General features: G+C 47.0%; 1 long non-coding RNA gene across 1 annotated transcript; it reads right to left on the bottom strand.

The window, feature by feature from the left end:
* Positions 1–27,872: 27,872 nt before the first annotated feature.
* LOC125912792 (uncharacterized) lies at positions 27,873–56,265 on the bottom strand. The gene is made up of 3 exons (XR_007454834.1): positions 56,143–56,265; positions 33,148–33,350; positions 27,873–28,106 (listed from the first exon to the last, which is right to left on the bottom strand). It is a non-coding gene; the product is annotated as an uncharacterized LOC125912792 (long non-coding RNA).
* Positions 56,266–57,337: the final 1,072 nt, after the last annotated feature.

Below are 57,337 nucleotides of genomic sequence, written 5' to 3'. Positions count from 1 at the left end.
AAAAAAAAAAGAGGTTAGAGTGGGAGAGAGCCAAAGCATAAGAGACTGTTAAAAACTGAGAACAAACTGAGGGTTGATGGGGGGTGGGAGGGAGGGCAGGGTGGGTGATGGGTAGTGAGGAGGGCACCTTTTGGGATGAGCACTGGGTGTTGTATGGAAACCAATTTGACAGTAAATTTCATATATTAAAAAATAAATAAAAAAATATATATATAATAAAAAAAAAAAAAAGAAAAAAAAATGTAACAAGAACAAAATTCAGGTTCCTGGAGGAAAAGAGGAGGCAGCCTTAAAGGACTCTTGGGCAAGAAAGAAGAAAACATGGTGACAGATTATTTAGAAAGTAATGAGGAGGACAATAGGATGTGACAATTCTTATAGCACAGAGCCAAAACTATGCTTAGAAGTGAATGTGCTGCTGTAAACATGCTCTTCATTACACAGGGAAAAGAAGAAAGCTCTCAATTCAAGGGGTTAGCATAAGAAGCTCAATGTAATCTGAAGAAAAACAGGAGAGGCATTATGAAATAAATGCAGAAGTTAATTAATTAAAAAATAACAAAGGCCACAGAAGAACTGATAAGTATAAGCAAAAACAAAACAAAACAAAACAAAACAAAACCCCCCAAAACAAAAACGAAATGAAACAACACAAAACCTCTCATCCAGGTGGGAAAAAGAGGGGTCACTACTAATACAGTACTCAATCAGTAAAGGCAGGTGATATAACCTCTGACACCCAGGAGATTATATAGCATCATAGTATATATATAACCTGTGTTGCTGAATTTAAAATAATTATAAAATGGGTTTTTTACTAAAACATAAAATATCAGCATTGATCTTAGGGTCATATACCTGAATAAACCAATAGCCATGGAAAAAAATAAAAGAAAAAAAACACTGATAAGGAAGAAATAAAGTATTGAGGCAAATTTATTTGCAGAAGATATGGCTTCTTGCCTAAAGGGCCCAGGAGAGATCAGTCGGCAGTGTTAGCATTATTACAGAGGGTTCATTGACTTTACAAAATGACTATACCAAAAATACCAGTCATCTAATATACTATCAAAGACCAGTTAGAAAATACAATGGAAGGAGGGGGGACCAGTTCACAGCAGCAACAAAAACAATGACAAAAATTGCCACCCAATATCTAGGAGCAGAGTTAATAAAAAATCAATACTGCCAAAGTGAAAATTAAAGCCCCTTTCCCAAGGTTACAAAAGATACATAAATGGAGAGACATATCATGTTCCTGGATGGGAAGAAGGGTTACTGTTATAAAGATGTGAGTTCTCCCCCAATTAACCAATAACTTAATGGAAGTCCAATGAAAGTTCTGAAGCAAATTTTTTTATCTTGACAAAATATTTCTTGAAGTTATTTGCAAGCAAAAATAAACAAGAACAGGGGCACTTGGGTGGCTCAGTTGGTTACGTGTCTGGGGCGCCTGGGTGGCTCAGGTCATGATCTCATGGTTCATGGGTTTGAGCTCCAAGTTGGGCTCCGCACTGGCAGTGCTTGAGATTCTCTCTCTCTCTCTCTCTCTCCCCATCTCTCCGCCCCTCCCCAGCTCTTTCTTTCTCTCTCTCTCTCTCTCTCTCTCAAAGTAAATAAATAAACTTAAAAAAAAATAAAAAAGATAAAGAAGAGCAGTCAATAAAAAATTCAAAAGAAAGAAACAAGTTTGGGGGCTTACACTACCATATGTTTAAAATTATCCTAATATTAAACATTTTTATAACCTTACACTAAGTTTTTTGATTCAGATAGAAAAATACACAGACACTTAAAGACGTGGATATAAAGTCTGGAAACATCCTTAACTTCATAAAAACTTAATAGATGTAAATCTGGCATTTTGAAAATTCTGTTAGGACAACAGATTAACTAAATTTGAAAGAATATGGTTAGATTCCCTATAACAAATAACAAATCAAGATAAATTCCAAAGGTATTAAAGCAAAAGAATCACACTGAAAAGAAGCAAAAGAAAACACAGAAGAATATTTACTTCATCAGCAGAAAAGTAAAGGGGAAATCTATAAAAGAAAGCATTGATAGATTTGACGTCAGGAGAAATTTAAATTTTCTGACATTAAAATATACCCTGAAGAAAATTAAGTGGCAAATGACAAAGTGTAGGGGAAAGCATTTTATAGCATTTAATATAGACAAGAGGTTTTTATGGCATATGATACGTACAGCTTGGAATAATATGGAGGTCTACTAAGTCAATAGAAGATAAATGGTAATAGAAAAATCAACAGCAATTCACAAGTAAGTTCACAAATAAAAAATGCATGGGCCAATAATTACATTATAAAAAGTTTACCCCAACTTGTAATAAAAAAAGGCAAATTAAGAAATGAGATACAATTCTCACTTTTCAAACTGATGATGCTTTTGTTTCCTTAATTAGCTAGTTTTTGTGAGAATAAAACATGATCTCTTATTCACTTTTGGTGAACAGAGTGGCAAGGACTTTGTAGAGGGATGTTTGGCATTTTGGCATATTTCAAAATCAGGGATTTTGATAATTCTGTTAAAATAACTGATTAACTAAGTTTGAAAGAATATAGTTAGATTCCCACAAAAAGCCTTAAGTTAAGATCGCACATATCCTTTAACTTGGCAATTCTACTTCTAGATAGTCTAAGGTAATAGAGATGTGTATAGAGACGTATGCATAATACACTGGGTTACTATTCACGAGAGTGAAAAATTAGAAACAATCTCGATGTTCAATAATAGGGAATTCATTGCATAAATTTTTTAACATAAATGTTAAGTAACTATATGATGGACTGTTTTGCAGCATTTAAAAAATCCTATTATAGAAGAAAATAATGACAGAAATGCTCACCATGGACATTTCAATAAAAATATGTACATTGTTTTATTCAATAAAATATACAAAAGATTAAGTCTAAGTAGATACAAAGTCTGGGGGAAAATACACTCCATCTTTCAGTGGTTCTTTCTGGGTGGTTTTTATTTTAATTCTCCATACAGTTATTTTGTCTTGCCTCTAAGATTTCTACATTGAAAAAGCAGTATGTTTATAATCAGAAAAACATGTTGGGTCTAAGAATAAACCAACAGGGGAATACTACACCACTTGGGGCAGCAGTGTAGACACACCTTGGGGTGAGGGTAGTTTCCCAAGCCCCCTTCTACGTTTGGGCTACCAGGAGCTGACTGTCGTGTTGTAGAGAAAGCACCAGTGGACGACAGACACAAAGCTGTGTGGTGCCACCTGTGGCTGGGCTTGCAGGGCCTCTTTCCTTTCAGCGGGCCCGAAATGCCCTCAGCCCGCCACCATCCCCGACACCAGCCAAGCCCTGGGTACCTGTGTGGGAGCCCGAGAGGGAGCTGAGGAGCCGGGAGTGCTGGCTGTGGCCATCATGCACCTCCACCACGTCGTTGAGGGCCGTATGGAAGAAGGCGAACTGTCCAAACACCACTGTGAAGGAGACATGGTGTGGAGACCTCAGCATGGAAGACTGGCCGCCATGTTGGGGGCAAGGACTGGAGGTGTGGGGGCTGCAGGCCAGGAGCAGGGAAGCCTCCGCGGAAGTTGTTGGTTCCTGGGGCTGACTGCTTGCTGAGGCTTCTACTGGCTGATCAGCACACTGGCCAGACCCCAGGCACAGGGTTGTGGGGAGGTGGAAAGGGCCAGCTGGCATTCTCCCTCATGGGTCAAGATAACATTGAAGACTGAACATAACAGTCAGGCCTGGTGGAACTGGAGCTGGGCCAACCCCATTCCTTTCCCAGATAGCAGTGGCAGCAGCTACTTAAGGACATGGAAGGGCTTTTGGCAACACCTCCCATTTTCCATGTGCTCTCAGGACGCTGTATTTTCCTTTGTTTTTTCTTCAGAAATCCTGCTGACCAGGACAGCCTTTGATACAAGATGCCCCACGGTTAAGAGGAATAAGGGTGGTGAAAAGCAGCTGCTCCTGGGGAAAGAGTGACTGTCTAAGGAATGGGCAAACATCTTGAGCTCATTTCCCTCTGGCAAAGCCATGGGAAGAGGCAAAATGGTATTTACAAAGCACCTACTGTGTGCCAGGTACCAAGTTTGCCAGATGTATCATCTTCAACTGTGCCTCTTTTAGATGTTCATATTTTAAAGACAAAGAAACTGAGGCTCAGAAGTTAAGAATGTTCCCCAAAGGGTACTCAGCTCACTCCAGGAAGGGGTTGAAAAGCTGGTGGTCCATGGTCTTGATGAGCCCCTCTCGGATGAGGCCTGAGGGCCCTGCCATTTGATGGCTATTCATGCTACAAATCACAGGGGATTTCTTCAGCTGCCCCTCTCTTCCAGGCACTGCTGGAGGGGCTGGCATCACTGATCCCACAGTGCGAACAGCTCTAACTCAGCTATCTGCCTGAAGTTGGTGTGGTCTGCCTGTGCTGGCTTACCAGTTTGCCAGGCATATCTGGGGCAAGAAGCAGGGTAGGAGGGAGAGGAGCAGGGGCCAGAGGGGCTGGAGGGAGAGGCAGGAGGGAGAGCACATTGTGGAACCCTGAAAATGGGTACTGAGGTGGTGGCAGGGGTATCTCTGTCCTCCCTCCTGCAGAGGTGAACACGATGGGCAACATTCCTGCTTTCAGAGTGTGCATTCTAGTGGGAAGAGACAGTCAATAAAGGGGGTAAAAAGCCCACTTAAGCAAAGAGATAGGGAAGATAATTTCAGATAGTTAAAATTAAGTCCTAGAGATAATGGGAAAACATGATAGAGTGAGGCAGGTCACTTTAGGTAGGAGATCAAAGGAAGATTAGAAGAGGAAGTCAGAGCTGAGACCTGAGCTTGGAGCCAGTGTTGCAGAGGCAAAAGTCTGCCCCGAATTCCGGGGCTCAGCATCCTTGGCAAAGACAAGATACTTGGGACAGACCACTGCCCTTCCTTGAACTGGCTCTCTGTGTGCCTGTTTCAGCCCAGTGAAACTGACCAGCCTTGGGGTTGCTTCCTTTAAAGGCCGAGCTCTTTATTATGGGAGGAATCCAGGCAGAAACTGCACACCACTAATCAAGGATTCTGTTCTGAGTGGCAGATTGGACTGGACAACGTTTTAGGACTTTTCTAACTGTGAGCCCGCAGGTCCAAAGCTCCTGCCACATAAGTATGCTGGGGTGGCTGGCGTCACACACACACACACGTATGTGTGCAGGGGTTGGGGTGGGAGTGCTGCGTGATGGCTGGAGCGGTAGGTTAAGGTGAGATGGGGAGTTCACAGAGGTCAGGGAGCATGTCTCGCTCACGTCTGCAACAGAGTGCGTGGTCCCTGAGAGATGCTTCATAAATGCTTGGTGGCATCAGGCCTTGCCCTATGCTCCCTCCACCCTATCTTGGGCATAAGTAGCCAGCTGCTGCCCCATCCCTCTCCTAGATGGTCAGGATTTATCAGTGCCCTTTACCCCACCCAACACCAATCCTGTTTAGAAATAGTTGTTACTCCTCCTACAAAGAGGAGATCCAGGGAGAAAGTATCCAGGTGGGTCACCTGATTGCTCAGGTACAACCAGTCTGGCTGCCCCTTAGAACTTCCTAAATCCTTCAGGGATGGCAGGACTCTTAAATGTCCCCACTGCCAACCAGGCGACAAGCCTGGCTTCTTTTTGTCTGAGTCTCTTGGAATCTGGAAGTTTTTCTGCTTTCCCAGGACACTGGCCTGCCCCCCCCCCCCTTTTCTCTTGTTTGCCCTACCTATAGCTGCTGGGCTAGGCTCCCGGTCTCGGATGGGATGGTGGAACACTGGGGTTCCCAGCTCTGTCCCACCCCTTCCTTCTTCCTGCCCTTTGGTCACCCTCCCCTGGGTTCCCAGTCAGCCTGGATCTGCAGCACCTCCAGTCAGACGTGGGCTGTGCTGGCTAGTGTCCGGCATCCCTGCCTTCCCTCCGTCCTGGCTACCTCCTCCCCAGCTGCATCCCCTTGTGCTGCTGGCCTTGCTAGTGCTCCTCCCACACATACGTCAGGAGCGCACCCGACAGTGTATCTTATTTCCACTGCATGGCATCTGCACCCAGGAGTCCTGTACCGGAGATGGTCTACCCGTTCCCACAATGGGAGTGGATACAATTGAGAGTGGAGCCGGGGGCGCGAGTGGGAAGGGCCCGGGGGCCTGGAAGAGGTCGGGAAACATAAATAAACATACCGTAGTCCTTGGGCACGGTGACAAAATAGAGGCAGATCTGTCCACTGGTGTAGTTCTGGGGGTAGTTGGGGGATAAGACCACTCCGTCTGAACCCACATACTGTCCCCCACAGGGGGCTGGAAGAGAAATCAGAGGGAGGGCCAGGTGATCTTGAGGCCTCTCATCAGCTGTCATGTTCACCCCAGCCTGAGCCACTGGCCCTGTGAGGCTGCCCTGAGGTGTGCAGCAACTAGTGTGGAGGAGGGGAGTTCTGAGCACCTCCCTGGCCTGGCATGTGGCCTGAAACCTTCCTTGATGCTGTCATGGGCCCTCCTGGGCACATGTCAGACCCTGCTCCCTAACTAGTAACACTAGCACCAGTCCCTGGAGGCACAGGGGCCTAGGACTGACCTTCTGCCCCATGGCTGATGTCTGCCCCAGGCATGTCTCCACATGAGTTAGTGCCCCCAGGCTAGCCCCACTGGGAGCAGCTGTCCCATGCGGCCCAGCCACCTTCTGTTCCCATCCAAGGTGCCCAGTTCTATGAGGGGTGGCCCTGAGAGCCAGCCTCTCTCACCTGGGCAAAGGGGCCTCCTTGCTTTCCAACTTGGGGTGGCCACCACACTCTTGAAGTTCTGACACTCCATCCATCTCTCGTCAGGGCCCCAGAGCTAAGCCAGACCCTGCTGGAGTCAGCCCACCCTGCTGGCCTTAGTTTTACACATATGATCTCTCAGTGACTTTCCCTAAGCCCAGGTTATCTTTAACCTCCAGTCTCCCTCATACGACTTGCTGGCATGTCTGGGGGCCACTGATGATGGCCTCTATCTGAGTGGGCACACTAGGTGGTCTGAGAGAGGACATGTCGGTAGGGACTGTCTACCTGGTGAATTACCAGCCTCTCTCATTCACAGTGAACTCAAAGAGCCCGCTCTTAGGACCATGTCCCATGCCTCCCTTCCCCCAGCTGACAGCCCCTTCTGCCTCTGGCATGCCCTCACTCCCTCTGACTCCTTCCCGCCCCTGTCCCACCACCTGTGCACACTGGTTGGGGGTTGTTCCACGCGGGCTTCCCATCAGGCCCCAGAACACAGCTGAGGGTAGAGGCGCCCTCAACCTCGTAGCCCCCGTGGCAGTAATAGGTGATGGAGGAGCCCAGCTTCAGGTCGGACCCCACTCGCGTGCCGTTCTTGATGGAACCAGGGTCAAAACACGACTCCCGTGGGTTTTCTGGAAAAAAGAAACACACACACACACACACACACACACACACACACACACACACACACACAACTCATTAGTGGCCTAATTCCATGGTGCAACAGCCAAGAGGAGACCCGGACTCTAATTAGCCACAGGGCATATGGGGATTTGGGATTTCTGGTTCTTTTCCCTTCAGGTCCGAAAACGTCTCTAAATCTAGGGCTGGAGATCATCTTGGAGAATGAAATTTTCCCTCTCCTCCTCCACATTCTTGCCCTGATCCACAAAGGAGCGAGTTGCAGCTAAACCTTAGGGGCCCTCTGTCACTCCTTGACCCACTCTCTCCAGGGGAGGCTGACTGCTGTCATATCTATACCTTGCAGATACTTCTGATTGCAAGGGCACCAGTCCTTAGATTTAGGAAGGAAGTAGGAAACCCTACTTTATTTTATTTATTTATTTTTTTAAATTCCAAATAAAGAATTTTTATCATAAGGGAAACCCTACTTTAACCTCCGGACTTATCTAGGGTTAAACAGTTTTCCAGGGTTTTGCATCGGGGTATTGGGTGCCTGCTAGTTTATTAAAACAGTAGTATTTTTTTCTACCTGATTTTTGTGGCATATATGTCTCTCCAATTAGGCATCCATGATGCACCTAACAGGCATCTACTCTGTCCCTCTATGAGAGCGAACTTGGTGCTGCCTGAGCGATTGAGAGCACGACTCGGGAACCCCCATCTCTGGAAAAGGGCACTGTGCAGCCTCCCTCACCATCAGCTGGGAATCTTGAGCAGCTCTTGGGAGCCAATTGCTCACTTGCACTGGCACTGCTTTTCCTCATCCTCCTTGGTCAAAGACCGCTGGTGGTCAAGAGGCCCGTCATCATGGCTGGGCAGTGTCAGGGAAATGCCACTGAGTATCAGGATTCCATTAGACTCCTGGAGGCTATGCTACAGGGAGGTCTAGGGATGGGGCTCACAAAAAGGTGCTGACAGCCCTCGCAGGTGGACTCAGAAGTTCAGAAGTTCAAATAACAGATTTAAGGAGGAAAGAACCAGAACAGAAGGGCTCAGAGTTCAGGGATGAATAGCTGAGGAATTTTGCTGAGGCTGTCCTTGTCACCTGGGCATCTTTTAGGCTGCCAATATGAAGCAGCCACTGCTCGAGGGGATGCTCAGCTGCCAGTCAGACCACTGACTGATGGGATGGGGCTCTGAGCATCCACATCCTGCCAAGTCCAGCCACTCTTGCATTTGAGCCCTATGATGGCCCTGCTCTTTGTCTTTGCCTATGGCTAAGGGGGCAGCAGTCCTGGATATGCTACTACATTTAAACTCAAGTGGGACCCAGAAAATGGTCCCTTATCTAGCAGAGGACACCTCAGTGGTTTCCTCATGGGTCCTATGGCATGTCACCTTCACCCCTCAATCAAACCTGTCCTTTCCCTAAGCTCACTGGCTCTGGCCAGAATAGAACTGGCCATTAGGTAACCCATCTGAGAATCACAGAGTTACAGGGAACTGTCACCATGTCTTATATTTCATCTGTCCTTTTTACAAATTAAAGTCGGTCAAACCTAATTTGAAGCTCAGAGAAATTCATAAGCTCAGAGAAGCTCATAAGGGGCAGAACTAGCTGGGGCCCCCCAGTATCCACTTCTCCCCTTCATCCTTAAATAATAGAAACCAGATTTTATCCAGACTACCAAGGCACCAGCTAAAATCTACATCTTCTAGCTTTCCAAGCAGCTACATCTGGCCAAAGAGATGTAAACACAGTCAAGTCAGACAGTCTCCTGTCTCACTCAGAGTAAAAGCCCAAATCCTTATGGGTCTAAAAGTCCTGGGTCTTCTGTCCCCAATCCCCACCGCTCTATGATCTCAACTCCTATCATCCCTTTGCTAACTTTGTTCCAACTACATTGGCTGCTGTTCATGGAATGTTTCTTCAACTGCATGGCTCTCTCTCTGCTCCTTCAGGATTTAACAGTGTCACCTTCTTAGAGACACCTCCTTGACTAGCTATTTAAATTTTTGATATTCTTCTCCCCAGCACTCCTGGTCACCTTTCTCTGCTTTGTTTCCCTGCACTGGCACCAATACTATCTCATGCACTAAATATTCATCCATTTTTTCCTATCTCTCTCAACTAGAGTGCAGGTTCATGAGGAAGTTATCCAGTTTTATTTACTGCTCTAGTCCAGTGCCTGGCAAGTGGATAAATGTGGGACTTATAGAAAGCCTGCCTAAGAGCAAGTGACCCAGCTGAGAGAATGCTCATTAGTCCTTCTTTTTTTTCCTTCTTTCCTCTTCCCCGTAGTCTGAACTTAGAGATGATGACTAGAATTCCAGTCTCCATCTTGGATCCTGAGATAACCATGAGGATGGGAACCATGTCCTAGCATGGTAGAGCAGAAAGGCAAGAGGAGCCAGGGTTGGGGAAGGGGTCACCTCATCATCCCTGGATGACAATCTCTAGATTTCTTTTATAGGAAGGAGAATAAACTTCTACCTCACATCAGAAGCTGTGCTTTTGGGTAATAGCTGGGCATGTCTGTCCCAGAACTTTACACCGTCAGAGAGTCCTTTCTTCTCTTCTCCATATCGCAAAAACTCCTACACTTTTCTTTTTTCTTTTTTTAATGTTTATTTATTTTTGAGAGAGGGAGAGACAGAGTGTAAGTGGGGGAGGGGCAGAGAGCCAGGAAGACACAGAATCTGAAGCAGGCTCCAGGCTCTGAGCTGTCAGCATAGAGCCTGATGTGGGGCTCAAACTCACAAATGGTGAGATCAAGATCAGATGCTTAACTGACTGAGCCACCCAGGCACCCCAAACTCCTACACTTTCCAACGCCACCTTCTCTTGAGCAAGTTTCCTGTACTTTGCCTTCTCTCTGGCAGAATTCTGTTTTTATTTCCTGAATGATAGCATGTGTGGCGTTGATAGCATGTTGTAGTGATAGCATGTTGGTAGGTTGGATAAGTATATTTCCTTCCAGTGGATTCTGAATTCCTAAAGGACAGGAACCTTTACCTATTCTCTTCATAACCCTGGCAATTAGCACAGAACTTGGTATTGGAGCTGGCTCTGTTTGGCACACAATGGACGCTTAATAAATGGATGCTGAATTGACTGGCTGAACACCCCAGGGCTTGGAAAATCCACAGTCACATCAATGATCGCAACTACAGACTGTATTTTATAGTTACTCACATGTCAGAGCAAGAAGAGCTCATCATTCTGAGCATTATCACATTAATGAAAATGACAAGGGTAATGATAATGATGATAGCCCCTTACAGAGGAATATCACGTTATAATTTTCAACGTACTTTCCAATCTGTTATCTCATTTGTGCCTCACAATAGCCTCTGCAGCAGGCAGGGCCAGGTGTGCTCCTGTTCAGGTTACAGATGAGAAATGTGGTGATCAGAGAGGCTAAATGAGTTTCCCAAGCCATTCAGCTGGTAAGAAGTGGAATTAAGACCAAAATCAGGTCTTTAGTCAGCCAAACCAGAGCTCGGCTGTGAATGATAAAACTGTAATGACTGAAATATCAGTGCGATAATAATAAATAAACACCAAGCCCAAAATGGGAATAGCAAAAGAACCAGCTTCTTTTTGTCCTAATAGATAAGGAACATTTCTAAACACTGTAATAGCAAGACACTGAAAATAGCAATATGCACACGCAACCAGTAAGGAACTGGTTAAAAAGATTGGATTACAGCCATCCACTGAAATACAAGCAGGCTTTAAAAAGAATTGCAAAAGTCTTTGAATACTGATATGGAGAAATGATCATGATCTATCATTGGACAAAAACCAAAAACAAAGTAAAAACAAACCCATATGACAGATTAGTACATATGGTGTGATCTCTATTCATATAGAAAAGGGATCAGCAAACTATAGCCCACAGTCTCACTGCTTGTTTTTATATAAAGTTTTTAATAAAGTTTTACTGGAACACAACCTCCCCTATTTGTTTAAATACTGTCTATGGCTCTTTCGGCATTACAACAGCAGAGTTGAGCCGATGTAACAGAAACTATGTGGTTTGCTCAGCCTAACTATTTACTGTCTGGTCCTTTATAGAAAAAAAGTTTTCTAACCCTTGTTATAGAATTCACATTATTTTATTTTTATAAAAAATATCTGGAATAAGATAACAAACTGTTAACAATGGTGCTTCAGGGGATGGTAGTAACGGTAGGTGTTAAGTGTTTAGAGTACATCTTATGTGCTTCTGTATTGTCTGCATTTTTCCAGCAAACACATTTTACTTTTAAAATAGGCAAAAAGTGAAGGTATTTCCATTTTGAATTTAAAAAGAAAGACCCATTCTGACAGGTGTGATCATTGTAGCTTTGATTTGTATTTCCCTGATAAGTGATGTTGAGCATCTTCTCATGTGTCTGTTAGCCTCTGGATGTCTTCTTTGGAAAAGTGTCTGTTCATGTCTTTGATGAATGGATAAAGAAGATGTGGGTATACAGTTACTTATTTATTTATACAGTGGAATACTGCTCGGCAATGAAAAAGAAAGAAATTTTGCCATTTGCAACAACATGGATGGAAACAAGGACGGTATTATGCTAAGTGAAATAAGTCAGTTAGAGAAAGACAGATATCATATTATTTCACTCATATGTGGAATTTGAGCAACACAACAGATGAACATAGGGGAAGGGAAGGAAAAATAAGATAAAAACAGAGAGGGAGGAAAACCTTAAGAGACTCTTAAATGCAGAGAACTGACGGAGGGTTGCTAAAGGGGAGATGGGTGAGGGGATGGGTTAAATGGGTGATGGGCATTAAGGCAACCCACTTTTTGGGATGAGCACTGGTGTCATATATAACTGATGAACCACTGAGTTCTATTCCTGAAGCCAAGACTACACTGTATGTTAACTAACTTGAGTTTAAATAAAAAAATAAATAAAATAAATAAAAAGAAAGACCCATGGCAGTGGTGGTTCCTGGTAGTGGTGGTAGTGGGAGCAGTGTGGAAACCTGGTTGCAACTCCTTGGCTCGTAGTGTTCCAGCCAAGGGCTTAAAAGAGAAAACAGGTGCTTTTTAGTACCTTTTGGTAGAAGCTGACCTTGGTCTTTCCTGAGTTATTTCAGGTTCTCCAACACAGGCTTCAAACTCTTCTTCTGAACTTCTTCAAACTCCCTCTGTCTGAAACACTCCCCCAACCCTGTTCTTGCACAGTGGGCTTCTTCTCAACCTTGAGGTCTGTTTAAATGATGCCTGCTGGGCAAAGCCTTCACCTTCACCAACTGCCATTCTGAGGCAGACTCCCCATTTCTCTTTCTCAGCAGCTTGCTCTTTCCTAACTTCCGCTTCTTACTCCTCGTTGATCTATGTATTTGCTGTCTGTTTCCCTCACTCACCTTTATGTTACCTTAGGGACCATGACCACTGTGCCCACTGCCATAGCCTCCATATTTAGCACAAGGTGCGGCATGAGGTGAGAGCTCAGTAAGCATTTTTTTGAGTGAGTGAGTGGCTTCCACACTCATGCATGAACATGCTAGCCTGTCCCTGCCCAGAAGGAAGCCACCACACCTGCTGGAAAATGACAGTAAAGCTCCGCCTCCCCTCCCCCTGACCCACCACCACCATTTTCCAATGTTTTTGGCTTAGGGAAAGACAGTAAGTCTCTCTGGGACTCATTTTTAGTAATTGTATCAAAAAAACAAGATCCTACTTATTTTCCCCTGTTTCCTTCTAGCAAAGGGTAAAGCTACCCAGGTAGCTGAATTCAGATGAGAACGCCTCAGAGCAGTCTTATAAAAATCCACAAATGACATGATTGCATTCAGAATCATCTAGAAGACCTGCCTAGAATGACACAGACATCACAACCACCTTCCAGCAGCAACTGAAGAGAGACACCTACAAACTCTCCCATCACTGCGTTATAATTAGGTGAGTCTCCAAGATCTCATTGGTAGCATAAATGTCTACCTGTCTGGTTGTCACTGGCACGTGAAGTCCATGGAGGCAGGAACTTTGTTTTGTTCTCAGCCCCTATAACAGGGTCTGGCATATAGAAGGTACTGAATAAATATCTATTGTGTGAACAGAAGAGTAAAAATGCATGATCTGCCTTTGCCCCTTATGAAGAAGCCTAATTCCATGACATTGGTCAATGGATGCTTGCCTTAAGCCTGGTCAGTCTTCAAGTCCTTTGGGATTTGGAACTGGGACACAAACTGGGAAATAATTCAGAGTCAAGAGTGAGGTGGACATACTTGCCCTAGCGGAGGCAATGACCATTGATCTGCAAAAAGAGGATGAAGCAGGGAGGAGACCAAGTGGTCCTGGAGACAGGAGCCAATCTCAACCTTCGACTCTCCCTTCCCGATCTCAATCCCTTGGAAGTTTATGAAAAATATATTCCCTTTTTGTGTTATGTTAGAGGGGGTTTTTGTGATGTGTACTGTTAAAATACAGAACACTTTTTGGCTTAAATTATATTGGCCATTACTTTTCTTATAACAAAGTTTCCTTTCTGTCTCAAGTTGGTTTTGAATGAGTTTCAGGTCTTTGCATTTTTACCCTCCCCCTTTACCCTTTTTTTGCTGAATTTGGTCTGAGTGGGTTTCTCAATTTGAAACTCAAGGATCCCGGACTCAGATGCGACCACACTATTTCTGCTTCCCACTTGGGAAGTTGGCAGGATGTGGGGCAAGGCCCCTGGTCTGTGTGCCTCTGGTCAGAGGAGGGGTTGACCTCAAAGAGTGGTTGCCACTGGGCTAAGCTCAGCTAAGTCCAGCAACATCTCTCTATGTGGCTCCTCTCATCTTCTAATCCAGGACCCTGAAGCCACAGCCCCCAGGAGGACCCAGATACTTAGCATTAGAGGAGCCCTAAATCATCTCATCATCCTGGGTACAGTGTGGTACTGGGTAGAAATCCCCATACTCATGGCATCCTGGCTGTGGTCACCTTTCCCCCATCTGCTCCACTGAAGCCACAGGCTAGAGCCATACTTCCAGGTCTGGTTTCCCAATGAAGCCCCTTTCACTTCAGCTGGGGAGAGCGGGGAGGCGGTACTCTCTGAAAGACAGCATTCTGCCTCTGGAAACAAGATGGCATATAGATGGATGAGGCCAATTCTTCTCTTCCTAAGGATTCAGACCTGCCTCAGTGTGCAAGTCCTTCGTGGGCTACGTCTCAGTCTATGGTGTTCTATGGACTTGCAGAACACAGCGTCTAAATTCTTTGCCATGGACAGGAGACATATATAGGATACACATACATACACGTCACCAATATTCATGTTATAAATATTTCACGTTCATACGTATATGTATGCAGAACACCATCTCCCACTTTATAGCTTCAGTAAACAGAAAAGGTACTGACTGCATTCTACTGAAAAGAAAATGAAACAGGAAAGAAAATGTACTGACTGCATCATACTGGGCTAGCCCCATGAGGAAGGCTCCAAACCCTTCTCTTTTCCAAACAAGAGCAGAACAAATGAAATACCCATTACACAGAAAAGAAGGCAATCGGATAGAGAAGGTGGATCAAAGTATGTGCCTACTACCTACTGGCATTGGGCCCTGTGCTAGGTGCTGTTCCTGTCCACTACCCTCACACCACCTCTTCCATGTAGTGTGCTGTCCCTCCTTGATGGGTGAGGAAGGGATGCTCAGGGAAGGTAGGCGACTTGCTTAAGGCCATACTGTTAGTAAGTGATGGAGGCCACCCCATAAAGATATTGAACATGGGGGGATATCATCGAGGCCATGGGATCTGGCAGCAGAGTAGATCCATTCCAGGAATCCAGAGATCTTGGGATGTGGAGGAGACCAGGCGGCAAGGCAAGGGTCCCACGAAATGGGATGCCTGACCAGCGGCTGAGGCCATAGTAGAGAAGGGACTAATATTAGGGAGTGTGCCACCCGAGAAGGAGGGAAAGCTGCCTCAGGCCTCACCAGGTACCTCCTGCACCAAACATGCGCATTTATCTTGGTGTTTGAACCACAGATGCTAACAAGGCGGCAGAGGGTCCATGGGTGGGCATCACCTCTCCCTTCGTCCCAGTGATTGGCCTCTTAGCTGCTTGGCTGGCTCAGATGGCAGCCTGGAAGGCCTTACTCCTTGGGGCTGTGTTTCAGAGCTGGGGTCCCTGTAGATGTGGTCTTGGGCCAACAGCTGAAAGTGGAAGGGGCTTCATTGGGAAAGAGGCCCTGAAAGCGTGGCTCTAGGCCGTGGCTTCAGTGGAGGGGATGGGGGGAGAGATGCCTGCAGCCAGGAGACCGTGATTTCTACCCAGTAGCTTACTGTTTCCACAGATGATGATCATCTCATCATGGGGTGACATGTGGGGTGACATTTTGGAATCTCCACCAGGGAGAAGACCCCAGGTAGGACAGGTTGGAGGTGGCTCAGGTGGTTGCTAATGCTCGTCTAGGGTTAAAAGACATCATTTGCGGTGGCTCCAAGTGCCACATTTGTGTGACTTTTTCTGGTCATGCTCAGCCACTTGCATGTGGGTGCGATGAAGGATGCCATTTTGCAAGGCTGCAACAGAAGGGCCAGGGGGGCAGGGGACTTGAGGGTACTTCTGTTCTTTCTGTAAGTGTGATGCAAGAGGTGAACAATAAGAAAAGCGAAGATGACAATACAGCAGCGGGGCTGGCGGAGTGACAGGTCCCAGTCTGAGTCTAAGTTGTGCTGCTGTTAGAATTCCACACTATGTGACTGTGTTTGTTCTGATGTAGGAGGATTCGGGAATGGGAGGTTTATTGAATGGCAGGCGTCTTCAGGAAGAGAGGTCAGCAAAATATCCATCATCTCGGCCAGCCCCACGGGAAGGGAAGACCACAGCAACACCTTCTCTACTTTGTGCATGAAGTATCTTCTAGAACCGTACCTGACAAATAGCAGACAAGCGATAGTTTTGGGGATTTTGATGTGTTGATGGATGTGAAGTACTTAGGACCACACGGGCGGTTGGTAGTTGCTAAGTTAGCTATTGTTATGATTGGTGTTATTTGTGAGCGCATGTGAGCTATTCCCAGCAGTTGCCAGAAATCTGTAATTAAGGAACACTTTCAAAGGTTGCTGAGGTCCTACACTATGCAAGTGGGGGACATGAGCCAGAAACTTTTTAAATTTTAACTGGTAATATGACCCCATTTGTCCACACAGGCTGATGAGGCCTGGGTGAACTTGGCTGAGAGCAACAATAACAAAATCCATCATCTCTAGAGTATCTGTAGAGTGTTCAGTACCTACTGGGCATTGTACTCATGCATATAATATGGATGTATAAAATATCTTTTAATTTTAACCTTCTGCAATGTAATTATTATTACCACCACTTTATAGATGGAGGAATGGCTTCCAAGAGATAATAGCCTGCCAAGCTCACCAATCAAGCAAGAAGTGGATCTAGGATTTGGATAAAGGCGTCTGGGACAATTAAGGAAGAAAAGGTCATGAAGACAATAACAGGATAGAAGAACTTGGAGTGAGTGGCCCAGAGCCTGGAGCCACTCTTACTATGGCTGCTGCTTAGACATTATAGGGTGCCTGAGACGTGCCAGGCACCGGGCCAGGGACTTGGCTGCACAGAATCACTGATCTTCACAGCATTTCTGTGAGGCAGGGATTAGGCCACCTTCGTTTTATGATGAAGGAATGGAGGTTTCAAGAGGTTACATAACTCGCCCAAGGCCACACAACTGCTAACTAGCAAACATGAGCCCAGAACCCAGTTCATCTGACAGTCTAGGCTCTTGACCAGGCAGGGAGCGAGGCCTGCTTTTTTTTTTTTTTAATTTTAATTTTTTTTAATGTTTTAATTTTTGAGAGCAAGAGACAGAGTGCGAGTGGGGGAGGGGCAGAGATAGAGGGAGTCACAGAATTCGAAGCAGGCTCCAGGCTCTGAGCTGTCAGCACAGAGCCCGATGCGGGGCTTGAACCCATGAACTGTGAGATCATGACCTGAGCTGAAGTCTGACACTCAACCGACGAGCCACCCAGGTGCCCCTGCTTTTTTGTTAAATAGATGCTTTTTGGAACACAGCCATGCCCGTTCCTTTATGTTTGGTCTTAGGCTACCCCAGCAGCAGCGCTGAGTAGTTGTGACAGAGACCATATGCCTCACAAGCCTAAAATATTGACTATCTGGTCCTTTAAGAAAACATGTGCTGACCCCTGCTTTGACCTCTATCCTGTTCAGCTTGCCTTAATTCAAAATACAATGGCAGCAAAAGAATGGGACAGCTGGAGGGGTGAGGGTCGGAATCAGGAAGTATCAGAAAGGGTCCAGGCTACGACAGGGTGCCAGAGTATAGCCAAGAAGCTGGATGAGCCGTCCACGTGGGCACTGAAGTTCCCGGGATGGTGGGAGACTTTGAGGAAGACAGGAAGACTGAGCCTCACATCAGAGCCTCTGTGAGCTGTTAGGTCTGGACAGAGGTTATAAAAGAAGAGCAAGGAATGACCCTCACAGAAAAAGGACAGAAGAAGAGCAGAGATGTGGAGATAGAAATGAAGTGCGAGAAGAATGCCAGCCCCCCACTTTCTCCAAGGCCTGGGGCACATAGGTGGGAAAGGCTAAACCACCCGCAGGGCCGCAGGGAAGGCAGGGGCTCTCTGCAGGTTCAGTGGCGCCAGGGCCGGCGGAGGCTGCTGGTGACCCAGCCCAGGGCCCTCCTCACTACCCCTCCCCTCTGCCAGGTCTCACTGGCCCTGCCCTCACTACTCTCTGCCACCAGGGCCCTACCTGTGTAGTCGATGACGAAGCCAGCACTGCTCACGGACGCGTCACTGCGGAAGGCGAGGAAGAGGCTGTTGCTGCTGCTCTCAATGCGGGCTGGAAGCTGGGAGCCATAGAAGCTTCCTATGAGAGGGCTGAGGGAGTCCCGTCCATCGTAGATATGGAGGAAGTCATAGCCTGGCTCCAAGTTAAAGCTGGGGAACAAAAACATCCCACCCCCACCCCACTAAGGTCAAAAAAGGCTCATACTGTGCTTTAGGCTCTCAACCAAAGGATGGGGCCTCCCAGACAGTGAGCCCGTCACCCCACCGGCACCCAACTCCTGACACTTCCTGGCTAGGGGGAAAATGGTAAAGCCCCCTGATGGCCTCCCAGTCAGGTGAGGAGATGGAGAAGTCAGGCATGGGGGCAGAGGAGACAGGTCCCAGAGCTGGTGTCTGGAAACCTGGAGCTGAAAATCTAGCAGCCTCTTTCTGCACAAATATTTTTAATTGGAATGCACTTGACATACAATATTGTGTAAATTTAAGGAGTGTAACATGTCCACTGGCTACATTTATATGATGTAATATGATTGCCAAAGTAGTGACAATTAGTCCCTTCATCACGTCACATAGTTATCACTTCTTTCTAGTGGCTGGAATAATTAAGATCTAGTTTCTCAGCAAGTTTGATGATTATAATACAATATTGTTGTCTGTATTCACTATGCTGTGCGCACAAGGGAAAATGAGTTACCAATTCTACATACCGAGTGGTCAGCTAGAGCAGTCCACTTATTTGCCTCTGATGTTCTCTGTAATGTGCTATCTGTACCTCCTTTTCCAAGAGCAAAGAGTCACCCAGGGAGCCATTCCCAGGCAGGAAGGGGTCCGTTCTCATGAAGAGCTCGGCTTCGTCCCCTTATCCCAAGCCAGTTCTCAGCTCTCCTTGGGATTTGCAACCATCCCACTCTGGCACCCACAAGCATGCCTCTTTCTTGGCTATTTTGACTCTCGCATGGGAAAAAATCCATTTAAAAAAACTGTCTTAGTTTGGCAAATTGAATATTAGAGTTCTTCAGTGTCATTGATCCCACCGGATTGGCCAGAGTGAAAATGATGGGAAATACCAAGACTGGAGAGACCGTGGAGCCCCTGGCGCTCTCGGGCCCTGTGGGCAGGAGGTAAATTTGCTCAGCCACTTGGGAAAACTGTTTCACAACATCTACTAGATCTGAACATATGCCTGCCCTGTGATGCAGTGAGTCCAGTCTTAGGTACGTATGCAACAAAGCAATGGACACTAATCAGGTGTGCAAAGATGAAAATGACAGAATGTGAGTTGGGAACAGATTTCTGATGCAAACTTGTTTAGAGCTGAGCCACGGGCTGTGATACTCAGATATTCCTTTTGGCCCAGCTAAGAATGAAATAGCAGTTCTACTCTTTAGCTAAGACATGTGGCAGAGAGAGGGGGACCGTGACATCTCTAGGACAAAGTGGGTTGGGCTGGCAGGGGGATGGGATGGGGATCCGAAAGTTACAGGGGGGTGGAGCCAGATGTGTATCGGCCTCCTTCCTCCATGGCACCTCGCACTGGGGTCAGCGGCAGGGTCACACCACCACTTCTAGGTGGTATGGTCTTCTTGCTCCCATAATTCAGCTTCCAGCCAATGTGCTCTTTCCCAAGTCACGAGGGGAGTGTTTTGGAGAGAGCCAGTCTTGGTCACAGATGATCTCTCTGCCACTTCCTAACTGCCTTCTGTCTGTCCCTGCCTTCCTTCCATCATTGTATTTTAGCTGAGCACTCTCAATGTGCCGGGCACTGCTCAAGGTGCTCAGGACACAGGGATCTGTCAGATGACACCCCTCCTTCAAGATGGCGATAGGGCCAAAGGAAGCGATGGATGGGAAGACAACTAAGCAAAGCATGAGGTCTGTACAGGCACATGGGATCACAACACAAAGTTCCTCGGGGAGGAGGAAGTGAAAGCTTTCGTGGAGGCCAAGCTGGAGGAAGTTTTGGGAGATGCAGAGACCCTTAGTAGTTGGACAAGGAGAGAAAAGGAAGTCGCCAAGAAAGGAGAAGCAGGGGTGAAATCACAAGGGCAAGAAATAGTCTTGAAGCTGTGGGTAGTTCAGTCTGGCTGGAACTCAGGGGTTAGAATGGGGTTGGGGTTGGGGGGGTTACTGAATGGAGAGGTAGGCAGAGTCCAGATAGATGGGACTGAAAAGTCCAAAGTTTTTTTGTTTTTTTGTTTTTGTTTTTTTTTACAGCTTAATGATTTATTTTGAGATAGAGAGTGGGACCTGAGGAGGGGCAGAGACAGAGAGAATCTCAAGCAGGCTCCGCACCATCAGCGCAGAGCCCCATGTGGGGCTCGAACTCATGAACCATGAGATCACGACCTGAGCCGAAATCAAGAGTTGGACGCTTAAAAGACTGAGCCACCCAGGTGTCCCTCCACATTCTGATTTTATAGGATGGAGGTATAGCCACTACAGGATTTTAAAATAAAAGACGTATCTGTTTGTGTCTTCGTTTTCAAGTCGAGGTATAACTCACACCCCATGAAATGATCAGCAATTAAGTATACCACCCTATCGGTTTTGACACACGTATGACAAGACCCAGGATGTTTCCAGCGTCCTGGAATGTTCCCCTTCCCAGTCAACCCTCCCTACCCTGAGAAGCCACCACCGAACAGAATTTTATCACCATAGACTTATTTTGCTGATCCTAAAATTTCATGTAAGTGGAATCATACATTATGTCTTTTTTTGTATCTGTTTTCTTTTGCTCAGCATGGTATTTTTGAGATTCAGCCATGTTGCCTGTATCAGTAGTTCATTCCTTTTTACTGCTGAGTAGCACATTATCATATGTTCAAATGGAAAATGAGGTGGCTATTTTAGCATTTTCGCCAGACAAGGTCACTTTGACAGCCGGCTCGAGAAGAGGTTGGCATGGGAGGAAGATGGGGGCAGAGGAACCAGTCAGGAGAGACTACGGTAGTAATTTAGTTGAGAAATAATAAGGGTTTCAAGCAAGGCAGTAGCTGGGAGGCCAGAGAAGAGGGGAAAATGTGAGGAGAATTAAGGCCGCACAGGCTCCAAGCCTTGCTCACTAATGGAAGGAGCAGGGCAGGTGCATGATGGCGGCACTCCCTAGGGGTCAGAAGAGAGCTCTTCTGAGGGGAGAAGTCATATGCTTAGTTCTGTACGCGCCGCTGCGGGTACCAGACCTCCACCAGTTGGAAATGGGAGGCTGCACCTCAGAAGACAGTCTGGGCAGTGGTTGCGTGGAGTCTCCAGGTTACAAGAGGAGGGTGAAGCCATTGGAGCAGATGGGCTGGTCCAGGAAGGAAGTGTGGATGAGGAGGGGAGAGGCTGGAGATAGAGCCTGGCCAGGGAAGGGGGCCACGAAAAGGAAGCCACAAAGTCACAGAAAGCTGGAGAACCAGAAGGGAGGAACTTCACAGAAACCAAGGAGAAAAAGCAGGGTAAGGATGGAGGGAGCGAGCGAGAAGTGCCATGGGCTAAAACATGGAAAGTTCCATTTTGTGCGGCAACCAGGAGTTCGCTGGTGTCTTTTATCAATGGAGTTGCTAGCGGGACCGTGGAGGCCGAACCCAGATTTCAGTGGTTGGAGAGTGAACAGGAGGTCAGGACGGAGACACAAGCAGAGATAATTCTTTTGAAGAGTTTGCCTCTAGAGGGATGAAGGAGACCGTGCAGGAGCTGGATGGGGGAAAACCTGAGAAAAACTTGAGCCTGTTCCCCTCTAGGGAGCGTGATGGAAGGGGCCAGGTGGCAACAGAAGGGGAAAACACAGGAGAGCAGGGGAAAAAGGATCCAGCGAGGCCCTGCTTTCTGAACCTCAACACCTTTGGAGGTTAAAAAAAAAAAAAGATAGAATAATAGCTACTTCATCAATTATCATAAGGATTAAATAAGATAGTATGTGTAAAACCACAGAGCACAGCTCGGGGCACACAGGAGACATCCAATAAATGCTAGTTTCCTTCCTTTGGACTCCTTCACCTTCCACGGAATGGAGAACTCTGCCCCTGGCACGCCTATGTGCACTCACCTGGACACCGGGGTCTAAAACCCCTAGTTGCTCTGAACCCCTCATCTCCCACCCGGGGGAAAGGTACATACATGTTAAATACCAGGGCGATGACGTAGTCCGGAGAGACGGTCACTTTCCAGTCACACTCCTTGCCTGGCGGGTAAGGTTCTGGGTAATTTGGTGACAGAATGACTCCTGATGGACCCGACAGGTCTCCCCCGCAGGGAGCTGGGGAGAGAGGAAGACAAGGGTCAGACTTTCCCCTCACCGGGTCACGTTTTCTTGGGCACTGGTAAGGCACAGTGCAGGGGGGTTAAAACCTGGCTCAAGGGGTCAAGGGCAGGGCGGGATGGAATGGGTACAAGGTTGTACCCTGAAGTGACAGAAATGTTTTGGAACTAGCAGAGGTGGTGGTTGTACAACATTGTGAATGCACCAGATGGCACTGAATCATTTATTTTAACATAGCAAATTTTATGTTACATGAATTTCACCTCAGGAAATTATTATTTAGTTTTTAGTGTTTATTTTTGATAGAGAGAGAGACAGAGCGTGAGCGGAGAAGGGGCAGAGAGAGAGGGAGACACAGAATCTGAAGCGGGCTCCAGGCTCTGAGCTGTCAGCACAGAGCCTGACGTGGGGCTTGAACTCACGAACTATGAGATCATGACCTGAGCTGAAGTCGGATGCTTAATCGACTGAGCCACCCAGGTGCCCCTCACCTCAGGAAATTATTAAAAACAAAGACAAAATATCTGGCTCTGCCACTTCCTGGCTATGTGACCTTAGGGAATTTACCTAACCTCTCTGGACCTCAGCATCCTTTCTCTATTGCAGGAAGACATTATATTTCCCTTGGGGATGGTAGTAAAAATTTTGGAGAGGTGGTTAAAGCATTTGGCATACAGTAAGTAGTCAGTATTTGGAGCCCTTATTCATCTCTGAGACATTTGAAACACATGGTCTCCTTCCACTGCCTCACATCCAGTTTTCAGGTGAGCTTTGTGGGTGTTTATCCCGCGTTCCACGTCACTCGCTGCCAGGAGGAGCGAAAAACACAATCACGTTCACCCGCCAAGTGTGGCCGGGCTCCTGGCTGTCAGTGCTTTCGGCATCTGCTTGGGGATGCAGACACCTTCCAATTTTCCGGAAGACCTTGTCTGAGAGAATGTGTGCCCCTCAGTTGTATGGAGATATGACGGAGCTCCATTAGGCCATGGTGGTCCCCACCCCATCTGGCTTGAGATGACAGGCCTTTCAAGCAGGCGGGCAGCAGGAAATTGGCTGGCGATACAAGAAGTTGCTTGCCCAGAGCCCTGTGGGGGCATTTCCCAGATTCTGAATCAGGTTCTTCCCTGAACGGCTGGGTCACCGTGCTGTAGCAGTAGGGTGTGAGAAAGGGGAGGCTGGAAAGTATACGGGGTCACTAACAGGAAATCTGGCCGAGACTGTAAATATGGCCTGGTCTGAGAAAAAAAACACAGGGCACAACTGGAGGTTGAAGTAGAGCAGGCCAGTAGTGAGCCCACCGGAGCCTGGAAAGCCATTCAAGGAGAGGCCAGAAAATCCAAGATGTGACACACAGGCAGGAGCCAAGGGGGTATCCAAGACTGAACTTAAGAGCAGCCAATTGCTTGTCACAGAGCTGAGTTTTATTGCCTCATGCTGTACCTTTCACTCAGGGTAAGGCTTAAAGCACTAGATCAATGCCCACAGGGTTTTTCAAAACAACAACAACAACAACAACAACAACAACAGTCTTCAGGGCCATAAAAGCCCTAACACGGCTGAACATAAAACCTGAGTGGTCAAGAGTAGTGGGTTTTTTTCCCCTCCCATGGAAAGTACATCCCAAGTATCAACTTGAATACCAAGAACACTCAAGTGGGTACCTGTTATACGTCAGACATGACGTATAGCGTATTACATACATCATCTCATTTGCATCTCGTAACAGCTCCATGAGCTATGGATTGTTCTTCCTCGTTTAGAAATGAGGAGGCTGGGACTCAGGGGGGTTAAGGACCTTGCCCAGAGTCACTTTGAGACTCGACCTTCATCTGTCTGGCTCCAAAGGATGCCCCTTTCCCATTTTATTCTGCTGGGAATTGCTGGCCGGGGAGCAGAGGAGTGCTCCTCCCTATAGGCTGGCCAGGGAGCAGAGGAGTGCTCCTCTCTATACGCTGGCAGGGGAGCAGAGGAGTGCTCCCCCTTGCAGGCCAGGAGCAGAGGAGTGCTCCTCCCTATAGGCTGGCAGGGGAGCAGCCCCAGCTGCAGGATCGCCTATGAACAAGGTTGGTTCCTCTCATCAGGTCTGCTTTGTGTCTCATTCACTCCTCCCCTGCACTCTCTTAGAGAAGAGGGTTACATGAATGAGACGCACTGGAGGTTACATGAATGAGACTGTGTGATCAGGATAAAATCTTGCACTTAACACAGCAGGACCCACTGCCTGGTCCTGAGAGTGACCCTACCCATGGCCTAGCAACTGATGCAGGTCATGTGGGCAGTCTGAACTCCCAGGGGACCTTTTAAGGGGGCACAGTGATGCCTCCATTAGAGCAAGGGCCACCAGGCATGAGACTCTTTTGTGGCACAGGGGTTTCCCCCTTAAGTTAGCCACAGGTTGGGGTGAGTCTGGGTGTTTCTGAACCTTCCCGTATTGTTCTTCTGCCAACCCCCAAAGTGCTCACAGTTTGTCTGGGTTCTAGGCCTCTGCTATGGCACAGTCCCCCTCCAGATGGTTCCCTGGCATCGGTTGATCAGGCACCTGCTTCCCACTCAGGACCCCGATGTGGGCTTCACTGCCCTCTGCCATTTGTGTATCAAGGCCTGGCCAGGCTCCTAGCTGCTTCCTGTTTGCAGCTGATTGAGGAGTATGCCGAGGAAGGAAATGCCTTCCCTTTCCAATCCCATTGGCAAGCCAGCAGGACAACTGAGCTGTTGCAGACTAAATGAGGCCTTGGCAACATCCTAGCATCGCCTGGTCCTTTTAGCTGGTGACCCACAGGGTTGGGAAGGCAGGCTGGAACTAGAAGCTGGGTCTTGCTCCCAATCCAGGGTGCCTGCCCCTCACCCACAGTCATGCCCTGTCCTTTCCCTACTGTGAGTCAGAAGCAGAAGGCAGGTTCTGGCCTGCAGACCCAGGCTCGAGCTTACAAACCATGGAAGCCCAGGAGGGAGTGGAAGCACGTGGTTGATCATCCCAGATGGCCAAGGAGTGGGCAGGCTGTACTGTGGGGCGAGAGTTGAGAAAAAGGCCACCGGACTTGCAGTTACACAGTCCTGGGTTCCAATTCTGATTGTCCCGCTTACTAGCTGTGAATTTGGGCAAGCTATCCCTTCTCTGGGCCTCCATTTCCCCACTTATAAAATTAAAAAAAAAAAAGAAAAGAAAAATGACGAGAATGGCTTCTAACATACACTGTGTTCACCATGAACCAGACGTGGTTCTAAGTGCTTTGTACTATGACCTTACTTAATCCTCAAAACAATGTGATGAGGTAGGTGCTATCATTGTCCCTATTTTACAGGAGAGGAAAATGAGGCACAGGGAGATTAAATAATTTGTCTAAGGCCACACAGCTTGCTGTGGTGAAGCCACCGGACTCGGTGGTTGGAGAACCTGAGCTCAAAACTTACCACCTGGTGATTCCATTTGCAAGAATGCAGCTAAAATGTCTAGCCTGGTGCCTATCATGGGGATGACGCTCAATAAATACTTGTTTTCCCCCCTTGTTTTTCCCTATAATGAAGGGATATCAAGGCCAGCCAGACCAGTCATGGCAGACTGCCAAGGGAGCTGGAAATTAGGGGCTTGTCACTGGGATTTCCAGACTGTTTGAGCGAAGAGACAAAGACATTCATTTTGTTGCCTGAGGAACGTTTCCCCAAGCTGAGTACAGAAGAATGGGTAATGAAAGCTAAATTAACCTCTTTGCCCTGCTTGCTGCACATTTATTGCTCTCAACAGCTTAACACAGTGCAGCCCCCCTCCTCCTCCTGGGACAGTCTTATCTCAGGACCTGCTTTTCTGTAAGAGAAGCCTAAGGAATCACAGCCCTGTAGAAAGCTGAATTTGGAAGGGGCCTCAGAGGTCATCTGATTCCCTTCTGGGCCTCACCAGAATTCCCCTTCCCAGATGGGATTCTGGCTCAGGGGAGGGAGGGGAGTCCTAAAACTGAAAAGAAGAAAACAGAGAAAGGAGGAAAGGAAAGAAGGAAGGAAGTTAGGAAGGAAGGAAGGAAAGAGAAAAGCAAGGAGGGAATTAGCATTTCTTGAGATTTGGGTTAGTTATGTCCTCACCCCACAATGCCAAGAGAAGTAGGTCTACTCTCACTTTACAGAATAGGAAACTGAGGCTCAGAGATGGATTGATTCCCCATGGCCACTGAACTAGTCAATGGCACAGCCAGGATCTGAACCCCGATCTGTCTCCTTCAGTACCCCATATTCTTTCCTACATGGCTCCATGTAGCTGAGAATGGAGCTGTTTCTGGAACCCAGGTCTCAACTTCCTGTCTGCTGTATGTTCACCATGCTCCTACCATGTAACCTGGGTCACTCCCAATTACTTGTGAGAGACGGGATTCAGTGTGTCCCCTTCAGTGCCAAGCCTCAGAGCGTGGCCGGCGAAGGCCAGTCCTTGGATGCCTGGACAGAGCCTCCCCTGGAGCCTCTGTGGAAAGAGGTGCCTGCAGGGCATTGGCCAGGTGGAAGCTGCTGGGCTGTGTCTCAGAAAGTCCCTGGGACCTGTCCCCAGCACAGTAGTCAGTGTGGGAGGTAGGAAATTGAAACGCTTTGCATTCAGACTGATGTGGGTGTGAATCTTGGCTCTGCCATACCCTAGCCCTGTGATTTGGGCAAGATATCCAAATTTGTCTAAGTTTCAGTTTCCTGAACTGTAAAATGAGGGAATGGTGCTCATTCTGGAGAGCTGTAGGGAAAGTCAAATGAGGCTGTGTACGAAAACATCCAGTATGGGGCTGGCACACAGCAAGGGGACTCAGGGACTATCGCTTCTCTTCTAACACCTGTCGTTGACACAGGAGATAAATGCATTCAGTACTTTGCCTGAGAAAAAGGGCCATGTGGCAGTAAGCACCTGGATGCTTCTATTTCTCTTTCCAGTCTTCTCCTCCTTTCAAGCTCCCTCCCCATCCCAGTCTCCAGTGGCTAGGGAGCACGATTATTCACACCCCAACTCTTACAAGCTCCCTGACCTTGGCAAGTCTCAGAGTTTCCATTTCTTCATGGGTCAAATGGGGAGATTTTTAAGACTAAGGACAGATCTGGAGATCTGACACCCAGGTAACCAATAATTTCCTTGAGCAGAGAAGGGGCAAACTTCTTTCCTTTATACCTGAGCCTATGGGTGCCCTTCCAGTGCTTTAGGTAACGGAAGGGGCATCTGGGAACCTGCTGACCTTCCTACCCGAGCTCACCCATCACCTTCCTCCCAACCTATATAGCCTGAGCCAGGGGAGAAAGGAGGCAGACATGCCTGGCTTAGCAATTTGGGGGCCCGTTTTGGGGAGGGAAGAATTTGTCGTGTATAGAGAGTGTGAGTGTGTGAATGTGAGGGGGTGTGTGTGCGCATATAAGCAGGGTAAACTGTGGGCTTTCTGCAACTTTCAGCTGCTCCAATTCTCCCGGCCAGCCTCTAGAGGCAGCTGCCACTTATGCCACAGGGTCTGGAACACACAACCGGTGGGACCAGAGGGCAGGATTCGCTCTGCAGCTGCTTTGTACCAATGCACGTTGGTGGGCTGGGCTGCCAGAAGAATCTGTTCTCGATCTTCACGCAGCTGATCTCCGCGCTCCCCTGTAGCGCATAGCCAGGGTCACACTGGAACACCGTGGAGTCTCCGGCTTCCCAACTGTCGCCGCTCCGGCTCCCATTCTGCGGGACCCCAGGGTCGTTGCAGGACGTTGCTGTGGACACTGGGATGAGGGAACAGAAGAAGTGGGGTTGCCCAGATGTCTGCCGGACAATGAGGCTCCAGCTCATTACCCTCACTGCCATCACCACGCCCACCGCCAGTGCCACTGCCACAATCTGTCACCTCCCACCGGCATCGCTGGCTGCAGCAACAGTGCCACCGTTTCTGTTCTCACCCCATTTCCTGTCACCGCCTCCACCGCCACTGGGGACCACCAGCTATTTTACCAGTAGTACCTTCACCTGTCACGAGATACCACGACTTAGGTGTGATTACACAGCCACGATTGTAGAAGTGAGTTCAATTCGATTTAATGACACAAGCCTTGTTCCATAGATAAGCTTTGAATTTTGTGTACATCATGTTGCCAACAGGAGTGACAAGGCGATTAAGTCTAAACTCCATGTATTCAATCAGAAGGGTCTGCCAACGGGTTGGGAGCAGGTCTGCCTGAGCACTGAGCAGCGGGTGTGAAGGGGCAGGGAGAACTGGAGTCCGGTGAAGGCTGTGTCCTCCCTTGCATGGCAAATGCCCAACCACCCATCAGACTGAAACCAAAGGGAAGTCTGATGTTCGTAGCAAGTGATAAAGTAGAGTTCAAAATAGATATTCGTAGCTGAGAGGTATCAAATATTCAAAAAACTCAGGAATGTGGGAGATGTTCCCAGGCTGGTAATCTAACTTCGCATACAACAGACCACGTATTCTAAAAGCGAATGTCAAATGAATGGCGGAGGGAAGAATAAATAAAAGGATGAACGGATGAATGAATGAGTGAACAGACGCAGCATGAGAAGACACACCAAAGGACATGATGGAAGAAAAAGTCCAGAGAAAGATTCGGGGACAGCTGCAAGCTCCAGCTGCCTACACAGACCCCACCTGTGTCATTGTTCAGACTGTGGTCAGCCGGACCCAGGGACAGGAGGCTCTGGAGGCCACAGGATGCACAATGGTCATTTGCTTGGAGGGTCAGTTCCCCCACCCCAAAATTTTGGGAAAAATAACATGCACAAAACCAAAGGAATTTATTGTGGAGTAGAACGTAGAATTCACATTAGTTCTTCAGCAAAAACGTGAAGCCTCAAAAAGATTTTAGCCTCTTAACAGCCTCCAGATCTGCAGGTGGATATACACGCACTCTGTTCTGCTCTTTTCAATGGAAAAGCTCGAGAAGCCCGCACCCAGGGCAGCTGTACACACCAATAGCACCCATTATTAGATCTAGGACTGTGTGGACGAGCCTGGAGTTAGAGTATCTGATACCTTATACCCAGTAACAATACACAATAAACTAGGGCCCACAGTCAGATCTGGCTCTATGCCTGTTCTTGTAAATAAAGGTTTATTAGAATATGGGCATGCTCATTTGTTTACATATGCTATACTATCTTCCAGCCACGTCTGTAAAAGTTTCCAATACATCAAACTCAGTCCCCTCCCCACTTCTCCCCAGGACCTTTGCACCTGCTGGCCCTTCTGCCTAGAACGAAGGTGCCACAGAGTTTCCTGGGCCAGCTCCATCTTGTCACTCAGTTTTTAGCTCCCATATCACCTCCTCAGACAGGCCTCTTTGATCGCATTCTTCTGGGCTCAAATCTTGACCCCCTTCCACCAATTTTGTCACATTATCCTGTTTCACTTGTTTCATTGCACAATCTGTAATAATCTTGCTAATTCGTCTGTTTGCTTCTTTATTGTATATCACTTGTGCATCTCTGTGGGAACAGAAACCTCGGCTGGTTTGCTTCCAACTGTCTCCCCAGGGCCTAGAACATTACCCAGCACACAGCCATGCTCGGTAAATATTTGTTGAATGAATAAATAAATGAACAAATCATCACCATCTGACACTTACTGAATTTATTTATAAAGTCAAATAAGAATCAATCTTCTTCCTTCCCAATTAAAAACAGCCTTAGCTTTCATCTCTAGCTCTACAGTGTGCTGTACACATGGAAATGATACCCTGGAAGAAAAATAGCTCACTGTTCTGACCATATTCAGAAAGATTATTTATATGGGAGGCGACAGAGTGCAATGATTAAGAGCCTAGGTCTGGGAATCAGACACGGGGGTTTTGATCCAGTCTGTGCTGCTTATTAACTAGATGACCTTGTATGAGAAACCTCTCTGGGCCCCAGAGCCCATGTCTGCAACATGGATTAATAATGGCCACCATATTCTAAGGTTTCCGTGAAAATTATTAGCAGGGCACTTTAGCGTGGAGCCGGCTCAGTGGGTGGCAGTGACTACGCTTCCCTCTCCTTCAGGGTCTCCCTGACCTTCTTTGTTCCCACTTTCTCTCCTGAATGCTCCTGAATTCGAGCTGCTTGGCAAAGCCCCGGGGAAATGCTGGATCCATGTGGTTCCGACAGGATGTTAGATGTTACACAGTCGTGTTTACTTAATAAAGCCAAGCCTGCACTAATCGTCTCTGGCATTTCTGTACAATCCTCCGTCAAACACACACTATAAAGTTAACATGGGGTGAGCCATTCTCCCTTCCCCAGAGTAGTCCTGGTATTTGCTCACTGATGGCAGCAACAGGGAAGGTGACCTTTCCTGAACCTCAGTTACACCCAGACCCTGGGCCAGGTGGTCTCAGCCTTTCTGGAGCCCAGGCTAGATAGCTTTGCCCACTCCCCTCTCTGCAGACCTACGCGAGGCTCCCGACAGCTTGCCTCAAGACACGCTTGCATTAGAGAAAACCAGCCATTCGTGTGTTCAGGTGGTCACGTGGCTGTTAATTCAGGAAGCAGTGTGTGAGCGCCTGTGGCCTACGCTGTGGGGGAGTCTGAAGGCAGGACCTGGCCCTGACTCTCGAAGAGCTGCCTGTGAAATGGCAAGTAGGTGGCCACCTCCAGGCCAAGGCAGAGTGTCTGGAGTTGACAATGTGCTGAAGAAGCAGAAGTAAAGTGCTAGGGGTGCCACAGGCCACAGCAATTTATTCTGAACGGAGAGATTAGGAGGAAGTGGCACCTGACAGGAACCTTGAAGGGTGAATTTTACGTCTACGGGCTGGGAGTGGCACGAGGAAGCAGAATGGGCTGCTGGGCGAAGGCACGGCTCACGAGAGTGCCCAGGGACTCTGTCCCATGTGGCCACACTGCACGTGCAGTGGAAGTCAGATCATGCAAATCTATGGGGGAATTTTCAGTGCAATTAAGAGGAGTTTTTTTTTTTTTTCTTTTCCCCCCCGCCATAACCATTAGCTGGGGCACAGTCAGAGAAAAATACATGTCTGGTTTAATTATTCATGGTCCTCCTTTCCCCGGAGAGTGGACTGAGCTGTCTCTTTAGCGTTCTCTCCTCACTTCTGGGGGATCCTTTATAGCATATCCCAGCAGTCTCCAAAGTCTGTCCCGTAAAATGCTAGTCTCTTGAGATGGTCTAGGAAAAAGTCATCCATGGTGAAATATGTTTGGGAATTGTGACCCACTAGATAGATACCTTCTGAATTTACCTGCCTTAGCATACTAGAAGTTCTCAGGGGTCCCAAATTACAGATCGCCTCTTTAGGTCTGCCTTGACCGAAGCACCTTCTCAACGTTGCTTGATCATGCAAAGTTCTTTTTCTGGCAACATCAATTAACAGTCCATGGAACTCCAGGGAACAGATGTTGGGAAATGCTGACCTAAAATGATTCCCTTGCTGCCCCGTGGTGGGAACCTAATCTTAGATGAGATCCGTGTTACTCCATGGTCCCCAGAGAGTCTCTGTGGTATTGACAAATGGGTGCCAGGATTTCAAGTAAGAAGACTCCCAATGAGCCCTGCAAGGAGCTATTCCTTGCTAGGCTGGACACTTGCATGAGTGTTGATCGGGCAAGTTAATGAGTATAAAGGAACATAATCCTGGAGACCCTCATCTCCCCTACAGACTGTTGAATGCTCATCTCCATGGAGAAAACAGATGCACACAAGAGCTGGAAGTAGGGTCTGTGACACCATTACAGCCTAACTGGTGCCAGAAATATACCTAACCACCCTTAGTCAGTATACCAACCAGGTGAGACTGTGGAGGCAAAGCCGTGGCAAGGGGTGCCACACAGGCTTGCTCCGGAATCACCATGGAAAGCACCCCCCCAACACACACACACAGTGGAGTAAGGAGATGGTAATGAAGACAGCTGCTGTATAATAAACATAAGCATAAACCGAGGCAGAGTCACTCGTGCAGGGAAATGAGTGACGGAAGAGGCACTTCAGAGGAGATGAGACGATGCATCACAGGGGGAGGCAGGACCAATACATGAATTATCTAATACTGGGACTTGGATGTTGAGCATTGCCCATTTTTGGTAGCTCTTTGTTATGCTCCTCCATAATTGGCTACTATAGTACATAATTAATCGAATTTAGATGACTCATGTTTGGCTCCCAGTCCTTATGGAGATTTGCACTAGACTAAGAACCAGCGTGTGAGGCATGTCAGAGTGGCTCTTCCATGATCGAGCCCCACATCACCATCACCTCGTGCCTGCCTGCCCCCTTCCACGCTCCCTTTGCTTCAGCCTGCACATCTGGGAGCTGTTATCCTGCCTCTCTACTTGTGCACATGCTCTTGGCACCTAGGATGCCCTTTTCTCTCCTCTTTTACATCTAACAGGGACCCACAGATGCCCCCAGGTCCTACTCCATGGCACCTCCAATTCCACATCATCATCGACTACCCCCTCCTTGAAACACTGCCTTTCCCTCATGCTTCTGGTCTGAGCTTGGACACTGTGTTTCCTGGAACATCTTCCTTGATGTTCCAAGGTGAGCATTATAGTTTATATTTCGCCCTCCAGATACTCAACAATTTGCATGTTAGTGTCTCTTAGGCTGCCTGCCTGTCTTCGCCTGCCGAGTGAGCTCAGCATAGATATCTGAACAAGTGCTAACCGGGTCCCAGGCACATAGCACCTGCTCAATGAATATCTCCACACAGTGGGGGAGGGATGGAGGAAAGGAGGCACTGGAGAGGGTTTGGTGGGGGAGGCTGGAGTCGTGCTGCAGGACAGATGGAGAGGGATGGGCAGAAAGTGAGCACAGACCTGAGAAATGAATGGCAAACCCCTGCTTGCTGGTGAAGAAGTCGGTGCTGAACTGCAGAACGACCGAGTTGAAGGTGCTGTGTAGGTCCTTGGGCAGGGCTGCACCGCTGAGCTCCTTCAGCAGAACCCCACTCTCCACAGGCCCGTCCCAGATGCGTAGCACGTCATGGACCTCCTCCGTGTCAAACACCAGGAAGTGGAGCCTGAACGGAGAGAAGAGGCAGGCAGTCACCCTGGGCCCAGCACCTTCTTCTCAGGGGCTTCCGGTCAGAGAAGGTCGTAAACCTAAGAAAGACTTGCAAGAAGGAAGAGAAAGCAGTGTCCGGCAGCACGGCTTCCATCCAGTCTGCTCCTCCCACTGGGGGGTCCCTAACAGTGGGAGGGGTGGTGGGGTGTGGCTTTTGTGCAGCTTATTATTATGAGCTTCATGTTGCCACTGTCGAACCCCACCCGTCTCTCCACGGCACACAACAGTCCCCAGACATCACTCCTGAGTCCACATCCATTTCCCAGACTGTGAGGGGGATGCCGAGAAGGCCTAGATCCAATCAAAATCCCAAAAAGTCGTTTTGTGGATATCGGCAAACTGAGCCTGAAGTTTATATGGAGAGGTGAAAGACCCAGAACAGCTACACAATATCGAAGAAGAATGAAACTGGAGACTGACACTACCTGATGTCAAGACTTCCTACAAAGCTGCAGTAATCAAGGTGGTATGGTGTCGGTGAAGGAATACATGAGTGGGTCAATGGAACAGAATAGAGAGCCCAGCAATAGACCCATGTAAATACAGTCAACTGATCTTTGACAGAGGAGCAAAGACAGTCTTTTCAACAAATGGTGTTGGAACAACTGGATGTCCACATGCAAAAAATGAATTTAGACTTGAAACCCTTCTAAAAATTAATTCAAAATGGATCACAGACTTAAATGTAAACATAAAACTATAAACTCCTATAAGACAACATAGGAGAAACCCTACATGACCTTGGGTGTGGGGACGACTTTTAAATGACATGCCAAAGGCATGATTCGTGGAAAAAAACCACTGATCAGCTCCACTTCCCTGAAATTAAAAACTTCTCTTCTGCAAAAGACAATGTCAAGAAAATGAAGAAAATGAGCAGACAAGCCACAGACTGGGAGGAAATATTTTCAAAAGACATCATTTGACAAAGGACTGTTATCCAAAATATACAAGGAATTCTTTTTTTTTTTTTTTTTAAGTTTTACTTATTTTGAGAGAGACAGAGACAGTGTGAGCAGGGGAGGGGCAGAGAGAGGTAGGGAGAGAGAATCCCAAGCAGGCTCTGCACTGACAGTGGGGCTCCAACTCATGAATCGTTGAGATCATGACCTGAGCTGAAACCAAGTCAAATGCTCAACTGAGCCACTCAGATGCCCCAACATACAAAGAATTCTTAAAAGTCAACAATAAGAAAACAAATAACTCTGATTTAAAAATGGGCCAAAGACCTTACCAGACACCTCACCAAAGATACACAAAATGGGGAATAAGCATATGAAAAGATGCTCCACATCATGTTACCGGGGAAATGCAAATGAAAAGAGCAAAGGGATGCCACGGCAGACCTCTTAGAATGTCCCAAAGCCGGAACACCCAACAACACCAAGTGTTGAGGAGGAGGGAAACAGGAACCCTTACACATTGCTGGTGGGAATGCAAAACGGTGCGGCCACTTTGGAAGATGGTCTGGACATTTCTGACAAAAGTAAACATACTCTTCCTACCATACCATCCGGCCATCATGTTCCTTGGTGTTTACCCAAAGGAGTTGAAAACTTAGGTCTGTCCAAGGACCTGCACACAGACGTTTAGAGCACTTTTATTCATAACTACCCAAACTTGGAGGCAACCAAGATCTCCTTCAGTAGGTGCACGAATAAACTGTGGCACATCCAGATGATGGAATAGTATTCAGTGCTAAAAATATATGAGCTCAAAAGGCATGAAAAGACATGGAGGCAACTTGAATGCATACTACTGAGTGAAAGAAGCCATTTCGAAAAAGCTTCACATTGTAGGATTCCACCTATATGACATTCTGGAAAAAACAAAACTATGGAAATGGTAAAATAAATAAATAAATAAATAAATAAATAAAGTGCTTGCCAGGGGCCAGATGGCTGGGAGGGATGAATGAGTGGAGCACAAAGGATTTTTAGGGTGGTGGAAACACTCTTAGGGTACTATACTGGTGGATCCATTTCATGGTACATTTGTCCAAACCTATACAATGTACATCAGAGTGAACCCTAATGGAAACTACGGACTTTGAGTGATAATGATGTGCCAGTGTAGGCTCATCATTTGTGACAAATGTACTACTCTGGTGTGGGATGTGGACAGTGGGGGAGGCTGTGCATGTGTGGGGGCAGGAGGCAAATGGGAAATTTCCGCACCTTTGTCTCAATTTTACTGTGAAACTAAATCTGCTCTACAAAACTAAGTCTTAGGAAGAGGTGTATGTGTGTGTGTGTGGGCGTGGGTAAAAGTAAGGGGTTGTTGGGGTGACAGCTGTGGTGGGGAGAGGGGTGAGCCTACTTCTTGGTCTCTAGGAACAGAACTCAGGATATTGGCTACACATAGGCTTGGTTTAGATAATCTCTAGGGATTCGAGGAGGCCAGGCAGGGGTTTCCATGTGGAGGGTGACTGCAGGCCACAGACAGAGCTCCCAGAGCAGGGTAGCTGAGTAGGAATCCTGAATTCTTCCAGGACAAAATGTTCTGGTTGCCAAAGCTACTTTGACTACTAGTCTGGGTGACTCTCTTCTCTCTCAATCTCTTTTATTATCAAGTTGTTATTTTGGAACAGTTTTAGACTTCTAGAAAAGTTGCAAAGATAATATGGAGAATTCCCATAGACCTCTCACTCTCTCTCCCATTGTTCATGTCTTATATTTCCCGGATACATTTGTCACAACTAGGGAACCAAATCAGTGCATTATTATGAACTCAGCTTCAGACTTTATTTGGATTTCACCAGTGTTTCCACTGATGTCCTTTTTCTGTTCTAGGATCTAATCCATTTATCACTATCTCCTTTAAAAAATTTCTTTTTAAATTATAAAAATAAGACATGCTCAAGGCAGAAAAAGACAAACAATATATAGATGTACTGAATTTTTAAAAAGTCTCTTTCTTACACAAACCAATCTGTTCTCCAAAGCTTTTTACTTGATATTAGTTTTGGTGTATATCCTTCCAGACTTTCAGTGTTGCACACTTGCCTTTTTCCCCCAAAATGGGACCATATTTTACATAATTTCATGTCACTTTTTTCACTTAAGACTCTTTTATGTACCTAATATGTACAGTTCATTTTTTTTCTCTACAAAAATGGACATGGTTATATTTTGCTATCTCACAAAAGACTGCAAGGAGTGCTCCTCCCATCTTCAGGTAGCTTTGCACATTTCTGTTAATATTTCAGTCGATTGTAGCAAGAATTTTGGGGGGAAGATAGGTCATAGTTAACAATTTTTGATAAATGCTGCTAAATTATTCTCTTAAGTGATCATATTGATTTATATTCCCACTAAACAGCATTCATAAGACTCTTCTCTCTAAACTTTACCTCATCAACATCAGATATTACAATGTTGTAAATATATTCTATATTAAATACTTGCCCATCTGCTAAGCCAAAATGGAATCTCACTGGTGTTTTAAGTTTACATAATTTAGTTAGGTTGCATATCTTTGCATATATTCATTGGCCATTTGTATGTCTTCACAAACTTTACCCATCTTAATTGAGTTACTTGTCTTTTAAAATTCTATTTACAGTTAACTGTAACTCTAGTATAATTTTTATTTATTATTTTTATACTTTTTGATTTGTTTTTCATACATTGCTAATATTTTCTCCTAGCGTCTGGTATCTCTTTGCCCTTTAAATTTTGTCCACAGTGTCTATTTCAGTGTAGGGGTTATTCATTTTATATAATCAAGTGTGGTAATCTTTTTCTTTAAGGATACTGGGGGTCATGTTATGCTTGGGCAAATCCGCTCCTTCCCACAATGATCGGACAGCAAAACTTTAATATTTCCCCAGACTTTGTTAGTTCTATTTTTTGAGGTTTTCAGGTTTATTATGTTTCCAAATGGACACTCAACTGTCCCACTACCTGTCCCACTACCACCCGTGTTTTGACTATCAAAATGCTCTGTTTACTTCCTCCTATTTATTATATAGTCCGTGCTTAGTTTATTCATTTGTTTACTACCTGTCTCCCCAACTAGAAGACCGTTTTCATGAGTGTGAGAGCAGGTATTACTCACGACGGTAGGCCCCAGTGCCTAGGATGTGCCCGACAACTTTGGATGGTGCTCATGAATACCTGGGGAAGGAGGACACTTGTCGCTGAATAATCCAGGCTCCCCCCATGGGTTTGAAATGCTATAGGTTTGGTCATGAGTCCGATTCTAGACGCTCTCCTTAGTTCCAGGGCCTTCCTCCTTTGTCTACATGGATGCTTCTTGTGGTACTATGAACATGCCTCCTCAACTTACTTCTGTTTTCTTATTTCATATTTTGATATTATTTTTTTTAAAGTTATTCTGGTTGATTTTAAATACTATTTTTAATGTTTATTTATTTTTGAGAGAGACAGAGCATGAGCAGGGGACGGGCACAGAGAGAGGGAGACACAGAATCCGAAGCAGGCTCCAGGATCTGAGCTGCCAGCACACAGACTGATGTGGGGCTCAAACTCAAGAACTGTGAGATCATGACCTGGGCCAAAGTCAGATGCTCAACGGACTGAGACACCCAAGTGCCCCATCATATTTTGATATTCTTACAGGGCAAGTTCCTCTTCATATTCCAGTCTCCCTCCCAAATTTCTTAGCTATTTTCACAAACTTATCCTTTGACACGAACTTTACAGTTATCAAGTTCCAAAAAAATCCCACTGATATTTTGATTGGAATTGCACACATGTATTGATTAATTTGGGCAAACTGATATCTTTATGCTATTTTCCCCAGCCAGGAACACTGTAGATAACTTATTTCGTAAAGTTTCATGGTTTTCTTCTTTGTCATGTTTTTCTTTTACATACTTTGTATTAAATTCTTTTTTGAAATATTTATTTTTGAGAGAGAGAGAGCGTGGGGGAGAGGCAGAGAGAGAGAGGGAGAGAGTATCCCAAGCAGGCTCCACGCTGTCAGCATAGAGCCTCACACGGGGCCTGATCTCACAAACTGTGAGATCGTGACTGGAGCTGAAATCAAGAGTTGGACGTTTAACCGATGGAGCCACCCAGGCACCTCTGAATTATTTTTTAAAAACTCCATTGTGAATGAGATTTAATCGTTAGTTACATATTTCTTATTGGATGTGTGTGTTTCTTATTTTCAGCTATCAGTTAGTTCTAACAGGATTCAAATGAATCTCCTGGATTTCCTGAGCAAACCCTTTTACAGATCTAGGTGGAGGTCCTCCACACCAGAAGCTGTGTGGGTTTCTAGTTCCTCTGGCAGGCAACCCCTCTGAGGGTTTCTGGCAGAGTAAAGACAGATGGGCTTCCCTTCAAGGCGTTCAGCAGGAACCAGACTGGAAGCCTGGGGCCCCGCACTTGATTGGAAAGAGGAAGAAGGAGCTCCCCAGGAAGCGGAGCAAACCGGTGTACTCCCTGCTGTGCCAACTGCCCCCTTCCTTGTCTGCTTTCTCCACGTTTGTCGACGCACTGTGAAATTGACCCCAACCACAGGAGCAGACCAGGGGGTACGCGGTGCGGGCTGCTGTGCATGCTCGCGGGAAAGAGAGGTGCTCTGGGCCGGACTTGTCGGGGAAGGGAAGAGTTGATGAGGCTTGAAGTCTGTACAGCATGAAAGGGAGTGTGTTTTCTTTGGATTAATAGCATGAGACAAGACCCAGAGGCAGAGGGAGGTCAAGGGGCTGGGAAGAGAGGCAACTCCCACACTGGAGTTTAAGTGGCGTCAGGATGTCCTAGGAAACAGAGCTGGGCTGAGAGAGTAAAGATAATGAGGCTCCGGAATTAGCTAGAGGAACTTGTGCTTTGTCCTCTTTGAGTTAGAGGCCCACTGAGCTCCCTGAGGGCGAATTACTGAATGGCTGAATGAATCCATGAACGAATGAATGAAATCCCAGGGGGAGCCATCTGATAGGAAGCTGAGCAGAGAGAATATGGAGACGAGGTGGAAATGAAAGAAAACGAGGTTGTTCATATAACAACCACTGTGTACAAAGCACTTTTGCATGTGCTTGGCCCACACAACCATCTTTATCTTGTAAAGATGGCTTCATTCCCATCTTTAAAAATGAGAATACAGAGGTTTAGAGAGGTTGAGTAACTTGCCCAAGGTCAAGGGCTGGTTTGAGAGTGAGCCAGTATTACATTATATAATTATAGTCTGGGTTCAACTTTGGTGCTCCCACTCTTCTCCCTGGTAATGCTGCCGGAGCCTCCGGAAGGGAGAGGCTGTGGCCCGGAGCCAGGCATGGGCTGCAGAGGCCCTATTAGTAATCAATAGTTTACAGGTGAATCATACACAAGGCTAAAGGGCTGATCTTTGAGACCATGAATTACAAAGGCCAGCTCTCTGCATTCAGCTTAGCCGATCTGATCATCAGATAAAGTCAAGGGCTTGGCATTGAAGAGGTCTGGAGAAGTGGAAGCAGGAGGCAAGAGGAGGGAGCCCGAGGTCCTTTGCCTGCAGAAACAATGCAATTCAGCAGTCAAAAGGATAGAGGCTGAAGGTGCAGACCTCTTACTGCATTCATTTATTTAAACACCTCCCATGCGCTGGGTGCGGGGAGATAATGGTGAAGATGACAGACAGAGTGTCATTTTCCAGTTGTTTCTGGAGATGGGCAATACTCCCACATACACAAACCCATTAAAAGATTATCAGCTGTGGCAAATGCGGTGAAGGAGGCAGCGTGCTGAGACAGAGTACCCGCTTTCAAGAGAGTGGCTGGAGAGGTGATGTGGAATCAAGAGGAGAGGCTCATAGGTGCCAGCCCCGGGAAGAGCAGGGCAGAGAAGGAGGTAGGAGGACGGACGCTTCCTATCATAAAGGCAGCATGTGCAAAGGCCCCCGAAGGCAACCAGCCTGGAGTGTTCGAGTAACAGAAAGGTCGCTGAAGCTGTTGCTGGCCCAAGACAAGGCAGGCAGAGGCCAGGTCGGGTGGGGCCCTGAGGGTCTGGGAAAAGTTTGGGTTTCATTGAGAGATTCTTCAACTGAGGCCTGGCAGGATCCGATTTCCACTTTAAGGTCACTCTTGCTGCCCAGATGAGAATAGTGGCAGGGGCAAGAGCAGGTGCAGGGCAGGTAGCTGGGGGCTGTAGCAGGGGGCCGGGGACCTCTTGTATTAGAAATCCTTGATGAGAGCCAGGTAAGACTCGCTTTGCGAAACTGACCACATTTATTAAGACTCTTACTGAAGACTTTTTCTCATCTTATAGAAATCAAAGTCTATAAAATGCTAATCAGAGGTTGTGATCAATAGGGCTAATTCCAGGCCAAAGCAGACTATAGGCTTGCCTGAGTGGCTCCTGTGCAGGTGAATATCAGTCTTCTTTGGCTTTTGAAATACTGGAAACAATTTGAGGACCCTGTTCCCACGGTGCCCCCAGGTGGGAAGGGAGGGAGAGAGGCGAAAAGTAGTCCTTCATAGAGATACCTTGCTCCTGGGGCACCAGAGATTTCCCTCACCAAGTCTTCCGGGAGCCCCAACTGCCATCCTCCAAGCCTCTCTAGTCTTCACCCATTTCCTTCTTATCTTCTTGCTTCAGAGACTTCTCTCTGCCTGGAATGTTCCTACCCCCATGCACCCTCACACCACCTGCCATGGTTGAGTTGTCTCTGCCAAAAAGATATGCTCAGGTTCTAGCCCCTCTACCTGTCAATGTGACCTTAACTGGAAATAAATGCATTGTTGCAGATATAATCAAATTAAGATGAGGTCATGCTGGATTAGGGTGGGCCCTAAATTCAATGGCTGATGTCTTCATAAGAGAAAGGAGAGGGAGACTATATGCAGAGATACAGAGGGGACATCGGGGAGAAGACCAGGTGAAAACAGAGGTAGAGACTGGAGTGACACATCTGTGAGGCAAGGAATGCTAAGGGTTGCTGGCAACTACCAGAAGCCAGAAGAAGGACAGATTGCTCCCTAGAGTCTTCAGAGGGAGCAAAGCTACACTGACACCTTGATTCTGGACTTCTAAGCTTTAGAACTGTGAGCAAGTAAATGTCTGTTCTTGTTTTAAGCCATTCTGCTTGTTACAGCAGCCCCAGTAAACGAATACACCACCTTACTGATGTGTACCAGTCGGTGCCCCTCACCCAGTGGGGAGCTTTTCCTGGGCTTCCCCATATCCCCCTCATGGCCCCAGTCTGGAGAGATGCTCCCTCTATGTGCTCCTGCTGTATCAGAGCCATCCATTGACTTACCTATCTTACCGAGCTCCTTGACTGCTATGTTTGTGATGCATTCATCTCTGTATCTCTGGTACCCAGCACAAGGCCTGGCCCAAACTAAGCTCTTGGTCTGGTTGAATTGATGAATGAATGAACCGTTCGCCATCTTTCAGGAACACCCATAGTTCAACCAAACTCACCCAGGTCAAGTGCCTGTCATGTGGCAAGAGGCAATTTAAATCCTATGTGCTAAGGGAGATACCCCTAGATTGCTGGGGGTTCTGACACCTCTCTTTACTGCCCACCTCCAGCTCCTTGGATCTTACAACTGTACAGTTGGTGCTCTATCACCACCAAAGAGATAGGACCTAGCCGCACAGACTCCAGGCCAGAGCTAGCAGCCTGGTCCAAACCGAGGAGATGTGGGGAGGCTGCAACCACAGTCTTCACTCACTAAGTCCAGCCTTGTGGGTTCTCTGAACCCATACAGACACTGAAAGTCACACATTCAATCAAGAGATAGCAAGTATTAGATGCAGACAGCATACCAGGCACTGGTGATACCGATGGGAATATGGCATAGCCCTACCCCTAAATACGGTGTGATGGGGATTATGGTGAAGGTGCGCACAGAGAAGGCCCTACCTCGTGCAGGTAAGGCCCCCGGGAGAAGGGAACAATGGAGCTGAGTCTCGCCAGATGAACAGGATGCGTCCAGATGAACGGGGTGGACTAGGAGTGTGAGAAGAAAAGGGAATGCCAGGGAGGGAAGAGAGCCTGCATGAGGACACGGATGGCTAGAGAGATGGGCACCCCAGGAAAGAAGTGGTTCTTCAGGAGGACAAAAGCATGGGGTGCAGGTGGGCGGGTCTGGACAAGCACGCCCAACGCCCAGCGTGAGATGTGCACAGAGAAGTGAGTTCTGGAGGACACTGGCTTTAGGGATGAGCAGGGGAAGAGAAGTCCATGGAAACTAAGACTAAGACTTAGAAGGAAAAGCAGAAACAGGTGCAGCCCTAGAAGTCAAGAGAGAAGACAGTCTCAGAGGAATGGCAATGATGGTAATATCATTCAAGCTGTGCAGAACACAAGGCTGGCGTGGCCCCTGTGATTCTAGTGACAGCAGTTTCCATGGTGATGGGGCAGGACTGGGGAGAGGGGCGGGGAGCCCAGTTCCCACCAAAGGAGGGGCCCGAGTTGGTCTCAGGGTCTTAAGTCTGGTATCTGGTTTTCCGGGGGGTACAACCTGGGTGTCTGCTTCTTTCTCCTACTCCCCTGGGGGCTGCCCTGAAACTGCTCTCTCTGGAGCTGGGTCTTCATTGCACAGTTGGCTGCCACCTGCTTCAACTACAGGGCACCCTCAACTGTGGGGTTGTCCCTGTTCCAGGATCTCCATACACCTTTTTGTTGTGGTGTTTCTGCAGAGTCCCACCGCAGTCTCCTTGTAGCAGGTGCCCTGGGGAGGGCCTCTTCCACCCGGCCCTTGCTCCCTGACCTCTTCCCACCAGCCCGCCACTGAGAGCCGGCCAGACTTTGCTGCTAAGGCAGTATGGTTCATTGATACTCGGCCTCAATGACAGGAAGAAGTTTTCTACCAGAGTCTCCATATGAAAAGCTAGGAGAACCTCGATTTTCACTACAGGCGCCTGTACTTCGCAGGCAAATCCTGCTTCTGGGATTTGGTCCCCAGTTCTCTCAGTCCCAAGGAAATGCGGACACATTGGGGTTTTTTTTTTGGATACTGCATGCCCTGCTGCTTACAGGTGGTTCATCTGTATCTGTTGCACATTAGAAAGATACGCAAAAACATCTTGACATGTTGATTTCACCTGCCTTCTGACTGGCTCCTGAATGTGAAAGGGCCTTGGGTACTCCCAAACAACTGTTCACTCCATGAACAAATGGATGCTGCACAGATACGAGTCCTAACTGCGGATCTTTTTACAACAAGAGAAAACAGCACACAAACGAACAGCTGCTACGGGGGGGAAGGGGGTCAGAAATCATTCCTGCCCCCAAATGAGAAGGCAACCTAAATTATCCTCAGTGACATTGGAAACGACAATAAGAAAATAATACTTGTTTTATAAAATGCCCCCTTCTGAGCCACGAAGCTGCAAACCAACAATTAAACCATGATCATAATAGCAGACAATAATAATTAAATCATCCCGCCATCCAAAGAGCAAAAGCGGAGAAGACAGACCAAAGCCCAAAGCAAGCATTGGTGTCTAGAGCGAAATGAAAGGCTCTTCTTTCCTGGGGCCAGCTGGTATTCAATAGAAAAGTGATTCTTTTGTTACGTCTGCGAGCAAGAGAATAAACCTGAGCTTCTGGTCACTGAAGAAACCACAGTTTCCACCCGGCCACAGTTTCCATTCTGGGGCAAGCATACAGATGCAGGACTTGGGCTATTCCTTGTGTATCACCCTTACTTGCTGGCTGACCTTGCACTGGTTTCCATCTTATCATCAGCACCTTGTAAACGAAGGCTCTGTGACTGTCATTAGCCAGAACCTGCCCTGGAGGTGTCAGGGGATTCTGTGAGGGGCAGATGTGTCTTTATCCTTCTTAGAAGAAGTGTTTTCCATAACATGAAAGGTTCATACTTCCTGAAGAGGCTGTGTAACACAGTGGAAAAGAAACAGTGGCTAGGGAGCCAAAGACATAGCTTCAAATCTAGTTCTATGACAGCTACTCAGGTGAACTTGCACAGCCTCAGTTTACTTGTCTGTACAATGGCAGTAACTGGGCATCTGTCCAGCAGTGTTGCTAGGAGAATTATTGTAGATGAAATCACATATAAAGGTACCTGGCACTGAGCCTGATACATAGTGTAAAATCAATAAGTGGTAAAATCACCTAAAACAAATTCTGTTTTTGTTCTCTTTATTTTTATTGAAGTGTGACTAATATACAATATTATATTCGTTTCAGGTGTACAACATTTTTTTTTTATAGTTACTTAAGAGATGTGTTAAAGTCCTCTATGATTGTCAATTTCTTGTATTTACGACAGATTTCATTTTATGTTTCCTTATTAGGTTACATAAAGATCCACGACTGTTAGCCTTATTATGGCATAGACACTATTCCCATGAAATAATTCTCTCTGTCCCTGGTGGCTGTTGGCATTCCTTAGCTTGGGGCTCCATCGTTCCAGTCTCTGTGTCTGTCTTCTCCTCTGTGTGTATAAAATCTCCCCCTGCTTCCCTCTTATAAAGATCCGTGTGATTGCATTTAGGGCCCACCTGGAGAGAATCCAGGCTCACCTCCTCATCTCAAGGGCCCGGATTTAATCACAGCTGCAAAGATCCTTTTTCCAAGTAAGCTAATGTTTACAGGCTCCAGTCATTAACACCTGATATCTTTGGGGGCCATCATACAGCCTGCTGCAATGTCTTTGCAAGCTTTTCAAGAAGCCTGAGTGTCAATTTTCTGTGTCTTCTGTGCATATTATATCCTGGCTGGATCAATGGTTCTTGGGTCTCACAACACCACTGGCTTCAGCCTTTGATGTTAAGGGGAAGCGATTTTAGGAGGACTGGATTCTCTGTGGTGGTGGCTTTTTGTAAATGACTGTTTATCTGAGGGGGATTGATGATGTGCTTACCTGTGTGGGTGTGTTTTCCCAAAGGCTTTCCGGGATTTCATTATTCTTGGAACTGTTTGATTTGTTCATCAAGTTGTATCTAATTAGTTTTGCCTGGAACTCAGTGAGTCCATTCAATTCACCAGGATGCTTTAGCCCTGGTCCATCGTCTGCCCCTTCTCAGAGGACTTTGTTCACAGCTTGTATTTTATTACCCCTTTCTCCATTTGCTCCTTGTTCTTCTCCACATGTGCCGCCTGGTTGGTACTCTTGTCTTTTGCATTTGGCAACTCCTCTTTCATTTATTTCCACATTCTTGTAGTTTTTCTCTGCAATCTCAGATCCTCCAGCTTGTCTCTTACTTGAATGCTTTTATTTTTTACAAGGCAATTGCTGCTCTTGTGGATTTTGGTTCCTGTGTATTTAGCTTCTTTTTCATTCTTTGCTTGCCTCTATCACTGTCCTTCTATCTCAGGATCTCCCCTCCCCCACTGCATCATCCAATCTTCTGCTACCAATCATCCCTACTTCTCATATGTCAATGAGAATATTATCCATAAATCCATTTACGTTTTCTTTCGTTTACTAGAGTAAAATTTTTTCAGAAAATGTTTCCATTTAAAAAAAAAATTAATGTTTATTTATGTTTGAGACAGAGAGAGAGAGCATGGGAGGGGCAGAGACAGAAGGAGACACAGAATCTGAAACAGGCTCCCGGCTCTGAGTTGTCAGCACAGAGCCCAACATGGGGCTCGAACTCACTAACCGTGAGATCATGACCTGAGCCAAAGTCAGAGGCTTAACCGACTGAACCACCTAGGCGCACCTATGTTTCTATTTCTTTAGGGAAATGATTCTTTTTCAAGAATGGTATGTGTTAAGTGGCATCATGCAAGTTCATTTTATTTATTTTTTGCTGGTTTCCTTATCTTTTGAGGGGGGGAGATCTATACTGGTCCAACGAAGTCTATGTTTCTTCAGTTGAATGGAATCCCCCCTCTAAGAAATCCTGGAATTCATTTTTTTGGGATGGTAAACTGGCAGTCAGTTTGATGTCTACAGGCCAATTCAACCATCCAGTGTAGCCCAGCTGGATTATTATTCTTGGATGATTTGAAGTAATTTGTGTTTCTTTTTTCTAGAGGTGATCCATGAAAACCAAATTGCCAGAGAGCATCGCCACACTTACATCTACATTTACACCTCCCGGGTTATCCATATCCTCTCCTTCAAAAAACTTCTGAGCTCCTTTTGGTGATTTCCTGATTTGTTGAAACCTTAAGCCTGACAAAGGAACACCCCGCCGGGTATGTGCTTATCTGTTCAGCTCCTTCAGGAGGTCAGCTCTTGTAGTGCAAGTTCATGGACCTTCTCTGTTGAAGGTTTAACTACTGCCATGGCTCAAAAACAAACCTTCTGGAAGCAGCTAAACCTGCGGCCACGATTCCTGGCAAGAGCTACGAACAGAAGCTTCACTTCTGGTGCCTTCTGCCTCCTCTGGGCCAGCTGCCCACTTGCTGTTGAAGGGGAACAACAGTGACCGCAGTGGGGGATTGCTGCCCCATGATTGATATGCAACAGCAGGCAGGGAGTCCGGATTTCCGGTGCAGCCAGATGTTTTGTCTAGTTCAGGCTCCTCCCAGGAAGACAAGCTCCACTGGGTAGGGGTTCTGGTTCATCAAAACTGTGCCTCCCTCCCACCCCTCGGTAATCCTACTGCTTGGTGACCAACAGCCAAGAATGGAGTTTCCAGGTCACCCTTTGCATTAATCATTAAAAAGCATCCCTACAGTTAAAAATCAACAAAGTATCCTCATTAGCCAAATATGAGCATTAAGAGCAGAAATTGAAGCTTCCAGAACAACATTTCCACCCTCCATGGGCCCCAGATCTCTTTAGGGAAAGCACGCCTGGAGAAGACTGTCTCTTTTCCCTTCCCCCTTTTCCCCTCCATGTAGCCCCTCACATATAGCTTGTAAGCCTAGCCAGATTTGTACTCAGAAACAAGGCGCAGTTCTTCTGAATATAGCAAGGGCCTCTCAAACAGTTATCTTAGACTCCTCCCTGGTTTCCCAGCCAATTTCTCCTTGGCATTGCCACCAGTGACCTTCTTTTAGGAATGGAGATACCATCATGTCACATCAGACAATGGGTTCCTCCAGAAGCAGTTCTGTACATTCACCCCTTCCTCCCTTTCATGTTACCTCCACTCTGCATGGCGAACTACTACTATGCTTTCAAATGCACCTAGAATAGCTCCTCTTCTAACACCCTGCCCCCAACTGCTACCTGGGATTAGGAACTATCCTTGCAAATGCTTTTCAGCTGTGCTTTGTACAAACTTCTACTACAGCATTTATCGCATTATATTAGAATCTGTAGCAGACCCTGTAGGACGGTCTATCTGCACTCCATTTCCAAAAACTCGTCTATCTCTACTAGTGAAACTGTAACAGCGAAACAAAATTGATTTCCTGCTTTCCCAGCCGGGCATCCATGGCGAGTTCTGATGAATAAAGTGTAGGAAGACGTCTGTAAGCATGGTGATTCTTCCTGATGAAATACACAAACCATCCCAAGGAGAAAGATCTGTGCCCTGTCCTCTCCCCTCTTCTTTTAGACTGCGACACAGACACAAGGTGTGGAGCCGCAGCAGCTAACCAGGCGAGCATGAGGGTACAGCCGAGGGCAGTGCAGCAAGAAGAAAGGCAACAGCATCCTGAGCGGCCGCCCTGGGTCTAGACGGGACCTTCAGATCCTCGTTCCAAGAGAAAAGTGAACCTCCATCTGTTGAAGCCAGCTTTAGTCAGTTTTTCTACTTCCATTCCTAACTGATGAAATTTCTACCCATACGACTGAGACTTTCAAGGGAAAAGACTGTTTCTTATTTATATTTATACGCTCAGTACCTGGCAGAACGCCTGGCACTGAGTAAATGCTCCAAGTATTTTAATTGAACTGAATGTCGTTACTGTCTTCAAAATATTCCAATGGCTTCTCATTATACTGAAAAATCCATTTAGAGTCCTCATCTTAGCCTGCAGGGTCCTGCGGAGAGCCCTCTTTACCCGAGCAACCTCATCTCCCCCATGCGGTCCCCAGCCACGTCAAGGGAGCACTCTTTTGTGGATAGACCCTACATTGTGCCCTGTGTTCGCGCCTTCGCTCTCTTTCCCCTCAGTTGGAATGCTCGCCTCTACACCTCCAGGCAGGCCTTCTCTCTCTCTCTTCTCCATTGCTGAACTTGGCTTGCACCTGCTCACAGTCTCTGCTTTGTCTTGGAGGGACCTGTTCGTTTGACTATTTCCTCCCACAGAATGTGAGCCCCTGGAAGACAAAGACTGGCCTTAGTGTAATTGTTGTGTTTCCCACCGCACAGTGTCTGGCGCAGAGAAAGTGTTCAATGTGTGTTTTGTTCAGTGGAACTAAACCAGGGTCAGAACGACAGACTGGCGAGAGAAGAGTTTGGAGCTAGACAGAAAGGGTCTGAAGCCCACATCACTGGGTAATTGTGAGATATTCACCCTTTCCGGGCCTCGATAGTCTCATCTGTAAAATGGGGATAGTAATAACTGATCAAGAATGTGGTACGAGGTACGTGTTTGATAAATGTTAGGTAGAGGGCAGGACCAAGAGCAGATGGCTTTGCTTCCCTCTCTTCAATTTTTCTCTGAGCTGGTCCACTGATTATAACAGGGAAAACTCTAACCCAACACTGGAAACTGAGAAGGCGTCTCATCCATAGGGGATGAAATTCCACGTTCTACATACTGACCACACAAGGAAGAGTGACATGGAGGGTGCAGCACAGTCTGCTCTCCTGCTGTTGGTTGTCAGGCCTGGATGGAGTTCACTGGTCAGCCTGTCCGATTCTTGGTACTCAGGGGAAAACACACCTACCAAATGCTGGAGATGCCCCTGGGTTCCAGGACAGAATCTGACTGCCAGCCTATGCTTGTCCTGCACACCCAAGAAGGGCCCATTTTCCTGCCGGGACCCCACCCAGGACTGAGGGCAATCCCTGCAGCTACCCACTGTCCTTCCTTGCCCGGCTTGCTGGGGTGAGGTTGACCACAGATCCCTCTGATCATCTCCAGTGTTCGGCTGGGGCCAAGGGCAGGCTGAGGAGAGGTGTCTGCAGGCCTTCTGCTGTCTGTGCCCCAGGGGATGGTCCCTTGGATTGGCCTGTGGGCTTTCCCACATCGTGTCCCATCTGGGACACCAAGGGGAAGCCCGCCTGACACCTGTTCCCACCAGCAGCATGGCACCCACCACCTGGGACTCTCAGGGGTGAACTACAACCTGCTTTGCTGAGGGGCCCCATCTGAGTAAAATGAACCGCCTTCCCAGTTCCAGGAGGGGTTTCTCGTCACTTGGGAATTACATGCCAGGCACTGTTCCAAGTGCTTAGATATGTTAACTCACTTAACCTCATCGTAACCTTAGCTGATGGGTACTGTCTTAAATCACCATTTTACAGCTAAGAGAACAGAGGCCCAGAGTGCTTGCTTAAAGACCTTCGCAAGCTACACGGCTCATCAGAGTGGCGGGCAGTCTGGTGCCAGAGTCCAGCTCTGAGCTGCAACTCGATGTTGAATGAACAACAAAACCCCTGGGGATGTAAAGAGAATTGGCTCCTCAGAGGAATCCAGCTGATTAATCAGATTAAATGGCCCAACTGAAAGATGCAGTTAATGCAGGAAAAAATAGGAGGCATTGTAAAACAGAACATAAACAGTATTTTCAGGGAGGTGCAAGACGGTAATACATAGAAATAACAAAAGTAAGCTGTCAAGGGCAATGTGAAAACAAAAAAGAATAGCTTCCTTAAAATAAAAATGAAAACAACAAGATTCCCAAAATAAAGGAGAGCAAGATGAATACTGTTGAAAACAGAATTAATGAAAACACAAGATCGCTGGCAGAATAAAAAAAAATAGGATACAGAACTTTCAAATCACTAGAGGAAAAACAAAGCCAATTAAATCAAATCAGCTGACAATAGGAAGAGTTAAAAATGAAAGAAAACAATAAGGACGCATCATCTGTTTTGTTTGAAAAAGAACATAATACGTTTGATGGAAAAGAGATATATATATACGTATATATGTATATATAGGCACCTGGGTGGCTCAGTCGGTTAAGCGTACGACTCTTGGTTTCGGCACAGGTCATGATCTCTCAGTTTGTGAGTTTGAGCCCCACAGCTGGCCCTGTGCTGGCAGTGTGGAGCCTGCTTGGGATTCTCTCTCCCTCTCTCTGCCCCTTCCCTGCTCGCACTGTCTCTGTCTCTCTCCAAATAAATAAATTAAAAAAAAAAGAAATATACAAAAACCCTGTGCTCTTTTCACTTTCTTCGAGTATACAGGGAACATAAATAAGACAAAAGTTCAAAAAGTAAAAAGGGTGCAATGCAGTAAAAATAACAAGTAAATCATATGAAATACATAACCACTAAGTTAAAAAAACTTTTTAAATATTTATTTATTTTTGAAGGAAAGAGAGAGCGTGAGTGGGGGAGGGGCAGAGAGGGAGAGGGAGACACAGAACTCGAAGCAGGCTCCAGGCTCTGAGCTGTCAGCACAGAGCCCGACATGGGGCTCTAACTCACGGACTCACAGACTGTGAGATCATGACCTGAGCCCAAGTCGGACGCTTAACCGACTGAGCCACCCAGGCACCCCACCACTTAGTAAGTTTTAAGAACATTTTAAATAGGGATTAAAAAGAATTCTACACTGAAATTATACACTATTTAAAAATCAACCCAGTTGAGTCCTCTGTAGGAAAAGAAAAAAACCTCCCCCAAGGAAAAATATACTGAGAACGGGAAGCAGCCAACACAGTTAGATATCATTTTGTCTGTCAAACTGAGAAACACAGACAGGATTGACAGCAGCTAGTGATGCTGTGCAGGGAGGCAGACTTTTGGCAGATGCGTAAATTGCCACAGTGACCAGAGGGAAATGTGAGATCATGTATTAAAATTTGCCTTCTAAGAATATATCCTAAGGAAATAATTGGACAACTGTTCAAAGATTCATGTGTAAGGATATTCACTGGGGTGAAAAACTGAAAATATTTACTTTATTAATAGGGGAGTAGAAAAATAAATTATAGTTGTGCCTCCAACAGAATTCTCTGTAGCCATCAAATGGGATGAGGCTGATCTCTATATATTGACATAATAATATGATGATACAGGATTAAACAGTAAATCAAAAGCGAGTCACTGAGCCATGCATGGAGATTATCTTGTTTTAGAAACCACGTTTGCTGCATTTGCCTTATGCATCTATCGGCATACAAACTAAAAGAATTACCAGAACAAACTGATCTCAATGGTTCTCTTCTGTGGGCCGTGTGGAGGAGAACAGAGTCAGATTCAGGGGACTTTTGCTCTCTACAAATTCCTTTATTGTCTGCATTTTGAATTTTTCAAAACAAGTGTCTATTTTTTATATAGAAATGTCCTATACAGATATTCCCACTTTAAAAATAACAACTTAGGGGTGCCTGGGTGGCTCAGTTGGTTAAGCATCAGGATCTCACGGTTTGTGGGTTCGAGCCCCGTGTCGGACTCCGTGCTGACAGCTCAGAGCCTGGAGCCTGCTTCGGATTCTGTGTCTCCCTCTCTCTTTGCCCTTCCCCCACTTGCATGCTGCCTCTCTCTCAAAAATAAATAAACATTAAAAAAATAAAAGTAGTAGCTAGATCTTACTCTGAATAAGGACTCAAACACAAACAGGGCTTTTTGTGTTTGTCTTCATTAGGGTCTAATCATGAATTCCCTTCACTTTGCTGCTGGTTAGTCAGGTGAAGGGCTTGTGTGGGGCACTGAGGGAGAGGAGGTGAGAGGGGGACAAAGAGAGAGAAAGAGGGAAGAGGGGGAGGGAGACAGAAGAGAGAGAGAAAACAGGCACGAGCACAGATGTGTGTGTGTGGACGTCACATGCACTGCCAGGAAAAGTCAAGCTGGGTGGGGGACTGAACGAGAAAGGGAAAGGCGTCCTGTCTCTCATCTCCATCTTTTGGCTGCTCTCAGTGCAGCCGGGAGCCCTCCTCTGCTCCTTGGGCATCAGCTCCCTTGAGGCCGTGGGCTGCCCAGAAGCTCTCTAGAGGGTGAACCAAAGCTACCTTCACCTTCTCCCTGCTGTTCCCCATTGCAGGGGCCTCACACACACATTTAGCACACCCCCATGACTTTATAGTCCTTGCTATGTCACCATGCAGAGGACATTCCGTGTCCTTGTCTTGATCTTCTCTTCCTGAGGGTCAGGAAGGGGTCCTCCTGTCTCCCCTCCAGCCCACCCCGTGCCCACTATTCCTGTAGGTGACAACGGTCCTCACCCTTGCCCAGAATTCCATCATTGATTTCTTGTGCTCGCCTGTCAGCTGCTCCTAGGGCCCTCTGTTCTCCTCCGGCCCTTGTTCTAAACCTTCCTTCCTGGGGATCACGCTGCCTGTCTTGGGTCTGCTAATGCCACCGCGCCATGGAGACGCACACCCTCCGCTTTAGGAGATGCGTGCCCAAGTATTTAGGAATGAAGTACCGTGATGTCCACAATGTACTCTCGAGTGATTCAGCAAAACGGGGATAAAGGCAAAAACAAAGAGAACGCCAATATGGGAGAGTCTCCACAGTGGCTGAGCCTAGGTGGAAGGCATGTGGGTGCTCACGGGCTGGTCTTTCCACTTCTCTGTGTATTTTACGTATTGTATGTTATGCAACAAAACACAGGGGAACAGAAGAAACCACACTTTCCATATTTCCTGACGAGAGTGAGACCAGCTGGTGTGAACACTTCAACGTTTCCTGAATGCGTCCCTTCTTCTCCACCCCCCACTGCCACTGCCAGGGTTCAGGCTTCTCATCCCGACCACGATCTGGGACAGCCTCCTCACTGGGATCCCAGCCCCAGGTCACTCCATTCTCCATAAGGATGCCAGGACAAGTCCAAATACAGCCTCATGGCCTCCAAGGACCTCCAAGCTTGGGCGGCAGCCTGCTCCACCAGCTTTATTGCCCACCACTGCCTCCTGCCACAAAATTGCAGCTGATGCTCCAGCCCTTGCGCCTGACCACGTCATGTCACTTCCTCTGTCTAGAAGGCCTTTCCCCTCCCACCAGCTTTCCTCCCTGGCTACTTGGCAACTTCCTCTCCATCCTTCAGCTTTTTCACCTTTTCCAGGATAGCATCTCTGGTCTGTCCTGTCTTTCACTCCCTATCCCTATCTCTCCGTCTCACTGTGCATACACATGTCTCCTGTTTGCCAACAGTGTCTGGGTCTCATTCACATATGCAATGCCAGCACCCTGCCCAGACAATGCCATGTGATAAACAGACAGACAGCTGTTACATGAATAAATGAATAAATGAATGAATGATGTTCCGGGGTAGGAAAGCCTTCTGATTTGCACACACGTACACTAAAGTAGAAGTCATTACACTCCTCATTCACTCATTGTGCACTTAACATTTACTGAGGGACTCTTGTGGATCTACTAGTCATATAAGTCCCTTTGTACCTGACTCCTGCTTCATTCATTCATTCATTCATTCACTCATTCATCACTTGACACTTATGGATCCAGGTGCTGGGGGCACCGTGCTGAGAACTGGGAGACTTGTAGAAATGGATCAGGCAGAGACCGCAGCTCTGGCTGGGAAGGAAAGGCAGGAGCACAAATATAGCACAAAGTGGTCAGTGTCAAGGAAAACGCGGGCTGCAGGCAATGAGAGTTCAAAAGAGGGAGACATGGCTCCCAGGAGTCCAAGAGAGGGGATCGGGAAGACTTCCTGGGTGAGCAGACACATGTACTTGACTTTGAGGGATGGGGATTTTCAGACATAAGCCTTTGGAGCAAGGGGGGCATTTCAGGGAGGCCAGAGTGGAAACAGAGGCACAGAGCGAGGCCATGAGCAAAGATATGCACAGGAGCCACCAGTTGTTTGGCTTTGCCGGGATGTCACTGAAGGGAAAGGGAGGGAAATAAGGTTGGGGAGGTAGGTTGAGGTCATGAAGACCTTGAAAACCAGGATAAGATGTTTAGCTTCTGTGAACATGGGTGCCATGGAAGGTTTCTGGTTAGCAGGTGAGCTGACCAGGTGTGCTTCCAGAAGCTTCTTCTAGCAGAAATGTGCAAGATGAATTTGTACATTTAACTTGTGCTCCTAATAGTGCAAAACCCCTAAGAGCTCTTCTGACCTTGTTTTGCACAGGGCTTAGCTCAAAAACTTGCACATAGCAAACAGTGCACTTCTTTAATTTTAATTGAATGGAGTCTAAGGACCTATGTACATCAGCAAACACACAAGTATCTGTATGTACCTCTTGCAGCAACATATCCGTTCAGCCAGTTCCCCTTGACTGAAGACTCTCTAAGGCAGGATCGTCTCTAGCTATGCTTCTCCTTGCCTTAATTCCCCACTATTGCACATCTTCAACCCTTCATTCCTGGGTCACTACAATAGACTCCTGACTGTTTTTCTTTCTTCTTCTTTTTTAAAAAAAATTTTAATGTTTATTTATTTTTGAGAGAGAAGAGACAGAACATGAGCAGGGGAGGGGCAGAGAGAGAGAGACACACACACACACACACACACACAGAATCCAAAGCAGGCTCCAGGCTCTGAGCTGTCAGCACAGAGCCCGATGCCAGGCTTGAACTCACGAACCCTGAGATCATGGCCTGAGCCGAAGTCAGATGCTTAACTGACTGAGCCACCCAGGTGCCCCTCTCCTGACTGGTTTTCTTCCTGTGAGTTCTCTCCACTGGAAAAGGCCCCAGTGGGACAAGCCTGCTTAAGAACCTACCATAGCTCCCTCTTGTCTACTGGCATTTAAGATCTTCCATGACCAGGCCATGCTCCAACCCTCTCCACGCTCTATTCCTTGTCCACATGCTTCCCCCTCTCCAGCCAGCTGTCTTGTCAGTCCTCCTTCCAGACCTCTGCTCATCCTGCACCCCTAACCGGGTCCTCTCCGCACAGCTCATCTAAACCATAGCTTAAGGCCCAGCTGGGCCAGCAGTGTGAATAGTGTAAAGACTCAGAAAAACCCAGGTTCACATCCCAGCTTTCTGAGTCACTGTGCATTCTCTTGGGATCTCAGTGTTCTTGTTTATAAAATGTGAATGAGAACTATGTCCATTCATTATTAGGACTTACCATCAGTACTAACAGGGCTATCGTGGAGAATTGATAAGACAATATACGTGCCAGGTCCCGTGCTGGGTAAATGGTGATGTTCCTTTCTTCTCTGATTCTTTGGAACTCCCAGGAGTAACTCCTGTTGGTCAGATGCTTGTATGGAAAGGAAGTTCTATTCTGAGGGCGTACATATGAACTACCAGACACTGTGCTGGGCTTTTGTAATGACTCCCTCTACAACCCTAAAACACCAGCATTTTTGTCCTCATTTTACAGATGAGGAAACGCAGACCAAGAACAGCAAGCAATCTGGGATCACACAGCTCTGCGCCGATACTACTGTCTGAGAAGTAACCACAGAAGCGTTATTAAATATTTAGTATGTTCCAAGGACTATGCTGGGTGCACTGCATGTGCTGTCTCCTTTAAGTGCCTTATCCTGATGCTCTGCTACTGTAAGCGATACAGCACAGGAGATAGTGGGACCCAGAGGGAATAAAGGCTGTGCCCAAAGTCCTGCAAACAGCAAGTGGCAGGGCTGGGATTCACGCTGGGGTTTGTATGACCTCCAGCTCTGCCCTTAGCTACTCTGCTGGAACTGTGCCATTGAGGCCAGAGAGTTGTCTGAACTTGAACCGCAGTCCTGGGAGGCTGAGACTGGCCTTTCCAGGTTTTCCATAGGCCTCAGCCTAAGCCTGGGGGCATGGCAACCACCACTGATGGCAAGGGCCTCTGGGGCAGGCCCAGCTACTAGCTGAGTGGCGTGGTGATGATGCTGGTGAGGACCGTCCTGAACCATAGGCAGGGGTTACTTCACCAGCCTAGACACTTACCCGATGGTGCAACCAGCATCAGCCTCGATGGTCCAGATGCAGTTGAGATTGTGTTCGTAGGGAGCCGGATACCCGGGTGACAGCACCTGGCCCGACACCTCTCCTTTCACTGTCCCTCCACACTCAGCTGAAAGAAATCCCAAAAGAGTGAGCTTTACAGGGTGGCCTGCACTGCCATCAGTGACTCAGTGGCTCCTCTTGTCAGGGTGCCCAAGTCCCTCTTGTGCCCTGCAGGTGACTGAGCACAGCATACAGAAAGGTCCCTGGATGCTATTTATATCCACAATCTACAAAGAACCCTTACAACTTAGCGACGAGAAGAAAAACAGCCCAAACAATGGGCAAAACGTCTGAACAGACATTTCTTTGAAGAAGGTGTGCACACTGCCAGGAAGCCCAGGAAGAGATGGTCAACATCACTAGTCATCAGGGAAATGCAGATAAAAACCACAATGAGCTATAGCACCTCACATCCACACGGATGGCTGTAATCGAAAGGCCAGACACGAAAAAGTGTCCCTGAGGATGTGGAGGAATTGGAACCCTCGCGCATTGCTGGGTTGGGAAGCAGTTTCCTAGTTTCTCAAAATGTTGAGCGTAGTCACCATATGACCCTGCAATCCCACTACCAAGCATAGATGCAAGAGAAATGAAAACATACGTTCACACAAAAATGCGCACAGCAGCATTATTCATAATAGCTAAAAGACGGAAACAGCCCAAATGTCCATCAGCTGACGGACAGATACACAAATACGGTGTCATCCATATGGTGGAATATTATTTGATCATAAAAAAAAGAATGAAGGATCGATACCTGCTACAACATGGATGGACTTTGAAAACAGTTTGCTACGTGACAGAAGCCAGGCTCAAAAGGCCACATGTTATGTGATTCTGATTATATAAAATGTCTAGAACAGAAAAATCTATAGAGACAGAAAGTATGTTGGTGGTTGCCTGGGCCTGGGGGGAGTGTGCAGGGGGCAGCGACTGCTGATGGGTACAGGGTTTCTCCCGGGTGGACAAAATGTTCAAAAATCAGATGGTGGTGATGGGTGCAGAACCCTGTGAATAGATAAAAAGCATTGGGCTTCAAGTATATGGTATGTGAATTACATCTCAATAGAGCCATTTAAAAAAAGGTCCTTGGGTGGAGGGCTGACAGCTTACTCTGCGGCCAAACTCCTTAAAG

The sequence above is a fragment of the Panthera uncia genome, assembly GCF_023721935.1.
Source record: "Panthera uncia isolate 11264 chromosome C1 unlocalized genomic scaffold, Puncia_PCG_1.0 HiC_scaffold_4, whole genome shotgun sequence".
Lineage (NCBI taxonomy): Eukaryota > Metazoa > Chordata > Mammalia > Carnivora > Felidae > Panthera > Panthera uncia.
This window is presented reverse-complemented; position numbering and strand designations above follow the sequence as displayed.